Source organism: Pollicipes pollicipes, unplaced genomic scaffold (genome assembly GCF_011947565.3).
Source record: "Pollicipes pollicipes isolate AB1234 unplaced genomic scaffold, Ppol_2.1 Scaffold_3087;HRSCAF=3621_pilon_pilon_pilon, whole genome shotgun sequence".
NCBI classification, from domain to species: Eukaryota; Metazoa; Arthropoda; class Thecostraca; order Pollicipedomorpha; family Pollicipedidae; genus Pollicipes; species Pollicipes pollicipes.
This window is the reverse complement of record NW_023596225.1, coordinates 22,416,410-22,487,291: the sequence shown is the minus strand read 5'-3', so window position 1 is coordinate 22,487,291 and position 70,882 is coordinate 22,416,410. Positions and strand designations below refer to the sequence as shown.

Sequence of the window (70,882 nt, the reverse complement as noted above, 5' to 3'; positions counted from 1 at the left end):
ATTGGTACGCTTTTAAGCGAAAAAGCCCGCTCGAGACAACACCATTTCTCTGTTTAGTAAAAATGTTTTTCAATACCTCAAAGTTTAATTAATTCATCGTACCTTGCACAACATTGACTTCAAGCCAATTGATGGCCGCTGTGTATGGAAATCGTGCTTACAAATGCCAAATATGAACGACTTGGCATTCTATCTTGTTGCGGCCTTGACCGCCGCATGCCTATTGAAATGACAGGATGTTTATGACGTTATTATGGCGTCACGGATGTTTGGGTGGCCTTGAAATGATCTCCGAAAAGTATGCACATCGTCGCGGGCGTGTAGCTCAGAAACTAGGGGGTTTGGGTCTTATGAAGGAAGGGTTGTGAACCGTGCCGAATGATCTTCATGATCGCCCTTTCAGTTCAAAACCCCATGCAAATGTGGGACACTTCCTTTAATGAGGGCAGGGCTGTGAACTGCACCGAAAGATATTGAAGATGATATTTCAGCTCAGCACTCCATACCAATGTGAAACACTTCCATGACACGCTCTTAGCTGAATAAGCAAACCAGTCATTGCCAAACTTTACCTCCACTTCGGTAATAATTGCAAATCAAAATATGACATCTGTGTAACATCTGTGCTTGAGGCACCTGTTGTTTATCATTCGCAATGATCCGTGCGTGGAGAGAATGCGGAGGCCTGTGAATGGCCTGCTACCATCCAAATCTATATGTGTATTAGTAGCTCAGACCTCAGTTGTTGGTTGTTAGGGTGCAAAACACATTTATCTGCCTCACGCAAAAGCAGATCGTGTACCGTAGTGCCTCAGCGAATTTACGTATTCACGTGCCAGTCATAAAAATGGTTACATGGAACGCATCAGCGATAAAGTTGCCTGCCGCACACTTACCCGTATTTATGCTTCTTTTATTGTTTCAGTTACTTACACATTCACCCGTAACTATTTTGAAAGAAATGGAGTAAACAGGGAGGTTTTAGGAGGCCTTCGTTTTCAATTTTTTTCTAGAATGGTCAAAGGTGGGAAACAGTACCATGATATCCCCTCCGCCCTGGATCCAAACCTGAAACCAAGTTGTCATAATTTTACTGTCAAGCGATCACCTCATCTTTGGATTCGATGCCATGACAGCGCAAGACCATACAGCGGCTCAATGAGTGGCGATGTAGATAATGCACCTGCATATTTACGTGACGTTGCTCCTAATGTGCTGAACATTCCTGGGCAGTCAGTGAGTGGACCCGTGGTCCGAGCTGGCTGGACCTCACGACTGAAAGCTCTGGCTGGACACAGCGTGGTGATGTCATCACATGCCAATCCTCTCGCGATAGTTCAATGGCCATTGTCATTTAGACCAAAACAACGATTGCAACGGTCAACAGTGCGCTGGTGATGAACCCTGGCGTCAAAAGCGAGAACGGGGTGGTGTTACCGCAGTAATAACGTTCGAGGTGCGGCAGCTCATGGGCCAAGCATTGCGTCACACTCAGCTCTTGAACAGCTTCAGTATGAAGTAAATGAACATACTTCCCATATTTACGTAATCATTATTTCTTTGTCAAGCATCGGGATCATGAAGGAGGACGACATGGGCCCGGGGACATGCATGTTATGGTAGGCAGTTTTTTGCTTGTTCCCCCATCTTTGAAATAGTTCTCGCGCCAACTGACTTCCAGAGGCAGACTTGTGTTTAATTCACCTTCGTGTAAGTTGAAATGATTCTGTCGAAACTTTCGAAAGCTGAATCATAAGCCAAATTAGCGATTTCCCAGGAAGCGGTTAGAATAAATGTTTGATTCAGGCAGTTCTGCTTTCGTTCATTCTGATTCTGCCCATTATCCACAGACGAAGGGACTGAAGCACGCGTGAAATTGGCTTGAGTCGAATCAAAAAAGCAAAGTTTGAAAACAAGTATCGTTGCAATTCTTTCAAACAAGATATGGTTGTCTACAAGGACCTTTACTAGTTACTAGAGCCAGTTACAACCTGTGCTCAGAAGTCTATAATCCACTATTTAATGCAATGTAGACAAATATAAGTGGAAACCTTCACCACCTTGTAATTGGCCAAAGACTAGGCCAGTTTCAGGCACAGGGACAACAAAAATGATGCGTGTATTGTTTCTGTGCGAAACTTTAACCTGACCACGGCTCACATTCACGGGTTTTGGGTTAAGGGGCAGGATGGACCTCCTAACCCAGATGGACCTAAGATGGACCTTCTAATCCAGGACAGGATGTTAACGATTCACGAAGGGGACCCCCAAATCTATCCAAAGGGTTTCGCTGCCCCAAAACAGGGCGTCCTAGTCTGGAACTGCGGCCATCTGATGCATGAAAGGGACCTCTTGTTCCCGAAATGGGTCTCCTCAATATAGAAGGTGCCTCCCAACCCAGAACAGGGGAACTCCTAGGTTGTAGTAGGGGCCTCCCGAACCAGCAAAGAAATCTCTTTTACGCAACATTGGGCCTCCTGATCTAGAACATTGCTTGCCTTATTCGTAAAAGTGACGTTGCTACATCTAATGGTGCAGCAAAGTGCCTTCTGAGCCCGATTGATTACGCTCCAGCTCAGTTATGGGGCTTCCTTAGTCTCAACTTTGGCGATCTACGGGTACCTACAATGCGTCTAGTTCGGAAAAGGGTCTCCCACGAATCTTAAGATGCAAAACGTGCTATTGCTCCCTCTGCCCATCTGCCGCACCGGCCCCGTATGTGGTATGTACCTGCCTTAGTAATGTGCATGATACCCGTGTTGGAGGTCCGTGTGGAAATGATTTGGCGGACAGTGTGTTCTGTCAAGCCCAAGACAGCGCCTGCGAGTATAGCCTGGACTTTGCTGTCAGTGGCTTGCATTTACTTGGCTGCTTCCCTTTTGATACGTGTTTTTGCACTTCGACCAAAGTATTTTGTTACTTGACAATCGCTGGAGCTTCCTAGTATGGGAAATTATTAACTTAGAAGCATTTCTGTTCTCACTTGGTTCAGCCCTAGGTCGAATTAAATAAAAAGAATTGATCAACTCTTGCTTTTGAACCAAACGTTTCTAAGGTAATGCGAATCACGGGCTGAATCACCTAAATCTAGCATGCATCGCGAGTCAATTCTGAATACGAATCGAGTTGAGCAGAAGATTGCCCAGCGACTCGTGACGTCACCAGTCACGTGACGTCTGAATGGTTGCTGGGTGAGAATGGCCGAGGCTTTCGATTACCGCTTACATTTGTTCGACCTGACGACTAGATCCAAAGATTGCACGGGGGGAGGGCCGGCAATTTGGCGTACACGGAACTCGCCAGTCGGTTGCGGTGGGCGACATGTCCTCGTTTGAGCGGTTTCATGTGCGGATCAAAGCACAGCATGTTCTAAATATAGATTATGCTTATGAATGTATGGTTGCAAGACCACCTGTCAGTTGGGATTAGGCCCGCGAGTGATCACGTTGTCTGACATTCTCTCGACGGAACCCACTTCAAGTGTGACTGACACGAACACCATGAGTGCATCGGAAGCGGCCTGTCTCGGAGCTCGAGCGCGTGACACGCCATATCACGGCGGTGCTGCGCCGCCGCGGCTCGCTCCGTGGTGGGCGTCTCCGGCGGCCCGGGGTGCCTGCACCGCACGCCCCCGGTCCAAACAGCGCCTGGGACCTTGAGAGAGGCAGCACAATCAGCAGTGAAAGAGTTCGATCAGGATTTGAGGGCGAGTCGTGGCCTCAGAAGCACTTAACGTTGTTTTTTCCATGTGCCGCCGTAGGCCTAGCGCCAAATTTTCCTTAACATTGGAAACAATTACTGACTCGCTCGAGCCCCTCCTCCCCCCCCCCCCCCCCATAACGCAACAGCTTTGACGACTGTGGCACGAGCGGTCATCGGAGGGGATGGAGATACCGTGAAAAGACACCTGGCCTGTGCTCCTCAGGCCCTCGCGCTGCGCCGGACCCCGCTCTGGCGGACGGGGTCCCAGAGCGAGCGCGGAGCGGGGAGAGGAGAGGAGGGTCGGGCCCGGCCCACCCTCCCTCCCCCCGCGCGGCGTACAGTCTCGCGCTGCCTGGCCTTGGCGGCGGGCGGCGCCGAGACTGTCCGGGTGGGCCGTGAAACAGGCCGCGCCAGGGGGAGGGGAGGCCGGGAGGGGAGGTGAGGTGAGGAGGGGGCCGCGCCGGGGGTGCCTGGCCGCTAGATCGATCGCCAGTGCAGGCGCGGCGGGCCCGGCGGCACGCGGCAGACACTCAGCGGGCGTTGACGGTGACGCCGGCCTATCACGACGCTGGCGGGCGGCGCGATCCTCACCGCGCCACCGCCGCCGGCTATCAGAGGTCAGTCACCCGCTGGTTCAGACCCCGCCCCGCCCCACCCGGCTCCAGCCTCGCTGGGTGAGGCGGCGCGTGGTTCTGGGGATGTCTGGACGTCCGCACTGTCGGCGCGTTGTGGAGTCGGTGCTCCGATCCGATGTAAACAAGCGCCGAGTCGGGCGAGCAGCTGACCTGCGGACCGGTCGCGCCGTCCTGAACCCGATCACCTTGCGTGCCCGACGAGCGGCGACGGCTGTTTGCTGGGCTGGAGCCGGTCTGGAGCAACGGTCCACTCCCATCCGCAGATTGCTGGTGGTTCGCCCCGGCCAAGTGGTCCGGCCTCGGCCCGGACCCGCTCACGGTCCACGCGCGGGTCCAGGACCTCCCGCCCCCTCCTGCCGTCTCCTATCCCAGCGTCTCCCTCGCTCGTGACGTCACTTCCGGCCGCTGGCTCGGTTCAGCGGCGCCGGGAGATTGTGTCGCGATTGTTCGCCTTTCACCGTCCTGTAGCACTTCGAGGGGAGAAGCCCCTCCGGCGGATATGACGCCTGCCCTCGCTGCTGTCATGGACCGTTTGGGAACGGGGCGGCTGGGACCAGCAGCGCGCGCGCGTTGCTCAGAGGGGCGTCAGCGCTCGCATTTCCGGCCTGGTGCACCGCCGTCGTTTTGTGATCCTCGGTCAAACCTCTCACGTTGTGAACGTCCAGTAGGTAGACATCGCAAACGTCAATCATGCGTCCGTTTCATAACCGGCGATAGGTGGCGTGCCGTGAGCGGCGGCCAAAACTGTCGGTGTTGTGATTGGCGGTCCGTGACGCATGGTGAACGTCTGACAGGCCGCGCTGTGGTGCCGATCACGCACGCGTCGTGACCGTCAGTCTGGGAGGTGTAGTGAGCTGTCTAGTGGACAGCCGTGTCATTGCGGCAGTCTCAGTCTCTGTCTCAGACAGTCTCGACCGTTGTGGACGGCTTCTTGACCCTAAGGGTGTCACTTTATACACTTGCTGTACGCATTGCTCAACACATGTTTCGCAATTCTTGGCCCTAAGAGCATGACGATGTTTGCAAAGAATCACGGTGAGGACTAAAACCTCTAGCGAAGAGTCCCAACCATTTTTCGAAGTGTCGTCCCAGGTCTGCACTGCCGTGAAGTACGACCAGAGCGGTTCTGAACTGTTCGCCATGTGAACATGTGTGAGGGCGGCACCGGGATAACTCGAAGGCTGGCCATCTCACTATGTCACTCTTATGCACATGACACGAACTTGTACGGCGTAAATACCCAAGGGGGAGAAAAGCATCGTTATCCCGATGTGACGTCATGTGCGACGGACGAGGTCCGGTTGTTAAATGAGGCAATTCTTCAAATGCCTTAGGTGGATGTAGAAAGGATGTGGCGGCGCTAGTGAATATCTCAGATGCCTGAAAGACGTCAAGTCGTTTAACTAGCGGAGTCCTCTTATCGCACTCAACGCTTGGCCAATGTACGATGTGTTGAGGAAATTAGCCTGTCAGAAAGCTTTGTCATTTTTCACGATTTCAGTGAGTAGGAAACTGATTCCGAACAGCTGTTTTGCAACACTAACAAACACCAACCAACTGACTGCCACCCCCGCGCCTTGTCTTGAGTCGGGACGCGCTCGATCAGAACACGGGTGCAGTTACGAAAGGTGTCACTTGCCCGTGATTGCTTTCATTGGCCTCGTGCTAAGCCAAGCCATGTCGACTGATTACAGCGTAAGGAGTGAACTCCTGTCAGAAAGAACTGGCACCGATTGAACTTACGAGCGTGACGCGGCTGTCGACTTATCCAACACAAACAATTCGGCGGTTGGTCCGGTCTCAGGGGCTGACCTCGGCGCCATAGCTGTTGCGAAGATTAGGGGGCAGTTTAGTAACGGCCCCATGCCCGGCCGCGAAGCAGAAAACGATCTTGCTGTCGTGTCTTCGATCCAATTTATTTTCATGCTTTCCTGTGCCGTCGGCTTCTTTCGTAAAAGCGCAACAATCTGTGGGCTTTACAATTCTCCAAACACCCTCGCTTCTGCCATCCGGCTACGTTAGAGTGGATATTTGTTGGTGACATTCGGTGCGCGATGACATTTTTGGCGCGCGATGCCTCCCGCCAGCGCGACAAATGGCCTTGAGCTCCACTGTGACTGTTTCGAAGGAAGCCCGTGCCTCTGATGCTGCGGAGCAGTGCCCGACAGAGGGCGAGTCGCTGGTGTGACGTTCTGACCCTTCGTGGGACCGATATGATCTTTAACACATTGGTCTCTCACAAAAGTCGGAACTCTGCCGTCAGTGAGCCTCGAATCCACCATTCGACGGGTGGATGACGAGCGTTCCTGGGTGTGGTGCGGTATCCTGTGCACTGTGCCTGTATTTATCTTCGGCATAAAGAACGGTACTGCAACAGTGTCTGTTGTTGTGCTAGTCGCGACTTACGAGCTCCTGATCGAAGTGGGAACACTCAGATTGTGATTCTTCTTACGACAGACTGTGATGAGATTTATCACAGGGTACACGCGCCCATCGATCTGCATGGTCAGGAGCATAGTAGATCGGGCAGTCCGGTGTTACTGTTACGGGTTCGTCATGACGCGTGCGATTCACTCGATCGGCGTGCACGCAAAACACAATCGGATCAAATGGATCCGTTGAAACGCTTGGATCGTGGCAGAATACAGCGAACCAATGCGAGGATATGAAAGCACCCAACATTCTGCCAGGCGTCTCCGCGTCAAGAGTTTCCACTTCCGCGTCCGCAAACCTTTCATAGGAGTTTCCGCGGTGGTTGAGCACGGCGCTCCACAATACCGTGTTCGTCGAGAGCATTTGCGGGGCACTCGGGCTAAATACTGCGCCGTTTGTTGGCTTAAGTAGGTGGAAGTGTGTCGGGACATGCTACATCCAGGCGTGTCCCACTGAAATCTGGCTTTGCAGCCGCGTATCGTTCGTGTGCACCCGTGCACCGCTGAATTGGGGTTTGTGAGACTTTTGCAAGGAATATCTTATCTGCAATAGGCATATTAGAGGTGAAAGGCTGCAAGTATGGTCCTGCACCAATGCAATAAGTTCTCTCCGGAATGAGTTCCGTCTTCTGATGCATAAATTCTGGGATGCCTGCTGCACACCCATCGGAAGCGAGCAGCGGCATTCGCCGATTAGTGGGCATGGACGCGCGTGGTGAGGTGTCTCTTGTGAAGCGCACTGATTTGCTGCCACAATATCAATATCATTTTTCGCTGAAGCTATTTTACGGTATGAAACGCGTTGAGAGAGTTAACAGTAACGCCAATGTCATGATGGTGCATGTGGAAACTGCCTGCAGAAAAGGCTTGGCACGCTCTTGGGGTGTTCCTATGCGCGCGCGCTTCTTTGCACCGGCGCATCCGGGAGCAGTGGGTGTCAGCGGGAGCACTGAGCACGGAAAAAGGAACGCGTGATGATGCTCTCAAATTGGATAGCTAATAAGAAACAAAGTGTGTCGACGGACAGGGAAGGAGAAAGCGATCAAAAAGTTCCGCATTCTGCCACAATGGCGAAAGGTCATTTTTGGTAGTTGTCACTGGCGTGTGGGATGTTCTGTGAATCCGAGTTTTCGGACTCGTGCAGTGTCGCCAGGGAGCTGGAAATCCCTGGTCGTTGGGCCACCGTAGCGACTGAGACGTCTTCTGCCGGCAATAGGATGTCTTGGAGCTCCGGCTGTCCACGAGCGTCATTCATAGGGTTACCCCTTACAACGCCACGAGAAGCGTCCACCCCTACCACCCGGTGAGCTGGGGCCACCCCTGCCATCGGTGAGCCTGGGCCACCCCTGCCTCCCACCCGGTGGGCTGGGTCCGCCCCTGCCGCCCAGTGAGCCGGAGCCACCCCTGTCACCAGATGTGCCGGGTCCGCCCTTGCCACCCGGCTGCCGCCCGGTGAGCTGGGGCCACCCCTGCCACCCGGTGGGCTTTGGCCACCCCTGCCACCCGGTGGGCTTTGGCCACCCCTGCCACCCGGTGTGCTGGGTCCACCCCTGCCACCCTGTGAGCTGGGTCCGCCCCTGCCGCCCTGTGAGCTGGGTCCGCCCCTGCCGCCCTGTGAGCTGGGTCCGCCCCTGCCGCCCTGTGAGCTGGATCCGCCCCTGCCGCCCTGTGAGCTGGGTCCGCCCCTGCCGCGCTCCGCCGGCCGAGCTGGCCGTGGGCGGCGGCGGCGGCGCGCCGGCCGCGTGGGCGGCCGGTGGGTGGTGGGAACGGTCGGCGGGCGGACGGTGCACCGATTCCGCGGCGTCGGCCGCCACCCGGCCGCAGTGGTGGCGAGCACCTCGCCCGCACGTGTGGCCAACGTTGGCGTCTGAGAAGGAGCTCCTGATCAGGTGAGTCTGCGCTGAGTTGCTCCTGCACACCGCGCTTGCCCTGCAGCGGCGCGGAGCCTGTCGTCCGAGCTCCCCTCACCCTCCCCGGCCCAGCCAGCCCAGCCAGCCCGGCCAGCCCAGGATCTCATCGGGCCGTGTGGATCCGCTCCTTTTGGACTGTGTTGTATCCCTGGCCGGCGGCGGAGGTAAGGGGGGGGGGGGGAGGGGCAGTAGTCACAGGGTGAGTGGAGTCTATTGGTGGTCTGGTGATATGCCTGCATGCTGCCGGCCCTAGCTACCAGGGGGCTGACGCGGAGAGGGCGATCTCCCGCTTTCCACGTACCCTGCATGCGTCCGACAAGCGGGTCCTAGTCCCATTCGAGCCTAGCTCGCTGTCTTTCAACTTCCCCTGCCCATTCGTTCCACCCCGCGGCCCGGCAGACGACGCCGAGCGTGGCTGTGGTGAAGAATGCCGGCGGACTGCCGGCGTCGGGCGGCGGGAGGGAGGGAAGCGGGAGGGGTGCTCATTGCGAGGCGGACAGAGAACGAGCCGAGAGCGAACTTTGAAGGCCACCTGGCGACGGCCTTCCCATCGTCTCTACGGAATCCAAACCGCAAGCTTGGTTTCTTGCCGACACTTTTGTGTTGACGCGCCCAGGCATCTGTGCTAATTACGGCGCGTCTACAATCGTGGGAGTCTGGTTTGCGTTGAAATGCGCGGCCTACTGGAGCCGTTGCGCTCCCGGATTCAAACGATCTCACTGCGATCGGGCAAGTTGTTGTTTTTGCGTTGATTCGGGACGATGTGGACACTACCAGAGGCAGCGTCGGGCTGACAGGCCCTGCACCGAGAAAATGACCCACGCTACTGGGAGAAGGCGGGGTTCAGTTGGTCCTCTGAGTGGGGGCCGATCGGAATGGCCTTCCGGGACTGGGCACGGTGTAGGTACACATTGGTACCTAACGTTAGAAAAAATAATTGTGCACCATTCGTCGTGTTTAAGGCGGAACATGTCGTAAATAATCTTAAAACAGGTAGATTCATGCTCCTACCATCGAATTTCAATAACTACGATAGCGAGCTCCCTACCACCGCACGCGCCCCACCGCCTCGACTCCCTAGCGCCGTTTCTGCGTTGTCGGTGCGTAATTACAAGATTTCTGCTTATCAAAAACCATAAAAATGTACGGGACCAAGGTAGCAATAATAATGCAATGAAAAAACATTTCTTATCGCGTCTAGGTATGTTTGTGAAACGGACAGGCCAGAATAGTCCAGAGCATAGCCTAAACTACCCTACCCTAACCTAACCTAACCTAACCTAACCAAACCTAACCTAACCTAACCTAACCTAACCTAACCTAACCTAACCTAACCTAGCCTAGCCTAGCCTAGCCTAGCCTAGCCTAACAACCTAACCTAACCTAACCTAACTTGATCTAACCTAACCTAACCTAACCTAACCTAACCTAACCCCCCATTCTATCCCATTCAACCCAGTGTCCCATTGGCATCCATGTTCCATGCCACATATATGCACCATATTAAGAAGTTTTGTTTAGCCGCCTTATTCTCATTTTGGCTTTCATTCCCTCCCAAAAACGTTATATTTCCCCACCATGTTGACCAACCTACAAGCAATACGGAAGACTGCTTGGATACACAACAAACACATTTTATTGGATTCTTGTTACCTTGGCCTCGTTCATTTTTATGATTCTTGATGCGCAGTAATGTTGTGATCACGCAGTAATGTGATTACGCGTAGAAATGGCGCCGGGGTCGTGGTTGCTGCGTGTTTGCGCTCGGATGTTCGCTATCGTAGTTATTTAAGTTCCAAGGTATGAGCTTAGATGACCTGTTTTACGATTAATTACGATATGTTCTGCCTTAGAAACGACGATTGATGTGCAATGCTCTTTCCCAACATGAGGTAGCAATGTATACCCTGACCTTGGGCATAGTTGGCTCTCGGGAAGGAGACGGCAGGCCAAACAGCTCTCGGGTGGGCAGTGTTCGGGGTGCTCCCTGTGCCCCGCCTCAGGAACACGCCGGACTGGCACGTTGTGTTGGCTGTGCTCCGGTCAAATGTCCGTAGCGGAAGCATTTATTTATATATATATATATATATATATATATATATATATTCCGATGGGGACGTAGTAGTGACAACAAAATCTCTGCGGGGGCGGTGCAAAAATGATTTTTACCTCGTGTCCTTTTACTCGCCTCCATAGGATCAATGTAAAATGTTGCTCGGTGCTGGGAGTAGCTCCCCTACCCTCCGCCTCTTATCAGCCGGCGCTGGTACACAGTCCGGCTTGAGCCACGGCTGACGGGGAAGGAGCGGAGCTCGCGCTTATGAGCGCTCCGCTGCAGTAGGCCGCCGCCGTTCACGCCAGAGCGTGGAGGCGGCCGCAGCCCGGCGCGGCGGCGGAGACTGCTGAGGCGGCGCGAGCGGCGGCCGAGGCTGCCGTCAGACCAGCGCGTGTCGACGGGGCAGGTGGGGTGGCGGGGTCGCGAGTTCCGGGTCGATCACTGACGGCGCACGCCCACCCACAGCTCCCGTTACCAGGCTGGTTTGCCGCTGACGGGAACGCAACGCCCACTGCGGTCTGCACAGTCCCAGCTCAGGCGGGGACCTTCAGTGTGCGGAGGCGTGTAGGACAGGGTCATCGGCACTATTTTTAGCGGCCCGACGACGCGTTGAACTTCGGAATGTGGGGAGCGTGACAGCACTACACATGTGGAATAAGCGCCGCCACTGAATGGACGCCAGGAGCACCTAATGGGCGCATCGGACGTCAAGGGCAAATCGTGCAGACCTGGAAGTGTGCATGAATTACGTCACGTGGACTGTTCGCGCCTTAAAATCGTGAGAGAGGAAAATGACCGGTCATATACAGGAAATGGGCGAACCATGTTAGCAAGCCCCCGAGGAGCTGTACAGTCCCTTCGGGCCAACAGTCGTGAAGCGGCAACCGGTCGCCTGTATATCGTCAGTGCGCCATGGGCGTGTTGATAGTGAGAGCTTGTTACCGCCTGTCGGCTTATTGGGTCGCACTCCGCTGGTTCGTGGCCAGTCTGAGGGTGGTGGGATGTCTGGTGTCAGTCTGAAGGCAGTCTCTATGGTCTGCTATCGATGTAACCCGATACGGTCGCACCGCTGGTTCGTGACCGGTCTGAGGGTGGTGGGATGCCTGGTGTCAGTCTGAAGGCAGTCTCTTTAGTCTGTTGTCGATGTAGCCCGGTGCAGTCGCACCGCTGGTTCGTGGCCAGTCTGGGGTGGTGGGATGTCTGGTGTCAGTCTGAAGGCAGTCTCTATGGTCTGCTGTCGATGTGGCCCGGTGCAGGGCCGACCGGCTGGCGGTGGGCCGGACAGCCCCGCGCCGACTGCGCAGCAGGTTCGGAGCTCCGCCCGGTGACCAGTCCGCCCCCGCGCCGCGTCCCGCCCGTGGGTGGTGAGCCCGGGCTGGGCGTCGGCCGCCGGAGCCTCTCCCGCCCCTGCACTAGGCGGGTCAGCTGTACCTGTCCCTCCACCCCAGCACCACACGGGTCAGCTGTGCCTGTCCCCTCCACCCCAGTACCACACGGGTCAGCTGTGCTTGCCCCTCCACCCCTGCACCACACGGGTCAGCTGTGCCTATCCCTCCATCCCAGCACCACACGTGTCAGCTGGACCTGTCCCCTCCACCCCTGCACCATACAGGTCAGCTGTGCCTATCCCCTCCACCCCAGCACCACACGGGTCAGCTGGACCTGTCCCCTCCACCCCTGCACCATACGGGTCACCTGTACCTGCCCCTCCAACCCAGTACCACACGGGTCACGTGTACCTGTCCCTCCATCTGTTTGGATAGTGGGCATTAAGGGGCGATGAGTTCGGATAGTGGAATTAACGAGGAAACTGTTGAAAATATCATTAAGAAAACGATGAGGCACTGGTGTTTATCACTTACGATTATTTTCGTTTCCTTTTTCTTTATGATTTGGTGCGGCTTCCTTGCAGGAGATTCAGCCTTTCTGTTTTAAGGGATGGAAAAGAATAAGCTGACTCCTAGGCATTGATACCATAGCAACGGAAAACAAGCATGTGCAATGCGATAGAAGTGCAGTTTGGCCGAAAACTGCAACAACAGTCAAATGACGTGGGAATAGGTCACTTAAAGCTGCAGTTAGTAGATCTAAGCTAATGATTCTAAACAGAAGTTTCTTCTTTGTACACCATCCAACGACCTGTGAGCACCATTAATGGCTAAAACGCCACGCACGTATTTTGGAGGAAATGAATATGATAATTAACGTAAAATTTGGGAGCGTAATTTCCACACACTTTTTCTTAGCGAAATCCTTAATCGCTTTAAATCCGACCCCTTAATCCAGCTGTCGCCTTGAACATAAGTGCAGGAACGTCCCAGAGATTAGATCGGCCAACCAATTTTGAAGTAGATTCTTTCGATTCGTCGCCGCACGGCTAATGTACGGTACTCGTGAAAATGCGTGGCCATAACACCCATGAATCTCACTGCTTCCGATAGCCAGTGTTCTTGAATATCTAAATTGATGTGGACTCTAAACGTCTGTGCTGGGGATGGGTGATTGATATTGCACCAGCGTGATTCGGGCATCGTCGATGTCTTCGATATGCGCGCCCGACAACCGTGTCACACAGCAAGTTCGCGGGGCATCCCTGTGTCTCCGCTTGAGGGCCTATCGTTCGCTACAATTACCCTGTTTACATGGGCAGCTGTGATTCGAATTAAGCCGGGACCCGTCCTCGATCCGAACTATCTGGCCCATGTATACACTCCGCGCCGTTCCGCTGATCGAATCGTGCGCCGGAGGAAATCCCTTCCCGTGAGAGGATCATCCGTTCAGGAAGGGATTTCGTCCGAATTATCGGCCGTCAGCTGTCTAAACAAAAAAAAAGAAAAATGCCTGGCGCACGCAGTTCTGTTCATAGCCATTTCAGCTTTGTGCGGTGTTACGCTTTTCCACGGGTTTTTAGCTATTGCTCGAGACGGTTCAAGTCCAGGATGGTAAGGGAAAAGAGAAGGAAGGTGAAGTTGACATCATGCTGCTAAAACTACTCTTATTATTGAGGGCCTTGAGTGGCTAGCAGCACAGAAATGCTCACGTAATTTGGCCTTGCTAGGCGCTTGATCTATGCAGACAGCAGGCGTCGACGGTGTTTGGTGCTATCTTTCCGCCTAAAGGTTAGATTAATTTACATCTGGGGCAGGCTCCATGCTTCCAAAAGCCAGATGGAGGTAATATGGTTATTTTATATAGCTTTGACTTGTTCTCATTTTAATTTTTGGATTGCTCAAAATTCTTGCAGAGAATGCCTCCAAGTTTCATTCATTAAGTAAATACCTTAAGTCCCCAGGAGTGTTTTTGCAGATGTTCCTTAAATTAGGATGCTGGTTGCTTGTCAGTTAAATTTGTGTGAGAAAGGTAGCTTAAAAATTGCTGCACGATATGACGGATGAACAAATATAGATCATTGCAGTCAGCTCGGAATGTGAACTTTTTTAATGGTAGGACCGAAATTGCCCAATGATGGGGTCAAAACAGCAAGAAAGCAAATGTGAACACTGGATGAAAATAGTTGTCATCATTACTCTGCTAAATCCAAGTTTGTGTGTTCCATGTGCAGGAAAACAGTGCATAAACTAACACCTAACACGATGGCTCATGCTGCATGGAGAACATGTCTGTGTTGCATATCATCACCTGTTTTTGTGCTGGTGATTAAATATGTCACCTTGGTGCTTTTTTGTGATGGGTGTCTTTGCAGGCCACGAGGTAGGTAATTCAACTGTTCAACAATTCTTGCAGGGAGTACCAATAGTTTCTTTCATTAGGTGAATACATAAATGCCCCAGGATTGATTTTGCAGACATTCCTCCTGTGACTTGAACACTTGGTTGACCACCTATTGGCAGGAGGGATGTGCTGGATATTGGTGACTGGCTTGTCAAGGAAATATGAAGTTACGTCACACTGGTAGACCAACTGGCAAGGAAGCGGGGCCTGGAATATTTGTTTTTGATGCAGTTAGGCTGTTTGTTTGTGTCAGTTTAATGTGTGTGAGATAGGTAACTCAATAATTCCTGCATGATGCAAAGGATCAACAAATATAGGCAATAGATCATTGCAGTCAGTGCAGAATGTGAACTATTTTTAATGATGGGACAAAAATTGCCCAGTGATGGTTCCAAAATGTCAAGAAAGCAAATGTGAGCACTGGATGAAATTAGCTGTCATCAGGACTCCGTCGAATCCAGGTTTGTGCATTTCATGTGGAAGAAAAACAGTGCATAAACTAAGTAAACCTAACCTAATGCCACATGATGTGCAGAGAACATCTGCAGTGCACATCATTACCTGTTTTTGTACTGGTGAGTAAATATGTTGCCTTGGTGCTTTTTTTGTGACATGTATCCTTGCAAACCATGAGGTGGATAATTGAGCTGTTGCTATAATTAATCATTTGTTATGAATTTTGAGCCCAGATTGCTTTTGTCATGACAGCTCTGGGGCTGGTTCACGTTATGATCTTTGGACTGTGCGAACACGGCTGTTTGTGCCACCTAGCCATCAGTCCATATCAGCCAATGCTGTTGACTGCAAGGATATCAAAGCAGTATTTCAACCCTAGTATGTCAAGAAAGCAAATAGCTGCATTCTGACTTGCCAGTCCATGCCAAGTCTAAATGGCAATGCTGCCCTCAGGTACTAATTGCATTGGATGGGGAAAGACAACATAGTTACACAATTTTTGCCACTAACTGTGTAGCATTCATGAGTCATTTCTGTAGCTTAGCTCACTGTTGCAGGCTGCTCATAAATGCATTGGTGCGGGATTAGGTAATGTGTTTCTTGGGCTGCGCAAAGTAGATGACATGATGCTGGGTGGCATACTGATGAGTGTGGTAAGTTTGTGAGTGTCATTGGCCAATACAAGAAAATACTGATTTCGTGCTAGCCAGTTTCCTGCTAGTAAAAAATTGCATATAACACTGCTTATGTGACAGATTTGGCAGTGCTGACTGCGCAACTCCTGTGTTTCAAGTGCTATGGCTTGTGCTGTAGCTTCAAAGCCTGAGTCCCGCACAGATCATTTTTCCAACGGAGTCCATTTCCTCCTCGCCCTCAAAGCTGTCTCGCGCCCACCATGGCTCGTGACATTCGCCATCCATACGCAGAGTACCGGCTTTTTTTCTTCTTGTTTTGTTCAGTTCGCCTCAAAAGCGCAGTTTTCGCCCATAACCCGTTCCTTGGTTCGAACTAAGCGGGATCGAACTATCGACCGTTAATCCGACGTAAAGCCGGTTTCCCATGTAAACGCCCCTCGCCGAGAGGGTTAACGTCGCATGATCCGTTCCGATCTTAATTCGAATTATCCTCGGCTGCCCATGAAACCGGGTAAATGCCACCGTATACGGGACTTTCGAAAGATCATTTGGGGCAAACTCGTACCTCGGGCAAACTCGTCTGTGCCCGTACCTGAAACATTGGCGAAAGTGTAGCCCGTGTATTGGGGAGGGGGAGAGGAGGGGGGAGGTGGGGGGGGGGGGGGGGGGGGGTATGACTGGTGGTGTGATTTCTCATCGTGTTGTGTTAAGGATGTGTCACTACTTCTCAATCGCATTGCTTCTGAGCTGATCATGTTTCAGTGCGTGATGTGGCATCTGTTAATGAAGAATTTTGATGCGATGCATGCGCTAGATGTGTCTGTTCCAGTATTTTTCGACCGCAGTGTTTCCTTGCAAATGCCCTTGCAGTGCCCGATGCGCACTGTATCAAATAATAGTGGACCACAAACATTTTGCGACTTTGCAGTGCTTAGACTATGTGAGCATTCACGGACTAATTTACATGTGTCGACCGTCCTGTGAAAATATTATTTCAACATTCACCCCTCGAGTGTTCCGTCGGAAATTCACCCGCCATTTCTTTTTTATCTCAGACTTTCACGCTAGGTAATCCCTTCACTAAATGGCACGTGCGTTTTCTAGTTGAATTGTATCCTTAACGTTGAATGCATTCTTGTAGACATGTGCACTTCAAAGTGGTAAATATAACTGAAACATTATTTAAAGTTCAAGCAAAGCCTTACCACTGCATAGCTTCCCAAGGATTCTGTTCAGCTCGATTGCTCGCTTGAATACGTTTTCGCGATCGTGAAAAACTCCGAAGTCTGTGCATACCAGCGAACAAGACATACTCTGGTTCGTTTTTGCCTGTGTGGCTGCGTTCGCTTGCTCTCTTCGCACTCTCGCTGCATCTGAATGCTGTGCCATTTTAAACATATGCCCGTCTTTGTCTTTCCCCTTCGTTTCAGATGTGCCAGATATGTCCACTTGGGCCGTACTGTCTGCTCCCCCCCCCCCCCCCCCTTTCATATGCGCAAGATGGGTTCACCTGGGCTTTACTCACCACGATTGATAATGCCATCTCGATTTTAGAATTAAAAGCATTCATATTCTCTTTAACCTTCATTGCACGTGGTGTGTGTGAACGAACAGTCGAGGCGCCCTGATGCTTCGCATTGTACATGGTGGCCGAGCGATTCGAGCATACTCAGTCCTCGTTAGCCGACAGAGCCAGGGAAGCCTGAAAGCCTCGCTCCCCACTCACATCCCGCCTCGACACTGGTTCCACCACTGACTTGGCCCTGGTCGTTTCGTGTGCGGCAGGTCGCGATGGCGGCGATGAATGGCGCGGCCGGCCTCATGGAGGCGATCTCGGCGCGCCTACGCCGCGGTGACGTCACGTTGGAGCGGGCCGACAGCAGCGGCGACCTGTCGGCCGGGCCGGCAGAGCTGCGCTGGCACGACGCGCCCATCGCCACGTACAGCGGCGAGCAGCGCCTCTTCCGCTGCGGTCAATGTCCGGTCACGGCCTTCGTGGCCCGCCCCATGGCAGAACACTGGCTGGGCACGCACGCCGACTTCAAGGCGTTCCAGTGCCCGCACTGTCCGTACATGAGCTCGTGGCAGCGCTGCGTGCGCATGCACCTGGTGCGCCACCACGGCGACCGCGTCTCGGAAGTGTCCGAGTTCAACAACAGCAACGTCATGACTGAGATCCTGGACCGGCTGGCGGTGCTGAAGCGGCAGGGCGAGCAGCAGGCGCCGACCTCGCCTCCCGAGGAGGAGGCGGCCGACGGCGCCGAGGAGGCGTCCGGCAAGCGGCACCATTGTCCTTACTGTCCGTACTCGACACACCGGCGCGACCTCTACAACCGGCACGAAAACATTCACAAGTCGGACAAGCCGTTCCAGTGCTACATCTGTCAGCGCATGTTCAACCGTGCCGACCACGTGAAGAAACACTTTCTGCGCATCCACCGCGACGACCCGTACGACGTGACTCGCATTCGGCGCATCCCGCCCAAGACGCTGACGGCGCAGGTGTACTACACTCGCGCGCCGGCCATCGCCGCCGAGCGGCACATCAAGCCACGCGCCAAGGCGACGCCGCCGCCGCCCTCACCGCCGCTGGCCCGCGAGGAGACCAAGCCGCTCGTGCTCAGCCCGAACGCGAGGGTGGTGTCGCGGCGCGGCAGCGGCGGCGGTGGGGGCGGCGGCGGCCGGAAAGGGGCGCCGCAGGCAGCCGCCTCGCCAACCGGCACCGCCGACCAGAAGGAGAACCGCCAGCAGCCGCTGGGCGGCTCAGTGCCGGTGTCGGACGCGGCAGACGATGGGGCCGGCGGTGACGCGGCCGAGCCTGCCGAGCGGGCCGGCCGCCAGGGCTCTTTCGCCTGCGCCGAGTGTCCCTGGCGCGGCTTCGACTCGTGGTGCCTGAAGCGGCACATGAACACGCACACAAAGCCCTACACGTGCCCGCTGTGTCCGTACAAGGCGGCGCGCTCGGAGCGACTCACCTGGCACGCCTCCAAGGTACACGCCAAGAAGATCTGCATCAAGTGTTTCTTCGTCTGCGACGACCCGGTGGCGCTCAGCATGCACCAGCTCAACACCCAGTGAGTGACGCCACACGCTGGCCGGCCCGCCGTCGGTGGGATGAATGTGATCGGAGGGCTTTGAGAAATATTTGGAGTTTTAGTCGATAACCGATGTGATAAACGACATTATGATTTCCCGTCTAGTGTGCATCAAAGAGAATCCACGACAGAACGTTAATTTGCGCATTCGGACCAACGCTGCGGCTTCTGCAATAGTGTCGGGGTGTGTTTATTTGCTACCACTGCCTCTAATGATCTGTACTTCCGAAGGTAAACAACTTGCATCTTGCATCACTGGTGGTAAACTGGCATTGCGGTAATGACCATACATTTCACGCAGATGTTTGGCATTGTAGGAAAGAAGACTGTCAATGATGATATTTTCTACGATAACTCCGAGATGGGACTGACGAATGGTTGGACGGATAGACTGATGATGCTGGCAGATGATGGGAACACTGTCCACTGTCATCTGACCGGCGTGCCGTGCCTGCTGTTCCAGTCAGAACGGTCAGAGCCGGCAGGGCTTCACGTGCGTCATGTGCGCCAGCAGCTTCCAGCTGCACGCCGAGCTGGAGGCGCACATGGTGACCGACCACGGCCGTCAGATGCTCGACTGCGCCGTCTGCCTGTTCCGCACCACGGACCCGGCCGTGCTGACCGACCACGTCCGGTACAGCCACCAGCGCGGCAGGGGCAGCCCGCCGCCGCCGGCACCGGCGCCGGCCGCGCCCGTCATCCTCAACGTGCCGTCCGTGCGCAGCGAGCCGACGCCGTCGCCGCCGCCGGCCGAGCCGGAGCCGCCGACGCCGGCGCCGGCGCCGATGCCGGCGCTGCCGCTGCCGCTGCCGCCGGGGCCGGCGCCGGACTGCGAGCTGTGCCGGCTGGTGCGGCCGCCGCTGGTCTGCGTGCACGGCGGCCGCCGGCTGCGCTGCCAGGCGGCGCGCTGCCGGTTCGAGACGGTCGGCGACGGCCCGCTGGAGGCGCACGTGGCCGAGCGGCACGCGGACGGCGCGCTGCGCTGCCCGCACTGCGCGGCGCCGCTCGGCTCGGTGCTGGAGTTCTGCCTGCACTGGCCGCTGCACCACGTGTCGCTGTGCTGGAGCTGCGCCGAGCTGACCGAGCAGCACTTCGGCGTGCTACCGCCGCCGCCGCCGCCGCCGGCCGCCGAGCCACCGGCCGCCATCGACTGCGCCTCCTTCCTCCGCCTGGAGATGACCGAGCAGGAGGAGGACGATGACGAGGAGGCACTCTTCACAGGTGAGGAGGACGAGGAACCGGCCGCCAAGAGGAGCCGCAAGCAGCCGCGGCCGCAGCGCCGGGCGGCCTCGCCGTGCGGCGCCGCCTCCGAGGCCGGCGCCAGGCAGCGCCGGCCCTGACCAAGTCCGGCGGCACGGTGGCGGCACCGGCACGCCCCAGCGCTAGCCGAGGCACACGGAGGATAGAGAAGGCAGGTCTGCAAATATCTCTGGGGTGGGTGAGATGAACACCCGGAACGGTCCGAGGGAGAAGAGCGAGTCGGAGAGCGAGGACAATGGTCACAAAATAACATGATGGACGCTGATGCCCGTCGTGTTGGGCTTACGTATTGCTCAAAATGGTGTGGTTGAATTCATGGTGTATATGGAAAGGTGGAATCTCTCGTGGCCAATCACTTCCGTATGAGCCGTGTTCTTCAGGGAAAATAACTTGCTATAGTGCGATGCATTGCCTCTAGTCATGTGTGTCATGTACAACGTAGAGTCCAAGAGTGTGCAGTAGCGGTAGGTAGTTAGGTAGGTTAATGTTTCGTTTCCATCCTTCAATGAGTGTGAAAATATCAATGCTACTTTCTGTTGTATTCAATTGAGAAAGCGTGATGGATGTACGTATCGTGTGAGCAAGACGTTTTCTCAACGAAGGAGGCCTAACAGCATGCATGAGGTTATTTTCATACTTCATTACATCGAGCCATATCTAAATGAAACGAGCACTTTCCTCAATCCATGTGCCTAATATTGATCTTCAGAAAAGCATATATACCCGATGGAGAGACAAATATTTTTGTACTTCTAAAGCATAAGAAACAGCCTATCCATGAGGAGGAGGCAAAATAAATGAAGCAGTTTCTGAAGCTGATCACGAATGAAAACATGCATTCTGGGAACATTAGACAACGGGTGCCCGGTGGATTGTGGTTCCGATGTGCCATAAGCGCCCGGTCTGTGCAGTTTCAATGGAAACTGCACCGCTGGGAACAGCGAGTGAGGAGGTTAGAGTGTGGACGCATTGCATGTGCTCACCCTTTTGACATCTGGAGCGTCATGCGCATGGCTGACACATCTTTGCACATTCTGTCACACTTCAGTATGTGCATGGATCAGGCATTTCCAGCAGGAGTGGACTTCAGCATGGAATCAAAATGTACAAATGTAGTTGCACCAATGCAAACGACTGAATGTTTTGTGTGACTTTTTGTATTGGAGGCGTTTGTTAAATAAATGAAACAGCTGACAGTGCTTGTGCTGTGTGGGTGCAACGTGACATCCGCAGTAAACGCGCACTAAAGCCCTAATTAACAACAACAAAAGCGAGCAACTACGTCTTCAGGGCACCGGGTGACTACGACAAAACAGGATCGAGTAAAAACAGGTCGGAGTAACCCCCCCCCCCCCCTTCACTCTGTTATTCAGTGTCGCGTCGATAGCTCGGTCAGCGTCACACAACGGGCTTTGATGCGTCCACTGTTCCAGGAAAGGGACAGGGGGCCAGGGGAACCAGATGGGAAAGGAGGGAGGGGGGGGGGGGGGTATGGCGGCGTCCACCGGCTTCCGTCAGGGCTGGTGTCCCAATCCGGGATGAAATGCTTTGGAACCCCGTAACGGTGGTACCGTGGAGCTGTACTTCGACTTGCAATGCCTGACTGTTGCTGGTACCCGACATACCGTCCTACACTGAAAACGCCAACAGCTGATACTTCGGCACCGGGACCAGCTGAGCATAGCCGGCGCTAGCTGGGCGCCCCTGCGTCTGCGGTCCGGGCCAGTGGCGGTACCAGGATTCGTAGGACTCGGGATCAGCGGGCCTTGCCCGGCGGAGAGCGGTCGGGCCTGAGGTGCCGCAATCCGCTGTACTCGAGCAGACCAGCCTCGTTGGGCTCAGGACGACTCAGAGCAGGGCTGATGTCAAGCTCAGGACGGCTCAGAGCAGACCAGCCTCGTTGGGCTCAGGACGGCGCAGAGCAGGGCTGCTCTTCTATCTCCCCGTCGTTTACCTCTAACCTTCACTTAGCTCGGTGCGTTCCCATACTGCAAGGATGAAATGCTCAACGTGTAAAATGGGTGTCTTAACACACGGCCCAGGGGTGCTATATTGCTCAGTTTTAGCCTCAATCGATGCTGCGAGAATGCAGACACGGCTCTTACTTCGGTTAAAACGGCCTGGCCGCCTATCGATCTGGTTTGCTTTGCGTAAGTTGCCAAGTGCGTGTCAATGTTCAAGCCACACGCAGCGGTAGGTGGATACAGAGAAACGTCCGCTTCCGGTCGTGTTCGTAAAGCCCCACTCGAGTAGGTGTTACTATCCTAATCGTTAAATCTGAAGGGGGCCGTTGAATGACAGCATGCAGGTAATGAACCGAGCAATTGACCTTGTACGTGTTGGGGTTAACGACTCGGAAGTCCTCCACCGAGGACATTCACGACATTTTAGAACAGTTTAAGGGCCCGATGCAACGCTCAGGGGTCCCGTGCGGCGGTCTGGTACTGCCAATGAGGTCATGGATCGACTCCCAAAAGTGACCTGAAGGCGCTAGGCCGCCAGCAGGCTCTGGGACGATCCCAGAGGCTCGACACATTTCCGGCGGAAACTTGAAACGTGCCATGCTGCTGGACAGTCTGTCGTGTTGGCGATGGTAGAAGGGCTTGTAAAAATCACTGTGCATCAGACACAGTTGCACACTCCCAGCAGGGTACTCAATGGGCATGTTGGCACCGGGGCACATACTCCCGTATAATTTTTTTACATAAGTTAATGCGACTAAACGTCGAATAAACGTCGAAGGTCATCGGATTTGGTCTATAGAAAGTAGTAGAAATGATCAGTGCCCTGTGGTCAGATGGCTCCAATGAAGCCAAACCACTGATGTTTAGTTGTAGTTCTACACATGATTTTAGAAATATTGCCCTCGTTTGTCGTATCATGTTATGTTTCGGCTCGTTCGTTCTGAAGTTAGTTTATCATCTCAATTGTAATCAACGTCTATCCCTTGACCCTCATTGCATATTAAAATATACTTTATGATCGTCATGAATTTGGATTTCGGGAACTCGTCACGGAACTCGTTCGTGCTCATGCTGTGCAACAGATAGCAGCAGTTCAACAACAGAGAGCAACAGAGAACACAGCAGTTCACCGTCGGAGTCCGCGAGACGGCGCGGGAACCGTTCCGGGCAGGGGCCGGGGAGGGAGAGGGGGAGGGGAGGGGCGGTCCAGCCCTGACTCAGCTCAGAGGCGGGCCGTTGCAGATGTGGTCCTCTGGAGACAGAGGGGTGCACCCCAGCCTCCGGCTAGACCGGGGGAGGGGGGGCCGCCGTCCCCCTTGGCGAGCCGCCGAATCAATACCAGACGGCGGCAGGGGGAGGCAGGCGAGGGGAGGGGAGGGGACACGTCACCCCCGCGCTCCAGACCCCGACCGAAACGCGATCAATACCGGCGGCGGGAGGTGGGGTGGCGGGAGGAGCGACCACAGCTGAGGCTGGGGCCGGGCCGGCCGCCGCCACCGCACCCGGCCAAGGTCCGCCGCTGCTGGGCTGGGCTTGAAGGCATGGCGCCTGTCGGGGGCAGCCCAGCCCGACCAGCCGACGTCCCCCTGTGCATGGCGGTTGGTTGGCCACGGGACCACAATGGTCCGTGATGGGACGTGTAAGATGCAAGACGTAGGGAGTAACTCCGGAGTGGCGTGAGAGTAGGTGTATGGCGGAACTCGGGAGTGGCGTGAGAGTGGATGTATGGGATAACTCCGGAGTGGTGTGAAGGTGGATGTATGGGCGAACTCCGGACTGGCGTGAGAGTGGATACACGGGGGAACTCCGAAGAGCCGTGGGGGTGGATACATGGCGTGCATCGTCATTTCGCCTTTGTCGTGTCGTCCTGGTGAGGGCAGACGGTGCCTGAGAGCTGCTCAATAACCATTGGTTGTGCCGATTAATCGACAGTACACCATCACATACTGCCTATTATTACGAACATCTGCTCCGTCTGGTATGCGACTAGCCTTACCTGACGGCCAATCTAGTACGGCTCTCTGCAGCCGTAGTAGTTTAGCTGGCTCGACTCGTCGCTCGGGTTGCATCACTTGCTTCACTTGGTGATGCAGGTGCATATCACCACAGTCAATCAGGAGATGTGATACCGCCGTAGTCTCAGGCTCGCCGGAACCTCATTTGACGGACAGATCGCTCGTGAGCATCGCAATAGTAGTCAACTGTCTGATTGCGGTTCGAACGGCCGCAGTCGACGACGAGAACCAGGGTAGTTCAAGAGCCGGAAACAAGCTGGCCGAGCCACCACGGTCCCTTTTCCAACAGCAGCTGCGTGCTGTGTAACCTTCATCCACGATACGTGATCAAAGCATACCCTTGACATGCAGTCCTTGACTCGACAACTGGCGCACAAATGTGCTACAAAAAGGCTGCGATCCCCATAGTTGCTGGCGCCTCGCCCCTCTCCCAGAACGCCAGTTTCTCCCAGAGCGCCAGTTTGGACCTCTGATCATCAACAAAGCCTCTCTGGCCGCCAATCCCAACGACGCCCCTGTTTGGGCACGCCATCCTCAAGCATGCCCTGCTGTCCTACTGTGACCCGCGTTACAGCCCGATACATGCTGCAAAGCGGCAAACCATGCTTGCAGCTGGCCTCGGATTTAGCAGCGCCACACGCCACCACCGCTCAGGCCCGCAACGGCGGGCCACTACAAGCTCTTGATCCGCTAAACGATAGCTCACCGCGTCGTGGCACTGGTGTACTCTGGGTCGCCACGGTGACGGTACAATCAATCTCGGGCGGCCGGGCTCTGAGGATTCTGAGGAGCCGGTCACGTGTTCTGCTCAACAGGGCTGGTCCGGCGGGGAGGCACTGGCTGCCGACTTCGGACTCGGGTCACGGGCGGGTCACGGCATACGCCGTCAGCCAGAGCCTCCGTCACTGCATTACCGACCGCGGGCGACAAACGTGACGGCGCAGGACACTGCGCGGTAACGTTGACTTCTATCCGACAGGCGCGTAGCGAGGACGTTCCAAACTCAGAGCGCGGAGATCAGAGAGCTGTGCTCAGAGCCTGCTGTGCTCTTGCCGTGCTCCTCCAGGTCGATCTTGTTCGACCGGGCTAGGTCTGGTCAGAGTGGCGACGGCTACACCTTTTAGGCGAGTGCTGACGGCCAAGACCACCTGCCAGGGGGGGGGGGGGGGGGGCGGGTGCGTGACACGTGATATACTTCGGCGAAAGTTCCTGGTGAACTGGCACTGCTCTCCTGAAGAGTTCATGGTCTTCGTCACGAACTGCGTTCAAAAAAGTTCTGATTGTAATTTTCTCGAAGACGTCAGGAAAATTAAGCAAAGGAGATCCTCAACCCGGCTCAACTTCATGCTTGTGTCAACAGATCGACACGCATGCAAGACGGAATAGTGGCTTGATGGTCCCATTCCCTAAAACGTGTTCGGGCTGGAGGTCAATTAAGCCCCCGAAGGTCCTTCCGAAATGACTTCCAAATGGTTTCCAAACGATTTCCAAACGATCTCCAAACGATTCCCAAACGATTTCCAAAATTTTGCCGAGCTGTAGAGAATTGAATAACCGATCGCTAAGTATACAAATATATGTAACTTGCAAGGTTACACCTTACAAGTGTAACCTTGCAAGGTCAAGCCCACAGCAGGTCAAAGTCAGGCCATGTATCCAGGGAATCATTCAATCTGATGCAGCAATGAACGGTTAGACGAAGCCATGCATTTCTGTGATAGCCTCCTAAGTAACGCAGCGATTGAATTAACAAATTCCATTGACCTAAGGTCAGGTATGAAGGCCAGACCAAGGTCAAATCCAACAGTTTTCTTACTCTAGGGCGCGCTCTTTCGGGGTAGTTTCTGGTGTTCATTTTGAATTTATTAAGAGCAGGAACCACATTACATATCCTCCATTGACTTTTTAAAGCTTAGAATAGGTCGTTGACCTATTATGACCCCCGGTAATCATTTTGTCTTTAGGAACATGTTGCCTGGCGTAATACTTGACGCTCATTTAAGTGCAAAAATCAAAATACTGGCATTGTTTTGGTCATCATTGCCTTCGAACGATCACACGATGTCACTGACTTGGAGTGAACACAAATCACTTTCTGCTTAGAATAGGTATCTAGGTCTGCAGCGGTTGCATGACAAGGTATGGGAACACTTTGGACACCAATGTGGAGTTTGGCACTGTTTTATCTTAATTGCCTCGAAGATCATAGCCTAGCAAGTACAATGTTGACACAAATGAGTTCACGCACACGTCAACACACCCTGTAAATTCGATGTTTCTAGCTTCCTTACTTTCTGAGATCTCAGCGAGGGATCAAATTAAGCCCCTACTCGAGCGAAGGGTGTACAACCGGCCACCTGGGTGCGCGTTAATTAGCCTTGCCGTGCGGTGTGACAAAGCCATGTCCGGGCAGATAGGCAGGGGCAAAGTAGCATTGGCCATTTCACCAGTCTTATGGCCGAAGACTTATCTGTTATGGCACGTTGTGGAGGGGAGCATCTCCCTTCCCACTCAACGATATGAAGCTATATCCCAGACGACGAAGGGCGACCCTAGCCCGTGTCACGTGACCAACCACCGCCCGAAACCGCCCAGGATGGGACCAAACCGCTCTCATATATATGTCGATGGTTTTAGAGAGTGAAACGTGGACGTGATCGAACTTAGTTTGTCTGTCACGTGATCAATGTCACACATCTTAGGGACAGAAAGGAACATGGTTGGCCGGGTGACGAGGTACGATTGCCCGCCAGGTCAAAAAGTCTGCACGATTGCCTGCATGTTTCTAACCACAGCCAAAGCCTCATTCCGCTGTTGTGAACATGAACAGCACCCATTCGGACTCCATTTCCCGTATAATGAACCAACTGAACCAGCGCGGTGAACAGGCTGTCAGCCAAGTCGTAGAAACAGGTCAAATCATGCCCCGCTTTAGACGATGCTGCATGTGTTGGTACGTTGCTGTCGGTTGTTAGCACATCAGGCAACACAATTCGGCAACAAGTTCACCGTAACAGGTATCCTAGAATTTTATCATCATGCTCATAATTTGACACGATCTCGCCTGACCTAATCTTAAAGAGCTTTCAAAGGGCAGGGAGGGGAGGGATTACCGAAGGCATAGGCCTTGCAAATCGAATTTCGGCATGCATTGACATGCATGTGAATAAATGTTGACTGAAAAAATAGAGTTAAGCTCGCACAAATAAGTAAACTGAAAAAATGCGATGTTCATATATGCCACTCAAGAACTTTTGTACGCCGACGGCACGCTAAAGTAGGGTTTTCACTGATAAACTTCTGGATACATCCTTTTTTCTGCGAAATCCCATACAAACCCCGGTAATCTAACGCAACTTCAATTCAACAGCACCCAATAGCGACTTGTGACCATCTTTCTGATTCGGCGACAGGAGCCGCCGCCTTTGGTTGTTGGTACAAGCATGAAAGATGGAAGTCTATCCTACAGGATGCACCCACACCCGCTGACGCACACCCCTTTTACGGTGTCTCACCCATAGAAGTCATAGGTCACACATACGGGACAAGCGGGCCCGTCTCTGAAAGAAAAACATTAGCCCCAGTCGATTGAAGCCGTATTCACATTTTGACGACTTTTGACCTACATACGATGGTGGGGCGGAATGTCCCCAGTTTAAGCGATCGCGTGTGAAGTACCCTACACACAGTCTGTTCTCAAATGCGGCACACCGCAAAATGTCAAAGTTTCCAGCAGAAATGCCGCGCCTCTTAACATTTTTTAAGGATTACAATCCACTTTTACTCACAGGCGGGTCCAGTGGATAGGCCAACAGCCCCTTCCCAGAACTGATAACAGCTCAGCCTGTCCCTCTCGCTGCGCTTGTATGTCGTGTCGCGGGCGCGGGATTTAAAACCCAGCTCCTCTTCAAATGTCATGTCGGATCGGCCACTGCTTGATTGCATTCTACACAGAACGCGACGAACGTGAAAGGAAATGAGAAATACTAAAATATATTTCCAAGAAAGACCCAGTACATCTTGACACACCAAACGAAAGCCGAAAAAATCGACGAACAACATATGAACCACAGTTCAGTTATACAATTAAACACTACCCACCATTGCAGTTTTATATCTCTAACCACTCTCTGCAACTCACGAACATAAATGTAGAAGACACTTCGATACAGCACACATGTCTAGCAATGTAGCCCCACCCCTGTCGTCGCCTCACAGACGTACGCCGTTGGTTGGCCTCACCGACGCCCGCCGCCACGCTACCGGGGTCATCAGGACCCGGTCCCCGGCAGAGCACCAGCCGCCGCTCCGCAGACGGACACTCGTATGGAGTCGGGAGGCGCACCACCTCCCGGACCGAGAACTGGGCCCAGTCAGCTGTCCACACCGACCGCACTGGCCGTCCGTCTGTCGCACGGGCAGCCGAGGTGAGCCGGGGTGAGCCGGGCCGCCGACCGCTGACCGCACAGGTCAGGCGGGCCGTAACAGCAGGCTGAGACTGACAGAGCGCCGCCGCACAGCCCCAGCCACACGTCCGGTGTCGTCCACGCAGCTCCGGCCACACAGCCCGTCCGGCCCGCGGGCTCTCCCGTCGCTCGCACCGCCGGCACATCGCAAAGAACAGAGGCGCTAGCCGCCGGCGACGACGTGTGACAGCGCGGCCCGGCCCCAGCCGGTCGCGGCCCCGGCTGAGTCCCGCGGGGGACGGCGTCCTGCTGACCGGGCCGGCCGGCTGCGGCGCCGCCTCCGGCTAGCTGAACATGGTGTCCTGGCTGAGCGAGGCCGTCACGCGGAAGAGCTGGTCGGAGATGAGGCAGCGCAGCCGCTGCGCCAGCGGACGCGAGCCGGGCCCTGGACGGGCGCACGTCACGCGCAGGATGTACTCCTTGGTGACGGGCGGCGGCAGGCCCTGGTCCGGCTGCGGGTCAGGGGAGGCGGTCAGTGCGCGGCCTGGGGCGTCAGCAGCGCGGCGGCGGCCGTCCTAGTGTGGCCGACGCCCGCCCCGGTCGGTCGAACCGGAAGAGCCCGCTCATACACGTCACGCTCCACTGACAAAACTGTGACGGAGAGATCTGGAATGGTCAAACTCTGTGCAACGGCGACACAAACGGGGTTGTACCCTCGCAACATGAGTTGGTGGGGCTGAGCAGTAAAACATGACGAAACTGACCCCCAAAATGCGCAATGAAACGCCTTTCTCCACGGATTTGGTCCACTTTCTTCTTGAAGAAAATAATTTCACTCCTGGTCAACGCCAATAAGCCAAAAAGGTCACAATATCACATATGTACAGAAACTGAACAAGAAAGGGTTCACAGCACATGACAGCAGCTAGTTCTGCCGTGCAAAGGTAAAATCCCATGTGTCGATTTTTGGCCATTTTGCGTGTTTTACATTATCTGATTCGTCTACTCACGCTGAATTCAGTTATTTAGACCATCAGTTGAAATTTTCACAAACTTTTGGCCCTTTCTTTGAGCTAAAAGTTTCCGAAAATTTCGAATATTGGTTTAAACATTCGAATTCAGCAGGAGCAGACGAGTCAGATGACATAAAAACGCAAAATGGCCAGCCATAAACATATGGGGACAGACATAAACATAAACCTTTGGCGGCAGAAGTACCACAAACATATCTTTTTGGGCCGCGATTTAATTTAAATACGGTGTGCACACACCATTCCAGAATTTGATTACTGGTATGCACGACCCAACATCATGCCATGCCACTGACAATTTGGCCTGGACATATCACGTACCACATGGTCATGCACCGAGGGGGTAAAATGCTGTTTTCTTTCAACGTTGGTTATAAGCGACGTTGCAGGCCGGGCGTGTCCTAAATTAACTATGCGAGACTATTCCACTGTGCGGCCGGGTCCGGTCCGACCATCACACTCTCTGGAAGCCAACAGTCTTACAACCGCCGATCAGTCTCGTGTAGCTTTTAAGCAACAAGAAAGCGATTAACCAAAGCTGTGCTGTGCAAATGCCTAGACAACGGCATGGAAGCTGTTTGTTTGGCCACGCAGGACTTCCTGCAATATTGTGATATATAAGATTTTACCTCCCCCATTCAATAAGCAGGAAAGCATGCCGTTTTCAAACAGCCAAAAGATAAAGGACGCGAGCGAAAACAGGGTGTCTGTTCTGACGAGCTGGGATTGCAACGACACGAGACTAGCATGATTATGACGGGGAGGGGGGGGGGGGGAATACAAATGTATGCTCGGTAGCGTGGATCAGTGTCAGAAGACGGCTCCGTGCCCTCGTGCATCAGCCCTACCGCCGCTTGCATTCAGCATGCTTTTAGAAAAGGCGTCCGTTCCCACTAATCAGAGCAGTTGAAGACGCAATATCGTTTGAATAGGCCAATGCACCGCTTAAAGCTCGCTAACGGATCTCAAACTGTTCGACGCCGAAGGTAGTTGCTAACGGATCTCAAACTATTCGACGCCCAAGGTTAACGCCGTAAGCCGCAACTGAGATGACAGCGGTCAATTACTCTTCTCGAGCAGATGCTGCATCGGTGGACCTCGGCCGTGAAATCATGATGGCAAAAGACGTTTCAGCGCCGCAACCAAAGCTTCTGATATCCCTCGCCGCAAGAATTGTGGTTTCATACGCTTAGTTTTGAAGCATCGTCCACACAACACCGCCTAGCAACTCTGCCGTCCGCCGTCGCCTCACGCTCACACGCCACACGGGACGTCTTACTGCTAAAATATGAACCAAGAGTGATATGCTATGGGGTCATAAGGCCGCAAATCGGCAAACAGCACATTCTCATGGACAGCTGACAGGGAATGGATGCTCACTTTGTAATGCAAGCAATCTCCTGGAAACATTTGAAAGCACGGGGACAAGACAGTCACAGTATGGAAATCCGTCGAATGATCGAGCTGAAAAATGGCGTGACTGGCATGTCAAAAGCTGAACTACGTTAGGTGAGTCGAGACCAATTATATTATCTTATATTTATTTATCATAGATCTTAAATAAATATTATAAAGATTAAATCTTAAAGACTTAAAGACTATATATTAAAAAATTACGCCACGGCTTGGTTGCTCAGCTGCACGCAGGCCCTGGCTGAACGTGCACCACTCGGCACACACCGACCTGTCTGGCAGTCAGCATCTTCTCGAGATGGCGGGCAGCACCTCCGTTGGCACCGCCCGGCACCGCCACCTCAGCGCCACCTATCAGCTGCTGCACAAACTTGTCCTTGTCCTGGACGCCCTCCAGCTTCAGCACCAGCGAGCGGCGCCTCAGCACGTGATGCTCACACCGGGCCAGCAGCTCACCCACCGCCTGTGAGAACCACCCACCACACGGCGCTCTCACCACGTCAAGGCGTTACCTCAAGGGAGCACAGCAGCGCCACAATCCCTCCGGATGGCGACAGCGTGCGAAACGGACCCAATGACAACGCCGCTGGCAGGTGGTCGTTTGGGTGCAGGCACTTCACATGCAACTCACTTCCAAGAACTACACTAAGCATTATCATAGAGCTACGAGTGTTCAATATAATACAAAGTGCAGCGAGCCTATTCTGCATTGGTTGTCTCCGCTAGGATATCACGGTTCTGGCCAGATCACTCCATAACTCCCAAAAACTTGGCTCCAAATGGCCCAGTTCGTCCTCCCATCTTTCCCAACTCATCCACACTCAGTCATGGCCTTAAGAGTTATGAGACGTCAATGTCATATACCGAACGTTTAATGACGAGGGATCCTCGGCGCAACGTCTGGACGGAGTGCACATAGTGGTAAAATGAATTGGCGCCTGTAAATACAACAAAACACCCCCCCCCCAAAAAAAAGGAAGAGATATAAGCAGGTTTCACCCCAGATTCTGCTCACTCTTTTCTCCGAGTAGTGGAGAGGGAAAAGTTGGAGACCACACCCCAACAGAACAATAGACCCCTGAGTTCACCCTAGCCCGCCGGGACAGGTCGGATCCCGGGCGAGCCCCAGGTGCAGTGCAGGTCACGCACGCTATAGGCGCTGGCCTCCCAGTCAGCCTTGGCGGCCGACTGCAGACGGCGGGCCGCCTCTCCCAGCTGCTGCCCCACCGCGGCAAGGTCATCAGGCTCCAATTCTTCCACCAACCTATAGATGGCAGCGTGGTAGATGACAGGCGCCAGCTGTGAAGCAGAGCATATTACCAACTACGGAGGGTCGTAAGCAGGCACACGGAGCAAGATATACCCGATCATCGAGCAAACGTCCCAGTCAATTCGAGCCCAGCATTGAGGACTGCCTACATCAGTTTCACGGAGTGAACGTTAGAACAGAACACTGTAAGGGAACGCTAGAAGGAATGGCAACCTTTGCACTGGTTCGTGAAATATAAATATTTATAGCACCAAGCATCTGAATATCGTGTCGTCGTATGACTGCCTTGACACCAAGTGAAAGCAGTGGATGACCTCCAAACGGCGGGGCCAGCCCGTACACAGGTGTCCGGATGGCCCCTGCCTGGTGCGGTGACTGACGTGACTTCCACACCTTCTGCGGCGCGGCGCCGCGGACGGGGTGGAGGTCACGTGTCCCGTCTCTGTTACAGCTCCGCTCTGACCCGGCCCACGGGCGTGTCACACACAGCGTCACGGCCGTCTGCCAGGCTGGGGCGCGTCACAACAGCGCGTGACAGCCCCGGCAGGCTGGCCCGCGTCGGCCCCGCCGCCGGCGCCAACTGACCAGCTGCAGCAGGCGGCCGGGCGCCGGCTCCGACAGCTGGTGCAGCAGCCGCTCAGCCTCGCGCGTCTCGTCGAACAGCCGCCGCTGGCGCCGCGCCGGCACCGGCTTGCAGGTGGCCCACGCCTCCTGCCACAGGTTGTCCTTGATGCGCATGCGCGCGCTCAGCTCGCCTGGCCGCGGAGAGGGCGGGCGCTCAGCGACGGCGGCCCGGCGGACACGCACGAGGCGTGCACGCGGCCAGCACACGCAACGCCGGCGGAAGGCGCACTGGAGCTGACGGCCCTGTACGGACTGATACAACACAACGCCAACGGGGACGTACACCTAGGAGCTACGCCGGATGAACATCTGGCACAGGGTGATGGGATATATCTCCAATGGAGGCGTACACCAGGGCCCAGTTCCTTATTGACTTTCGGCCCGAGCTCCGGCCACTGAGGTGGTGTCATAGATACACGCCAATGGGGAGCGCCTTAAACACGCGTCTGGGTGACCCGCTGACTACCGTTCGCTCGGGTGGGGGTCAATTTGAGCTCTGAGGTTTTAGAACACAACAAATCTCAAGGGTGGCTGGCCTGTATGTGTATCCACTTATGCCAAAATTTGACGTTCCTATGCCGTGACCCTCGGGTTAAATAAGGTCAAACAAGAGAAAACTCCAGAAGGTATCCAAAGTGCCTCCATACTTCCCCACGCAACCGCCTTGAGCCTGCATACCTGTTCTAAGCAAAGACTGCTTTGATTTTGGAACTTCGTGGAGCGTCAAGGATTACGCCAGGCGACACGTTCTTAAAACTACACATTGATCTGGTCAGTGAAATTCTCTGACCTTTAAAGTCCATGGACGACATCAAATACAGCCTCTGTCACCAAACAACTCCAAATGAACATCAGCAACATGAGCACAACAGCGCCTTTTTCTGGAGAGCCCACCAAAGCATGCTCTCCAGAAAAAGGCGGTTAATTTTGACCTCGGTCTGACCTTTACACCTGAACCCAAGATCAATAGAATTCTCGTAACCATACATCAAATTGTCTGATTGTCCAAGAAGCTTTTTCAAAGATGTATGGCCTCGTTTGACACGGTTGTCGCATTTGATTCCCTAGAAATTGTCTTTGCTGACAGCTACGGCCTGAGTTAGACCTGCCATAGGTCAGCGACCTTCGAAAGTATACCTATCTTTCATACCAAAGGATCCGCTACTGAAATGGCTACAGCTATGCAACATTTAGCGCGGCTTCACCGCGCCTTTTGAAAATGATTGTAGAAAAACCACCTTTGGAGGGTCAACTTGACCGCTCACACACGAGCGCCTAGTAACTACAAATATGGGCGCAGGTAAAATCAGCTGATCCAACGCCCTGTAGACATATAGTGTGCAGGAATGACGCACCTGAGTGCTATTCGACTAACATTTATTGGCAAGCAATCTGTAGCTAGGTACATCATTACCGCTCACACTTTCCACATGAGATCGTAGCCTGCCTGCATTTACTTTGCCTTTCGGTCGAGTAGGGAATGGGCTTGCATCATGACGTCATCGATAAGAATGGGGCTTACCCCAAAGTAAGGAATGTGTTTCCAGTGGGTTATGAAGCACGGGGCTCTGCAGACGTCAGCTGATGGCTCGGTGACGGCTGACTGGGTACGTCACCAACGGGGACATGCACCTGGCACTTGTGTAAGGTGGCCAATGCCAAATAGAAATGCCGCATTTAGGGCAAGCTGGATAATGCTGGGAAAATATATACTCCTTTACAAACATGAGTGACAGGCTGCAAAAAGTGAAAGTGGAGTCGACCCAGTGCAAAGCGCTAAGATCCAACTTGATTGCCACCCGGGTTTCAGTGGGTGATGGTGATCATGACGATCCAAGCTCTCGGAAATGTCAATCATTCGTTTTTCCAGGAATCAAGCTTGTTACGTGGGCAAGGCAAGCCACCCGTGCCAACCTTTCCATGCAAGCGATGCGAGCTACCCCACGAAAGCCGTTGTGCAGCGATCGGGGCGGTGCAGCGGTCTGAGCTGCCTGCGCCGTACCTGTCTGGCCCGACGGGTCCGTCTCATCCTGCACCCAGTCGCTGGGCGAGTACCAGCGCACGAAGTCGGCCAGCGTGCTGCCCGGGTTGGCGGCCTGCGGACGGCGGGTGGGGTCTCAGCCACCGGCGCTCACGGCGCTCAGGACCGGGGCCGTCACGCGCCAGCCCACCGGCGGACGACAGACCACGGACGCGCCAGCAGCGGGAGGCAGACCCGTGGGTCGAGCTCAGCCGACGAAACGTCTCGGCACCGCACGACACCGTACATGCTCCTCAGCTTCGTCTAGCTGGCAGGCCGAGAACACTAGCCTACAGACTACATCGCACCACCTTACCGGAGCGGCCAGCCTCCTCACGGCAGGCTACACTGACCACGGACTCTGACGACACCGCGCTCGCTGCCCACCGAACCGGAACATCACCCAGTGCGGCGGTGCTCGCCGGCCCGCTGTGATAACAGAGGTGATACGCGGCCAGGCCCGTCACTGATGGGGTGATTACCAGCACAGGCTTTCGATGGGCGCCACGATGATAACAGGCGGGGATCAGGCCATCATGTACATCGTTAGTCAGCGTACCGTCCTGAAGGCTTAACGAAGGTGTGATGTTGAGGCACTGGACGAGCCACAGAGGCGTGCAATCCTAATAGACCTTGATACACCATCACATTCGGTAGCAGGAAACGCAAACACGTAGACTATTCTGTATTCTATTTACAGCATGCTTCTGGCTGTTCGTTTGCCCGTCAAGAGAGCCGGTCCCTTACTGAACACATACTGCTGTGGAGGATGTGATGGCGTACAAGTAATGCAACACTGCCGGCAGATCTGCGAGTGCTCAGCAGTGACCCGTCGCGTCAGAGGTCGGTCAGAGGTCGGCGCCGGTGGCTCACCTTGAAAGACTCCATGTCGGAGGTGAGCGACGCGCCCATCATGCGCGCCCGCAGCTGCGCACCCTCGGCGTCGGTGCCCAGGCTGACCAGCACCTCCGACTGCTCCTGCTGCCGGTCCTCCGTCACCGGCGCCACGTCCTGCCGCGGGAGCACACCGCACGCGTGACGTCACAGCCAGCTCGAGGGGGGGGGGGGCTCTGACGTACCCATCCAACCGCGACGCGGTGGCCGGCCAACAGGTGACTGGTCGTCTTCAACAGTCCAGCCTGCTGCCGCGCTCTGCGCGCGGCCCAGCCATCGACCGGCCAGCTCCCTGGCGCCACCTACACACAGAATCTCGCACTGCGGTGTGCCGCAGGTGGCGCTATGGGGCTCACCTGCGTCACCGGGATGTACATGCGCTCGCCGGTCTCGAGCAGGCGGAGCGCGCCGCACGGTTTCAAACGGCCCTCGGGCTGGTTCCAGGGCGCCCGCCGCTGTCGACTCGAGTCCGGCTCACTGGCGCTATCCTCCGCCGCGTCGAAGAACTCCTCCTCCTCCTCGTCGGCCTCCGCTGGCGGAGAGGCGAGGGACGGTCGGCGGACGCGGCTCGTCTGACCACAGCAGTGACCGCTGCCGGGCTGCCGGCGGTCAGCCTGCTGGCTCGGGGTCCCAGTCCGATGACGGTCCGCTCACTAGTGCGGGCGTCAGATCAGACGGCTTGTGACTCAAGTATGTTGCTAGTGAAACACACCTCATATCGACAATGGATCAGTCCTATGGCCTGGGACAAGGCAACTAGGGATCGGGCTAAGTGAATACATCAAAGCAGACGGAAGTAACAATTGCTAATGAACTGAAATGGAGCACGAACTTCCTCGCCGATCGAAAGCACAGACAGAATGCGCATGGCATGGCACGGAGCGACCAGCACGCCAAATCTCAGCAAGGCGCTTGCACTGGTCCAAACCACGAGCCAACTACGAAGGACAGCGCGTGCCGGGATCCGCGGGCGTGCCCCGGTAAAGTACCTCTGGCGTCGCCGCTGTCCAGAGCATCCTGGGCGGTCTTCATGCCCTGCGCCCGCTTCTGAATGCAGCAGTTCAGCATCTGCGAGGGGACAGGGCCCGCATCAAGCGCCAGGCGCAGCGTGGCGTCCTGTTTCCGACGCACAGACATCGGTGCGGCACTGCAGGAACGAGCCCAGTCCACTTGGAGAAGACGACGGCTCAATTAGAGCTCCGATACGAGGAGCGATCGAGCACGCGACGCCCCATTCCTACGCTAATTCGAGATTGTGAGCATCCATAACGGCCAAATAGCGGTTAGTCGACCGATCCCTTGTCGACGCGCTCATTTGGAATGTCTGGCACGCCATAACGAGCCCCGGCCGATATTTATGGGAAATGACGTCCCGGACGGCCCGGCATATGTCGACAATAGATCGCAACGGGATAGACCCGACAGCTTCCGGGGTGATGGGCGTGTTCCGACATCCAAAACACCCGCAATCAATATACACTTCACTGACACACGCACCATGAGAGCTGTTGAATTTCCCAGCATTACATGTCCGTGAAATTGAGATGGCTGCAATCTGAATGAATGGTTACAGACAGCATCACTTTACTTTGCATCGCTGTTGAGTGAGCGGAAGGTCACGCGGCACCCACCGCTTCAAAGGCGGCTATTCTTGCCGAAGAATGCCTTATGGAATACCTTCATGGCTCGCACGTAAGCACGCACAGGCACCTGACATAGCCCACACGAATGTTTGCACGCGACCAAGCCACGCCAGTCCCACGAATCCGGGAACAGTGAGTCACGCATCCCGTGGACGTCCACAAAGCGGCGATCCTTTAGCTTGCGCTATTGCGGCGCGGCAGGTGTCCACCGGTCGTGAATGGCGGACGCGTGTGAGTCAGCGGGGCGGGATGAGTCAGTGGCTTCCCCTGAGCGGCTCCGGAGACGAGGGCAGACAGCCAGCCGGCGCCAGAGAGACGCGGGGACGCGGCAGCAGCCTGGCGCAGACCGGCGCCGTCTGAGGCGGCGGCGCAGGCCGGCGCCGTCTGAGGCGGCGGCGCAGACCGGCGCTGTCTGAGGCAGCGGCGCAGGCCGGCGCCGTCTGAGGCGACGGCGCAGGCCGGTGCCGTCTGAGGCGGCGGCGCAGGCCGGTGCCGTCTGAGGCGGCGGCGCAGGCCGGTGCCGTCTGAGGCGGCGGCGCAGGCCGTGTGCCGTCTGAGGCGACGGCGCACGCCGGTGCCGTCTGAGGGGCGCACGGGGGCACGGACGCCGGTGCCGTCTGAGGCGAGACGGCGCACGCCGGTGCCGTCTGAGGCGGCGGCGCAGGCCGGTTGCCGTCTGAGGGCGACGGCGCACGCCGGTGCCGTCTGAGGCGGCGGCGAGCACTGATACGGGACCGCTGGCCGCCAGCTACGGCCCGCTCGCTAAGACGGGACGCGAGGTGTAGTAGGGACTGTTCATCGGGGTGACGAGCTGACAGACAGGAAGCGTCTGTCGTGTGCTATTGTACTGTTCCATGCCGATGCGATCGAAAATCCCCAAATCAATAGATCAAAGGCAGGCAGGGTGGCTTCAGCCCTTCTACCATGGGCTCCAGCCCGTTTCCCATTTTTGAGAAAGCAGTCGGCAAATCCGGAAAGAAACCCGTTTGCTGGCGTATCCTGTTTGTAAGCCCGTCATTATCCACCACTTACCCCCACCCCCCAACCAACTTATTTGAAAAAACTACGCACCTGCAGGCAATCAAGAGACGACAATCGTTACAGGGAGCAGCGCTGATCGAATACTGAGTTCACATCTGTAAAACAGGAGCGAGAATAGCACAGTGCTCTCTGAGGATAGCAATGAATTAGCCCAATGAACTTTTTCCCGCAACTCTAATTTGTTGCGGGCAGCGCATAGCTTAGCAAGGTGTTCGCAGAATGTATGCCGAAAGAATGTCGACCTGGACAGAAAGAAAACACGGCAAAAAAGGCTAAAGAGATCAAGGTTGGACTCCTGGCAAACAGGAAAGAGGGATTTGATTATACGAAGCAGAAACTAAGGGACTATCTTTATTCATGCAACCAACGCCCAACCGTTTCACTGCTTCGAGCATTTCTGCCTTACTGTGTCACCAGCTTAGTCGCGCGGCTAGCCAACTTGGAAACGTGATTTTTACTATAACACTTCGGCGTCTGGATGAAAATCTCTGCAGAAAACAGCGGTGTCTCCAGTTCCATGAACTGACTTTCGGGTTGACTACACCAAACGTCCGCTTGAAATTACATAAATTTTAACTTACAATGGAAAATAATCCATTCAAGGAACACGAAAAGCATAGGTTTCCTTCGCTAAAAGGTGCAGGAAAGAATTCTGCCAGACCATACGAACGTGCACCGAGTTCTGCTCCAATAACCACGCAGCTAAACGCGGTTAACATTCGAAACATATGCATTAAGTGACCGGGACCTGCACTTAAAAGCCGGAACTGCTTGCAGATAACATCACCCTACCACCAGACTCACAATAAATTTCACAGCTAGCTGTTGCGTTGCTGGTAAGTGCAGTTATACTGGCATATTTGTTCAAGCAATACTTTATCACACGATATATTTCACCGGCATACGCGGGACACCATGCCGTACCAGTGAAGCATAACTGAAGCCGTGCCAATCTGTTAAGAGCAGACCGAGGGAGCTCTGTTTCAGCCATAATACAATTTTCCGGTTCAGTGGCCCGGTCCAGTCTCACCGCACTGCCTCACAATGCAGACCGAGGAACATTGGGTGTTGCGGGGATGGGGGAGGGGGCAAGGCCATGTCCCACTTTCCATGAAGGCTTAGCACTAGCCCCACGGTGATACATGAAGACAATTAACTTCAACAGTGCTTCCCTCCTCTTGCCGAGGCCGACTGATTTTTCCGAAATTTCCACGCACGTACTTTACATGTTCATCACCAAGCCCAAATATCATACATGCCTACGGGACGCGTCGCCATTGGGGCTTCGCAAACCACACAGCTGCTGAGGCTATATGGCGTCACCTGCGTCTCACCCTGCCAGGAAGGGTGGGCACCGCGGGGGATCAGGCCCCGTACTGCTTTTGCGCACTGGTTTTCTTGGCTTTCCAAACGCGTGGCTTATCCACAACACTGCTGGTAAGCCCACGACTACAATATTTAATTCATTCTGCGGCGATGCAGCATCAAATAAAAACAACTTTTAACGAACGTTACGAAAATGCATTGAGGAAGACGCATGCAAATAAGAAGAGACCATTCACCTACACGTGCCCGGGTGGCCGGCTTGATACCCTTCGCTCGGGTAGGGGGTTAATTTGACCCCCTGAGATCTCGAGAACTAAGACAGCTAGAGACACCAGGTTTACAGAGTGTATTAACCTGTACGTGAACTCATTAAGGTCAAAGTTTCAGATTCCTAGATCGTGACCTTCGGATCAAACAAGGTAAAAAAGGTCGGATCAAACAAGGTAAAAAAGGTCAAGTTCCAGGTTGGTCTCCAAAATGCCCCAGAACCTAGATAACCGCTTCTATGCAAAAGGTCGCATACTCATTTAAAGTCAGTGACCTTGTTTGACCTTTTGAAGGCCAAGGTGACCAAAATCATACAAAATTGCTTTGAATTCTGCATCTGACTAAGCGAAAAAGATTACGCTAAGCAGTATGTTCCCAAAACAAAATGTTGACCTGGGTCATTTTAGGTCAATGATCTATTCTGACCTTTAAAACGCCCATGGAAGATGTATAATGCGCCTCCTGCTACCAATAAATTCGAAATGGGCACCAGAAAATATCCCATACAGCAGGCCCTACAGGAGCAAAACAGGTCGGTTTTGACCTTGGTGTGACCTTCATACCTGACCTCAGGTCGATTCAGTTTGCTCATTCAACTGTTGTGTTGCCTAAGAAAGCATCTCAGAGATGTGTGGCTTCGTCTAACACTCCGCTGTTGGATCAGATTAAAGGATTCCCTTGAAATTGCCTTCGCTGGAACCATTTCCCGAATTTGACCTGTCATAAGGTCCGCGACATTACGAGGTACATATAAATGTTTGATGTCAAACGATCCGCTATTCAATGGTCTACAGCTATGCAAAATTTGACTCGGCTGCGCCACGCCGTTCGGAAATCATTCAGGAAAAATCTTCGGAGGGGATCAATTTGACCCCACCCGAGCGCGTGGTAAAAACGTCACCATCTATAATGAAGTTAAATCATGAGAGCATCAGTAAAGCCTGTCTCGTTAATTGTTCAAAGAGGAAACAAGCATGCACCTGATTAAGCGAACATAAACGTAGTTCATGACATTCAGCCACATTACCCGCGAGACACCCCAAAGCCGCAAGCCTGTTTACATTCATTTATGACACAATGGGCCGCGTGCGTTCACAAGTCTGACGAACTGAATGCAGCAAGGTGATAACAACTTTGAAGACGGACGAGAATAATGCCATACCATAACCTAAACGCGCACGATGAAAGGAAACGCAAACATAACAGCTCAACAGCTTTTAAGAAATATTGCCCTCGCAAAACATTACTATTGCGCTGACATAATCATCCCAATATGTTGACAAACTACATAGGTAATACGGGAATATCATAAAATTTACATTCGCAAGTGTAGTTGATGTTGTACGGAACTATTCAAAATTGCTATGGCCGAGAAGAGGTGACCGCTGTTGATTGTAAATACCGCAGGTGTTTACTGACCGAGTCAAAGTAGACACCAAAGACGAGAGGCCAATACGGTCGCATGTCAAAACGTTTTCATTAAGAAGAAATTTGAGTTGCGATAACAGCGTGAGCTGCACCCCTATTTCAAGAACGCAAATTCAATTTAAATTTTTCATAACTCTGGGGTGGTACAGCACTTGTGAAACGCAAGGCACGCTAAGTATTCAATTGAATTAAAATGACTTTACAATACCTATACACGTGTTAGTCGTTAAGCAAGATGTTTTTGGAAGAACTTTCAATAGGGGACATTGTTAGCATTTTTGAAAAGCACAAAAGGCATTTCTAAGTACAAAATTACATTTGAAATAGAAAGACCCGGCTTGTAGCTCAACCCTGCCAAACTGTACAGCAGAGGCGAAGAACAACAAAAATGCAACCGCGGAGGATCTGATAACAGAATGCAGGTGCAGCAGATGGGTACAGGTGACATAGATACCTCCACACAGCATGCTAGAAGGCAAGTGGAGGGGTTAAACCAAGCCACGGGTCTCCTCGTGGCAGCCAAAAACACCTACATTCGCGCTATTCATGTTTGATTTAAATGCCATGACACCAAATTTGGCAACTGACCGCACACGAACCGCGTCCCCTGGCCCGAGATTCGACGAAGGGCCTGGCGCTACGCTACAGGTCGGACGGGTCCTCCCTGACTGTGATCCCGAGGAGAGCGGCAGGACAAAAAAAAAACCGGGAGCGGTGAACTCAAACCAACACATGTGTGGGGAGGGGCATCGAAAGACTTAATTAAAATAAAGGGCAAGGCATGAATTAAAAGTGAGCCTACAAGCGTGACGCAATTAAGTCTGTGTTTAGATTGCGAGACGTTCTTTGTCTAACAATCATGCCCATACGATCGAAGTTTAAAGCCGCTCAAGACAGTCGGTTCCGTTACGAAGTGGCGACACAGAGGCTGCCAATTAACGGCCCAGACGCGAACAGCACGCGAACAATACAACTGCCGGGGAGAACTTTCTGTAGTTCGCCATACACCCTGCAGCGACTTCAAACATGTAACATCTGCGCACCGCAGCTATGATGCACATTGAACTCATGCAAGCACGGATATATATTTGAGACGGTTAATGCAGATAGGTACGTGTAAGTGCACGTGCGTTCGTGTATAAGCTGGTGGTGTAGCAGAGGGAGCGTCCGTCTCCACATGGGATGATGAAATTGCATGGGCGGGCCTCGGAATTGAACCGAGTTCCACCCGCGGTCGCTTCATACCTTCCGTGCCACAAGCGACAACTGTGGGCGGCCCAAACACAAAGACCCCAGCACTCAGCGGCCCCGTACGCGGAAGAGTCGGCTCGCCGTCCCACACGTCCGCTGCTCGGGTCCCACCGCGTGAGCGGGGCTGTGCGCCGAGTGTCAGTGGCCGGGACCGCGGCCTGGCGCCCTCCCAAGTGGGGCGGCGGCACGGACACCCACCTGCAGCTTCTGATGGAGCAGCGACGTGTTGTGACTCGGGCTGCCGCCTTCCACTCTGAAACATCAGCACGGCTCGCGTCACGACCACTGACCCATGCGTCTTCAGTGATGCGCTCGTAACGCAAGAAAAGCATCACGCATTCAGGAACGCCCTGTGGCTTCACTCCCATCTGTTTTCAATTCATGCACGCGCGACGTCAAAACAACTTTGACTCCAGCTTTTATCTGCTACGCATTCGGAGGCACCTGAGTTTTAGTGAACCCTCTTTTTGTCCTCATTTTCAGTCCTCTTCTCACACCTATTTAAAGGCAACAGCCCGCCAACTAAGTGGCCTTTCAGTGCTGAGGCGGTCACCGCAGTCGGGGCTGGCCGGCCACGTGAGAGCGCCGCTAACCAGCACCTCACCGAGGCACCGTCAGAGCCGCCACGCGGAAAATCACCGCTAGAGCCGTGAGAACGGCCGCCGCCCGGCCCGGCGACGCTCCACGGCCGGCACCGGCCGGCCGGCGGGCAGACCGGTGTGCCCCCTCAAACACGCCCGCCCCACCCCGGACGGGTCACTCTCCACAATGGTCGCCCCACCCCCGGGTGGGATCTCTCTCCACACGGCCGCCCACCCCGGGTGGGATCTCTCTCCACACGGCTGCCCACCCCGGACGAGGTCCCCCTCCACACGGCCGCCCACCCCGGACGGGGTCCCCCTCCACACGGCCGCCCACCCCGGACAGGGTCCCCCTCCACACGGCCGCCCACCCCGGACAGGGTCCCTCTCCACACGGTTGTCCACCCCGGACGGGAGTCATCTCCACACGGCCGCCCACCCCGGACAGGAGTCTCTCTCCACACGGCTGCCCACCCCGGACGGGGTCCCCTCTCCACACGGCCGCCCACCCCGGGCGGGGTCCCTCTCCACACGGCCGCCCACCCCGGGCGGGGGTCCCTCTCCACACGGCCGCCCACCCTGGACGGGAGTCCTCTCCACACGACCGCCCACCCCGGGCGGGGTCCCTCTCCACACGGCCCGGCTGCGCGGCCACAAGGTTGGCTTCTGAGACCGAGCCGGCCGGCTGGTCGGGGGGCGGTCGTCATTCGCCCCGGGTCGGCTGATTCCGGGAGCCACAGTACGCGCGAACGCGCGGCCCTGACTTTGGCGGAGACTGTGATGGAAGACGACCGGTGCTCTCCGCATCACTGTCTTTGTAAAAACAAACACTTCATCCGGACACAGCTACGAGAACATGCTTGCGTGGAAGAAACCCGTCCGCAGCATTCTCCGACTAACTTACAGAGATCGAGAGCAAGGTGTTGTGCCAACGTATACCGGCCTTATTTCCTTCATGCTCAGGCCGCATGAGTTCAAGCCAGAGCACATCATGCTGCGAGTCCATTAGGTTATGGATGAGGCGATTAGCTTAATGAGCAATGAAGAAGCGTGACTGTCGATAAGGCGTCAAAGATGGCGCAAGCCCATTTTGTGGCGACTTTTGACACAGCAAGTCCTTACGCAATCCGCCACATTTAGTTGGCGGGTGGCAGACTACACGATCCAGCGACTGAATTGCGGAGAAGTGGAGCTGGCAAATCCAGCTGCCAAAGCGGCCACTGGATCCCCAGCAATCCAGCTGCAAACACTGCAGCTGGATACGATCAAATCGCTGCACGCAAACGCCACGTCCATACGGGCGACCTCAACGCCGTGCCGTCTGGTGCTAGCCACCACCTGCGCCGCTCGGGTCTCGGCTCGGCGCGGGCGGCGTCGCAGTCGCCGCCGGCGTGCTCCCAGCTATCTGAGGGCGACCCCCGACCGGACGGCACCGGACGGCACCGGACGGCTCGGCCGGCGCCCGCTCCGGCCCGCCACAGCCGCGGCGCATTCCGAGCCAGTCGAGCGTGTCGGCGGCGCTGGAGCCGACCGCCCAACGGATCTGACGGACGTGCTCCGCCCGTCCGATCCTCCCCCTTCTGCCTCGACAGCTCGGCTTGCCCAAACAGTCAGCGTGGCATACTCGGCGCCGTTCGGTCTCGCCGCGGGCGGTGTTCTCCGATCGCTCCGGCAGCAGTCCACTCCGGTCGTCCGTCCGTTCGTCCGCCCTGTTCGTCCTGCCCGCCCCGCCCGACCCGGCGTTGCTCATCCGCGTCTGTCCCTGATCCAAGCCGCCGAGTCAGGCCTGGTTGGGATGGGTGGCAGGGCCCATGCCAGCCGCCGAGTCAGACCTGGTTTGGATGAGTGGCTGAGTCGAGACCGGCCTGGATGGGTGGCAGAGCCAGTGCCAGCCGCCGAGTCAGGCTGGGTCTGGGTGGGTGGCCAGGCCCGTGCCGGCCGCCGAGTCAGGCCGGGTTTGGATGGGTGGCCGGACACGGCATGCCTTGTCACAAAAGCCCCGCAGACTGCCACGCGCTCGGCTCACCGTCGGGGCAGCGGCCAGTTGGCGCAAGCTCCACCAGCGCGCCGGCCTGGGACGGCCAGCGGTCCCCACAGGCAGCACCGAGCCGCGGCGCGCCAGCCGTGGCCAGTCGGTGCGAGCTCCACCAGCGCGCCGGCCTGGGACGGCCAGCGGTCCCCACAGGCTGCATCGAGCCGCGTCACACCAACCGTGGCCAGTCGGTGCGAGCTCCACCAGCGCGCCGAGCTGGGACGGCCAGCGGTCCCCACAGGCAGCACCGAGCCACGGCGCACCAACCGTGGCCAGTGCGGTGCGGCGGTGTATATAAAATCCGCTAAACCGCCCACCGATATAAACCCGCACGCACCGAGAAATCCGCGGCGGTGAAAACCCAGCACCGAGCAGGGCAGTCCCTGCTGTTCCGGGCGCTGCCCATTTCACCGGACTCCATGAGATAAAGGTGGGACTTGCCAAATAGTTAATGTATGTGGTGATGGCGCTGGGCGATACACATTCTTTTCTTAAAGTTTAATGGAATGGCCTGTTGATAGAGTGGGGCCAGGATCAGCGTCCTCGAAAAGCAAGGTCTGATGCCTCGCATGGACACTGAGCCCGCCACCCAACCAAATGGTCGCGTGGTTGATGATCCCACCAGCCAAGTGATCCGCATAATGAGATAATTCTGCCCAAGTCTGACACCAAACGGTGCAAGGACGCTGAAGTTGTCCGCTCTTGCCAAGACCATACGAAATCCTGCCTGGGAAACGAGCTCTCGCTGTACACTACGTCCGGCGTTCTCAACAAGTCACTGGAACGGCCGTGCAGTAATGGGTGTGCGTGAGCTGTCCCTGGAGACTCAGCTATTCTGTGCACACTGAATGTTCAACAAGCATCAGCAAAAAAACAAAACAAAAAAACAAAAAACGCAGCGGCGAGGTTAGGAGAGCTGAGCTTCACAATCATGGCTACCTGGGGTACAGAACGAATCTTTCTAACGACCTCAGCCGGCCCTACACGTGACGAGAGCCGACATCTCGCGGCGCGCACGAGGTGCGCCTACCTCCCACCGGGGGCGACCCGGGGCGGGCACGTCCGGGCTCCGGCACCGCGGCCGGTGGCGTCACAGGTGACGTCACCGGGTGACGTCAGGCGGCGGCGGCGGTGGCGGGCCGGCGGCGGCGGCGACGGCAGTCTGCGTGAGCCGCGTCAACGCGGCGGACACCGGAGCGAACCGTGACCCCGGCGACGGCGCAGGTCATGAGCCATACGTGACTCGGCCTTTGACCCCGCGCACATCGATACCGAGACGATCTGTACGGCAAGACTGCTGAACAACCCGTGCGTACCGTATACAGGTACGTCACATATGCCTATAATTGTGCATATACACATTGTCATGCATTTAAATTGTGTGTTACGTCATAGCCTGGGTACGATGTGCGAGCGTGCATGGTCCATAATGCCATTCTGGGAGCGTAATGGTCAAGCGGCTCGGATTTCGGATCTCACGCGGGGACCCGGGTTCGAATCCCGGTCCTGCCGTGGCGCCTGGGCACATGTGCCGCTGCATTCGCTGGCGCCCTCCGAAGGGATCCGACGACACGTGTCAAGTTCCCATAAAGCGTCTTAAGTGTGCAGGCAACCAGGTGCAGCCTGTCGACTCCGTTCCGTCTGTCAGACCCGCCTCCTGTAGCTCTGAATATTGCACCTACAGCCAAATATTTTGACAGTCATTGCAGCATGCTAGCAGTAACTTAAATACTCGAGCACTAGCCAATCAATAGTGGGCGCAATGGATGGAGCGAGGGAGAGGGAGAGGGGGAGAGGGAGAGAGGGAAACAGTAAGAGAGAGGAAGGGTGGGGCAGGGGGAAACAGAGAGGAGGGAAAGAGAGGGAGAGGGAAAGAAGCAGAGAGAGAATGAGGAAGAGAGGGGAGGGGAGGGGGAGGGGAGGGAAGGAAAGAGAGAGCGTAGCATACATGAGACGAGTGAGAGAGACATGAGATGTGAAGGCCTAGACAGCCTACATGCAGTGGCGCGATCCCACACCACCCCCGGGCCAGCTCCGCCAGCCTCCCAGTTTGGCAACGGACAGCCTGAGCGTGCCGCATAGATACATTATTCGTGGCCGCCCTTCTGTTTCGAGGCGACACCGAGCAGTTTGGCTGGGACGGTAGGTCCGTTTGTCTCTGGTCACGCTCCTGACCGAACGACAGCGCCGCGCGACTGGTGTTCGGCGCTGGATCCGCCCCGCTCCCTTTACCACGCCCAGCGCACCAGGACTACCTGACACCTCCAGTTCGCTTCATACAAACCCCCAGTGCTTCCGCAGTCACGGCATTTCGAGGAAATGCCAATCAGTATCGTGCTCCATGCTACTTTTGTCGGAGTGGAAAACTTTCTGCAAGTTGCTCCCACCCGATAATTCAGTAGCCACCGTGTAATTATCCCAAGTGGGAAACACTGCTCTGCGGTGTTGGGGTTGAGCGCTCTGACTCAGCGGGCCTGTCCTGTCAGATCGCCCGTCACACAAAAAGCACGGAACTTGAGAGGGTGGCAATATTTGTGACAGTCCGGGGTGGTTTGCTGGACGACCCTCCGCCACCTTTGTTCCACTCCCTTGCCACCGTAACGCACGAAGTCGAGCGGGGTGTTCTCTGTCCCGCCTGGCGTCCGGCTGAGGCGTGGATGCCTCAGCGCCGCCGGTCCTGCGCGGTGCCGCTGCTGGCTGACTGACGCCGCTGAGAGTCGGCTACAAGGCGCGGCACACACCCGTCGCCAACCCCGCTCCCGTGCCCAGTCCGGCCAGGAGCGGGGCTACAGACCGCAGGCAGACATGAGGATAGCGTCCCGTCCTTTCCCTGAGACGGCGGCGAGGCGAGAGCTCGAGAGACGGCGGCGACGGGGCCGCGCTTGGTTCTCGGAGAGCACGCGGCGCCCCAGCTCAGCCCTATCGCGCGGATAGTCGTGGTCTCCACTGGTCAAGAACACGACCGGGGCTCGGGGGTCTGACCAGTGCCTCCATTAGTCCCCTAAATTTCTCCCAGCGGTGACGTCACCACTGAGAAATCATGGAAAGCGGCGTATATCTGCCGCCCTCCGGCAGACACACACAGGACTCGACCGAACCGGTCATCCCGCCGCGCCGGTGTTTCAACACACCCTGCGTCGCCCACCGGGCCGGGCTGGTCCGGCCCGGGCGCCGGCCGGCGCGCGTGATGGAAACACAATGGGCGCAGTCGAGCCGATCGACGCACAGGCACGTCACATCGGCTCAGAACTTCGGACGGCAAACGGAACGGGACGTGTCTCTGCCGGCCAGCGCGCGCCGCCCGCGTCGACATTGCATAAGAATCGCACGCTTTCCCGACGTGGTCAAGCACGCAGCCTGTCAACCGCGAGAAAACGGGACATCGCCACTCGGTGCTGCCTCAAACTGGCGATACCCACGTGACGTGCAGCGGCGGCGCCAGCCACGTTGCAGCATCATTACGGCACATCTCGGTCTCACACTGCTCACGACTCCCACACGTCAAACCCGGAGTGATTTGACGGGGCGGGACTGCTCCACAAGGGCAGCAGCCACGGCCGTCTTCACCAGGCAGCGCATGCCAATCCGCCCGCTACCACGTGAGCTGAACTTCATGGACAAGGAACAGCGCATGTCTGTGCGCTTTTCACACGAATGTGCGCTCACCCTGAAAGACTAGCGGCGCTTACCGCCGGCGGCCAAACAGCAGCAGGGTCGACGAGTCCCGCCTCCACAGCCGGGCGCAAAAACCGCCGCCGCCGCCGCACCCGGAGACGGCCCAAAAACCTGAGCGGCGCCGTGCCGGCGGCGGCGGCGGCGGCGGCGGTAGCCGGTCTCGCCGCCGCCGCCGGGACGCCCCGGTCAGGGTGGCGCCGGTGACGTGCTGCAGTCCCGCTTCCGGCCGACCGACGCGTGATTCAGCCCCCTCCTCGAGGAGCAGCCGGCCAGCGGCACGGACCGCTCGCGTGCCTCGGAGGGACCGGGTGGGGGCGGGGATCGGCGACCGCCGGCGCAAGGTCGTCAGGGAGCGACGACCTGCAGCGAGGGCCCTCTCGCGAGCCGCCGACGAGGGCTGATACCGAGCAGTGCTGAATGCAAACATCGCCCTCAGAAATCGATCTACGGCTAAGCAGGTTACTGAACCTTAAACACTCGGAATTACAACCGTCTCCGAGCAATATATTTCGCACTATCCGACACGTTTACCTTGACCCCAAATTGAGTTGCCCCGTGACCTTCCGTTAATGGTTATCTGTGTCACGAAGGCATGCGTCAACGCCATGCAATCGACCTTGCCTGGCCTGCCGGGTCGGTCGGTAAGTCCCAGCGCCGTTCCCGGGAGGCGAGGCCGCACGACTGAAGCGGGCGCGTACCACCGCCGGCACGGTCAGCAGGCAGGTGGGACAAATACGGATCGGACTCCCGGCCTGGACTCCCGACATGGCTCGGACTCGCGGTCGGGCTCGGACTCACGACTCGGCCCGGACTCCCGGCTCAGCTTGGACTTCCGGCTCAGCTTGGACTCCCGACCTGACACGGACTCCCGGCCGGCTCGGACCGATTCGCGGCCCTGCCGAGACGGAGGTCTGTCTGCGGGCCTCGGGTCCCCCCTCCCCCGCCCGGTGGTCCGCAGCGGCGGCCGTCACCGCCTTGACCGGCCGCCCAGCCGCGGTCGCCGCCTTGACCGGCCGTTCAGCTGCGGTCACCGTGGCGTGAGAGTGACCCTGGCGCCAGAACGCCAGTGCAGCGGTCTGTCCGTTCGTCGGAGGGCGTCACTGAGTCACGTCGGTTTGTTGGGCACCGATGGCGGTCACTGCCAGCTCTCAGCAGAGACGTGTGACGAGATTGTGACACCCGGCCCTCCGCGGGGGGGGGGCGTCACTCGCGGCCGCCGCCACAGGACGCTCCAGTCTGCGGGGTGCGGGCCGCCCCCCGACGGCCTCTCGCGGCCCGCCGCCGCTCGGTGCCGAGCCGGCGGCGTTCGGAGCCGGCAGCGAGCCCGACTGTGGCGTGTGAGGAAAACAGCGCCGTTTCGACACCCATTTCAGCCAAACTGGGTTAGACGCGGCCTGTTCGCGAGCCGCGGCCTATGTTTCGCCACGAGGAGCCCGTCCATGCACCTCATGCATACTCATGGCAGCGCCAGCGGGCGGGCGGCGGCGGCGGCACTTCGTCTCCATTCCACGCCCAAAGACGCGGCACGTATCAATCGCGTGTGGACTCTTCCAGAAAACAGGAATTCGCTGCTGGGTCGCAGGGCGCGTGACGCAACATTGCGTATCTGGAGCAGGACGATGGTGGCGCGTCACGCCCAGACGCCGCTGGCGCCATTCTCGGTGCAGCCGGTATCAATGCCATTCTCGTCTCCGCCGACGCGCACCGCTGCCGACGCGGACACGCACGATTCCAGCAACCTGGACATGTACCATCCTCACTAGTCCGTATGTACACGGACTATCCTCATTAGCCCGTATGGTAGGTGCTTCCACCATCCTCACCGATCCGCACATACGGGCAGGATCGCCACCAGCCGGCACACACGCCGACAGCGGCCGTGCTGCGGCGTCGGGCGGGAGCAGCCGCCGGCCTCAGAGGCGGAAGGCCTCGGACGCGGCGGCGCCGAAACCGAGAGTCGCCGGCGCCAGGTGGCTGCCAGCTGGCGTCGGCGCTGGTCGTTCACACCGCCGGAGCCGGCGCGTCCTCCAGCACCGGCCAGACTGCTGGAGGACGCCTGCTCCGGACTGCCTCGCCCCGCTGTCACGGCCGGGGCGAAGCGCAGCCCCGTCTCTGGTCGTGCCAGGTCAGGGCAGGTCATCGGTACCTGGGAGCTCCTGTAGAGGGGACTGGTATCGGGGACAGGCGCTACCCAGCGCCGGCGGTCGGCGAGTCGTCGCCAGATCCTTGCCAGTGGACCGTCTCCGACCTCGTCAGCCGTCTCCGACTCCTCTCCCACCGGACCGTCGGTTCCGCGGTCTCTGGGTCCTCCCCAACGGACCGTTCGACCAGCCCTCCTGGGTGCCGGACCATCACCACCCGACCGGTCGGCCCGCTCCTGCGGCGTCACAAACACGCCCGTCAGTCGGCGTCGTTTGCGGTCGCGCCGGATGTAATAATCAAATGCGCGCGCGCGATTCCGGGCGAGGCGCGCCTCCCCGCCGGTGGCGCCGTTACTGCGCGTCCGAGGAGCGCGTCACGGCCGGATGGGCGGCCAGCTAATGTATGCGCCGGGAGGGGGCCGGCGCCGGCGCACTTCGCCACGCGGCGGCGACTGGCCGAGCAGGACCGACGCCAGCCATCGGACGGTACCACTTCCCAGCGCGGCGGCGCCTGAGCGCGCAGAGCTAGCGGTGGCCCGTCACGGGCCTGCTCCGCTGACTGACCGGGAGGTGGCTGCGACCGGGCGCGGGGGATGACGCGGATCGCAGGACCGCAGGTGGCCGGCGGATGCCGCGCCGGCGACCAGGCGAGATCCCCAGCTGCAGGGGTCCGTCAGGCTGACCGGGGCCATGACCGGGACCCGCACGCGGCCGGCGGACGCCGCGCCGGCGACCAGGCGAGATCCCCAGCTGCAGCGGTCTGTCAGGCTGACCGGGGCCAGCTCCGAGGACCGGGCGGGGGACCGGCGCCGCTCGGCTCCGTCGCTCCCGACACAGGTGTGGCGACACTGGTGCGCAGACCGGTCAGCCCACGCGCGACGCGCTCACCTTCCGCCCCATTCCGGTCCACCGGACGAGCCCGCTTGCCGTCTCGATTCTCGGACCCAGAGCCGAGTGAGACATCTAGAGCCTGCTAATCGGCAGCGTTGTGTCGAAAGCACTTTCTACTCCCGTCCTTGTGTCTGCGCTGCTTAGCCCGACAGACCGGTGCACGTGTCAGATGCCAGATGCTGACTGGCAGGGGGTGGGACTCGATGCTCCGACCCGGACCCTCCGCAGATAATCAACCGCCAGCCACACTGTGCAGTTCCAACGGGGCACACCACACCACGCGACATTTGATTTCGACCTTGTCCGCTCGACTAAAACACAAAGAGTGGCGATGTTCGGAGCGCCGTGATGCGTGCTGCGATTGGAGTGATGCGTGGTGACCTCTGGCTGCCGTTGGCCCGGAGCTGGCTCACACGACGCGTCTGTAGTACCTTCGGAGATCAGACACACGCGAGCACTGGCAAGGGACGTGGACTCGCTAGTCACCAATGATCGCTCAAGCTGTTCACCCTTGCCTGTCTTACGCAGCCCCACAGCGGTGCGCAATCGTGAGACAGTTCGTCTCAGGCCAGGACACGCATGCTGATGGAGCGGGTAAAACACGCGGAGAACAGACAGAGACGGACACACCGGCAGACGGCGGCAGAGGCCGGCGCAGACAGCAACGGTGTGTCTGTTAGTGAGAGGTGGGTGAGAGAAGGAACATAACGGCCGCACATTACAGACCGTCGCCAGGACCCCCGTGGCGGCTGCGTGCGACGGGTCAGCGGTCAGGCCGACGGCGAGCCGCCAGTTACCACGCCAGTCCCGCCGCACGCCGTGTGACGTCACGCACGCCGTGTGACGTCACGGGTGACTAAACGGCGGCCGGGAGCCGGCCGGGATGGGGCCGGCGTCGTCCCGTGCCGTGCCGGCGCCGGCGGTCAATGACCAGCCGCGGCGTCCCGGGCGCCGGCCGGCCGGAACGGTCCTCCCAGCAGCGGCGCCGACCGCAGCTGACGGCCGGCCGGCGCCGGCGGATGGTGCCGGCGCAGCAGCCGGCGCTGGTAGCCGCCAGCATCCCACCGCCTCTACCACTGACAGCGGGGCTGGAGCCGGGAGCAGGACTGGGACGGAGAACGGAGGCCGGGGCCGGGACCGGCAGGGATCCTGACCGCCAAACGCTGGGGACCAGTGGGGCGGGGCCGGTGGGGGCCAGTGGGACGGGGCCGATGGGGAGCAGTGGGACGCTCAGAGGAGGGCCGCGTGGGGACAACCGGCACCCGCGGCCCAGCCGGCCCGGCGAGCACGCGCGGCCGGCAAGGGAGGCCGGCACAGACCGACAAAAACGGCCAGCCAGCACAGACCCATGAACCGTGGAGCATCACAGCTAGGGCAGACAGGCGCACAGACGAGGTGCCGGGGTCACATACCGGGCATGTGCTACAAGCGGCCCCTGGTGCGGCAAACGACCGCGGCGGGGAATAGACAGACAGGCGTGAACCAACACAACGGTGGCGAACGGACAGCCCACGAACTGTATGGAGCCACTGTTTGGCTGACAGGATGAATAGGCATATGGGATTGCGTACGGGCCGAGCTAAAAGTACACAAAGCCTCACGGGGCATGTGGGCTGACATCTGCAAACAGACCGCGACTGCATTACGCAAGGCAAGGTCTGGGTCTGGGTGGGTCAGTCAGCGTTTGGGCGGGCGCTCACCTCGGCATGGGCCGACTGCTACACGAATGGCCGTGGGGCCCCCGACAGGCGCTCATTAGCGCGGCCCACGGGACTGGCCGGCCGGCCGCGTGTCCGCTCACAAACGCGGACAGTTGGGGTCAGGCAGACTGGGCAGCGTCCAGGCAGCGCCACGGGACGCTGCCCTCACCCAGAGCCGGCGGTGGTCGGGGTGAAGACGGGTCGCAGCCGGCGCCTCGGCGGAGGCGGCCGCTCGCCCAGCGGCGCCCCGGCACGGTCGGCGTCTCGCCACAGCCGTGTGTGTGAGTCGGCGGCGGCGGACGACCCTCTGCGGCGGCTGCAGTCGCCGGTGCTAGTCTGACCGCGGGCTCTGTTGCAGAGGCGGCGGCGGCGCCATGCTGTGGCGACGCGCGGCGCTGCTGACGGCCGCCTGGGCGGTGGCCGCGCGCGCCGAGTGCCCCTGGCCGCGAGACATGGCAGACCTGCACGGCTCGTGCGTCTGCGCTTACAACGCCGCCACCCAGCTCTCCGTGCAGTGCCAGTTCGTCGACTTCAGCCGGCTGCTGGGCGCGCTGCGGGCGGCCATCCCCAACCAGGAGCTGGACCTGCTGTACGTGACCAATAGCACCATCGCCAGTTTGCCCAACAACGTGTTCGCCAACATCCCCGTGCAGAACATCCAGTTCTCCGACTGCGACCTGGAGGCGATCGCCGACGGCGCGTTCTCGGGGCTCGAGTCGCGGCTGCGCAACATCAACCTGGCCGGCAACAGCCTGACGGAGGTGCCGACCGGCGCGCTGCAGAAGCTGAAGCGACTGCAGTTGGTCGACCTCTCCAAGAACCGCATCACGCTGGTGCCCGACGACGCGTTCAAGACGCTGTCGCTGCAGACGCTCAAGCTGGCCGACAACAACCTGACGGTGAGCGCCGACGCCTTCAGCGGCCTCGAGAAGACGCTCAAAAACCTCAATCTGAAGGGCACGGGCCTGCGGACGCTGCCGGACGGCATCGAGCGCCTCTCCAGCCTGGCCTTCCTCGACCTGGCACAGAACAGCATCACGCAGCTGCCGCCGCGCGCCTTCGCCGGCCTCGAGTCGCTGACGGCGCTCAACCTGGAGCGCAACCTCATCCAGGTGCTGGACGGCACCGTGTTCGAGGGCGTCAACAACACGCTCAGCTCTCTCAGTTTGCTCAACAACCTGATCGCCGACTTCCCGACCGAGGCCATGGCCATCATGGGCCGGCTGCGGGTGAGTGGCCACCGGCCGCCGCGCCGCTCTTCGCCCGCTTTTCCGCCAGTCGCACGCACGCGCGCACTCACGCAAGTACGCACGCACGCACGCACGCACGCACGCAAGCAAGCAAGCAAGCAAACAAACACACACACACACACTTTGCTGCACTTTGTCAACTCCTGTATTTCATAACTTTTGTTCCACCCTTTGACGACCTTCATCGCGCGCTGTGCGTCGTGATGCGATGCGGTGACGTAGGACTGGCGTCGGTCTGTTGTGGACATGCGCTCGCCAGTCTGTGGCTTGTGTATGCACAGCATGGACCATCTCCCGCAGCGCCGCACCGCCAGCCTCTGACCGCCATCTGCCGCCATCGCAGGTGCTCGACATCGGCTTCAACCTGCTGACGCAGCTGCCCGAAAAGACTGCCTGCTGGCGATGCGGTCGCTGACGCTGCTGGCACTGGACGGCAACCCGCTGTCGGACGCTGCCCGAGGCGGCGTTCGATCACCTACGCGCCACACTGCGCGGGCCTCAGCCTGGGCGGCCGCTTCCTGACCTGCGACTGTCGCATCCGCTGGATCGCCCGCTGGATCCGCGACACCGACCCTGCAGGTCACCAGCAGGGAGCGCAACCCGCAGTTCTGCGGCAGTCCGCCCGAGTTCCGCGACCGCACCTTCTACCAGCTGAACGCCGAGGGTGAGCAGCGGCCGTCAGCGCGCGCCGCCCGCTCCGGCCGGCTCCTCCGCCGGCGGCGGCAGCGCGCCGGTGCGTCGGCCGGTACACAGCGCTGGGCCCTAAACGACGAATGTGCGCGTGGTGGGTTTGGAACTGCGGCGTATGTTTTATGTACTGAGACCAAGGCGTGTTTTGTGGGTCGTTGGTGGTTGCACGTCGCCCGCAACAAACATGCGTTTAGGACTCTTCACATCAACGTAACCGAACCGAACAAAATAGGCCGCGTGCCACATCGCTGACAGTGCTCCGCTATTGCAGAGTTCGTGTGCGCCGACGCGACTACCCAGGGTCGGCCGCCGTCCTCGTCTGTAGAGACGACAACGGAGCGTCGGCGGACGACGGAGCGTCGACGAACGACGGCGCGTCGGCGGACGACGACGCGGCCGCCGCCGCCGACGACGACGACGGCGGCGACGACGCGTCGGCCGACGGCCGAGGTGCAGATCACGCGCCGGCCGGCGGCCACCACCTTCCGGCCCGTGTACACGCAGCCGCCGTACCGGCGCGCACCGCCCGCCTCTGAGCCGCCGGCGCCGGCCGCCCGCCGACCCCTCGGCCCGACCCAGCCTCATCTTCAAACCAGAGACGTTCGCCGGCGCCGGCGGCGCCGCGTCGCGCAGCAGCCCGTTCGGCGAGGAGGTGCGCGTGCAGGACGCGTACCGTCGCGGCAGCGCCGTCGTCATCCAGTGGGAGTCGGACGTGCCCAACATCCTCGGCTTCCGCGTGGTGTACCGCCTGTTCGGCGACGACATGTTCAAGCAGGGTCCGCCGCTGGCGCCCTCCGAGAAGGAGTTCAAAATCAAGAACGTGCCCAGCCAGGAGTGCATCGTGGTGTGCGTGGTGTCGCTGGAGGACATCGACATCTCGCCGGAGACGGTGCCGCCGCGCCAGTGCGCGAGATCCGCACCGACGCCGCCGCGCCCACGCACATGGACACATTCGTGATCGCGGCCAGCGCCGCCATCTGCGGCACCATCATCATAGCCGTGGTCGTGTTCGTCTGCTGCAACCGACGGCGCGCCGCCGACCGCAAGCAGCCGCTGCCGAGCGTGCCTGCCGGCCACGCCGGCGCCGCCGCTGGCCAGCATGGGCACGCTGCGCGGAGCCAAGGACTGGGACCAGCTCTCCATGTACAGCCACCGCAGCATCCCACGCGCCCGCATGTACCACATGGACAGCAAGGGTGAGTTGGCGGGTGTGTGGCACGCGCACAGCGGCAGCGAGCCCGCCGACGACACCGTACTGCATGACTTGCCGTCGCAACCCATTCGCGGATCGGAATGAATGCCTCATGGAATGCGATGCAATCAGTCGATCACGCAACGTAAGAACGGAACGCACTGTCAATGCCTGAGCTGGCCTGTGTACCGGACCGTGGCATGGGTGGCACGTGGCATGTCGCCCGCTGGCCGTGCTGAGCGGCCTCGCGCCCCGTGTCGGCAGGCGGCGGCCGGCAGGGACGCCTTCTTGGCCGACGAGGTGCGCTCGCAGGCGTCGCGCGCCTCCTGGCGACGCCGCAGTCTGGCCGACGGCCAATCGCTGCGCAGCTACTCGGCCATGTCGGGTCACTTCCCGGCGCACAGCGGCGGCGGCGCCGGCGGCCCGGGCCTGGCGCTGCCCCGACCAGGTCAGTGGCGCGTGCACCGGCCCACCGACCGGCCTCATGCGCGCCGGCCGTGGCACAGACATCACAGGCCCGCTAACATCGACCCCCGGAGCGTCCGACGGCCATGATGAAGAGTGCCCTGGGACGCTAGGATTCTTGGGATATTCTAGGGTCATCAAAGAAACCCTACCAAAAACCTGATTAGAGAAATTGTCATCTAAGAAAATGAGCCATCTATGCTGGGCCAATGAAACTGATCAAATGTGGAAATATTACTATTTTCATAATGTTAAGTAGTTTTCTCATTTTCTCAACTTCTCATGTATTTCATTCCTATGCTTTCGAGGACATGAGCAGAGTTGGCATTGGAGCGTTCCGGCAGGTGAATACAATGTCACCAACAGTGCGCTACAATTTCACCGGTAGCCGTGTTTACCTCCGCCGAGTCGTGCATGAAATTCGTTCAGTCAACTCCTCTGGTAATGGTTAGCCCGTAGTCCCGTATGTCCCGGCTCTGCCGTACCCCGCCGCGCCCCCTGCCGGCCGGCCGGCGCGCCAGCTGACACTGACCACTCGCGTGTCTCTGTCACTCTGGTAGGTTCGGCCAGCTCGTCGCGGAGTTTGTGGCAGGATGCCTTACTTAGTGACCTGTGCGGGCCGCAGCATGACATACCCCTGTAGAGCGCGCGCGCCGCTCTCGCCCCCTGGTGGTAGGTATGCCTCGTCGCGTTCTCCGCGTGTCGCCCGCCCTGTCCCGCATGCCGACTCCTCTTGGTGCGTCCGCCGTCACTGCTGGGCAGAGCGGGGTGTTTACGCTGGTCGCTGCTGACGGACGCCTCGCCCACTGTCGTGAGGCACCCCCCGCCTCGCTCGTCTTATTTCGCCTCTCGTCTCCTCGTCTGGTGCTGTACTGGCTTGTCTGGCCTGGCCGCCGGCGGGTGTTCCTGCCCTAACCCTGCCGCGCCGTCCGCAGAGCTGCGCACCTCCCGCACCTCGCTGGCCTCCGGCTTCGGCGGCGAGCGGCGCCGCAGTCGGCGGCCGTCGGCGTCGCGCGACCGCTCCGCCTCGCGGCTCTCCAGCCACTTCACCGACGACACGGACGGCTGGACCGACCACGACATGGACATCTACATGGCTGCCAACGCGACGGCCGCGCGGCAGGCAGCCTGGTGCAGCTGTGAACGGCGTCGGCCGCGGGGCGCCGGTTTCGGCCCCAGCACTAGTCGCCGGTGACATCAGCGGATGACGTCATCCACTGACGGTCAGCAGCCGCCGGCGCCGACCGGTGGGGCGCTCGGAAGCTCATGACACGGCGGGGTCGCGAGCGCACCGTCGCCCGGCCCCGAGCCAATAGATGACGGCCGGCGCGCCCGACGTGACGTCACGGGACTCACCCCTAACTCACCAATATGCATCTCGCCCCGGTGATCCACAAACGGAGGGCAGCGAGCCCCGCGATTCATCAGTATACAACGAGCAGCCATACCTGCACCAGGACAGTAGCTACGCAGAGGCGGGCCGGGCGGGAAGAGCCCGCACCGCGTCAGGCGTCAGTAAACGGCGCCGCGAGCGGCGTACTTCGCTCGGTGGGTGGACGGTTGTTGATAGCGCGCGTACAATGAGTGCTGCTGCTGAGCGTGTGACAGGGCGTCTGTCGCAAGTGAAACTGCCGCCGCGAACTGAGCGCCCGCGGAGGGCGGGGTCCGCCACCTCCAGGTGCGCGCGCCAGGGGCACTGGGCACGTGCTGCCGCCCACCCCTGTGATGTGATCCGTGTGTGTTGCGTGTGTGTGTGCGTGTCTGTACTGCTGTCGGCGGGGAGCCGTCCGGCTCACACCGCCGGCCCTCCTCACGGACCGTCCCGCCCAGCTCGTCAACGGACGACCCCAGCGCTCATACCATGTCTCAATATATGCTCGAGAATGTGTCGTTCGTATTTGGCTGGAAATCTGGCAAGCCGTCGGGCGGCGAACAGAGCCGGGCACACGGCGGTGGAGCGGCGCGACCGCGCGAAATGAGCGATGCGAGGCGGCGATATGACACACGGTCATACATGTCCGAGGTGTCAACAACGGTAGGCGACTGCTGCTTAGAAACGGAAGGGAGCCGTGCGCCGACCGCAATGCCCGACCCCAGACACCGATAAGCCGCGGTAACCAAACACGAATGGATACAACGGTACGCGGTGCCACTATTTGTAAAGCATCCCATAGTTCACTTAATGGATGCTACCAAGAGGCGCCTATCAAGTTCCGTTGTGACATCAGGCTGAAAATAGTCAATCTTTGAAACGAAAGAAGCCTGAAATTTTGTATTTGCAAGGCATTCCAATCAACACGTTGGCCCTCACCCTCAATCAACACCCCACCGCCCCCCCCCCCCCTCCCCCCGGGGACGGACAAGGTCAGTGAGGGTCCAGGAAGCCCCGGCGCCGGATGCGTGGCCGGAATGGCCGCCGGTCCGGTCCGGTCTGGTCGGCTCGCACCTGGCCCGTGTCGCCTGTCTGCAGAGCCAGACAGACGGCCGTGCGGTGTGGTGACCGGCCGCTGCGGGGGCGGCGCACCGCTGCGGCCAGCCGCCCGGTTATGGACAGCTACTGAGAGGCGGCGGCTAGCGCTGACCACTGGGCCGGAAGGGGCCGCCGGCCGGCACCGGACCGCGGCGCGCGCGCCGTTTTTGTGGCCACCGGACGGCGCAGGTGGGACCCGACTGGCGCCGCCGCCAGACGTTCCCGGCAGGCCGGCGCGCCGCTCCGGCCACTGCCGGACGGCGATTCACCGCGGCGCCGACACAGCCGGCTCAGCACACGCTGCACAATGCACAAGGCCGTGACACAGCGCATGCATGCATCGTGGAGTCAATGGTCAGCTGAAATCCCGTAACGGCAGCAGAACGACATAAAGCTCTTGTGACTAAGTGTAGCGAACCAGGAAGGAGCTGAAGCTCTCCACCATATTGGAACCACCATTTTATAACACGCCTACCATATGCGCACAACGTTTGGTTTGGCTGGTCACACGTGGCTTGACCAGAGCGGTCGTGTTAACTAATGCTCGCTGCCGGCCAGGGGAGATGGAGAGGCCCGGGCTGACGGCGCGCTGTGGGACGGTGAGAGCGTGCCGACGGGGCGTCACACGGGCCCGGACCGCCCCGGTACACGGCGCGACCCCTGCGCGACTGGGCCACCCCGCCGCCCACCGCCCGCCGCTTCGCCGTCCGCCCGCCCGGCCCCACCGCCCCGCCGTCCTGTCCGCCCGGCCCCGCCGCCCCGCCGCCCGCCCGGCTCCACCGTCCCGCCGTCTGTCCCCCGGGCCCCGCCGCCCCGCCGCCCGCCCGGCCTCCGGGACAGGCCGCCGGGCCCGCTCCGGGGGACGGCGCTCGCCGACCTGCCACGCCCCGCTGCCCTTCAGTGACGGAGTTCACGATGTGCGTGTCTAATAGCCCCTCATTGGCATGGCACGGCTGTGACACCACGGGGCATCACTTCTCACAATCGTTTAACGGGATCGACCTGCTCCGAGACGGACATTGAAATGACAAAAACGGGCTACAGCAGCGCGCCCCCAAGCGTCGTACGTCCAGCCTGAGTGGACACGAGCTCTCTCCGGGGCGGAGGTCCTCGGCGAGTCACACCGCATGGACGACCCCACTGAGCTCGCGTCGCGCACGTCTTCCGACAGGCACCACGACCGCTAAACAACTCTAGCGTTTCGCGCCGGATCGCCCTGCGCGCCGCATCGACAGAGACACCAGCACCTGAAGCTCAGCAGCGAGCCGGCAAATCGGAGGTCCAGTCCAGTCACCGCTGTCGCCTCGAGAGGACCGTCCTCCCGCCTGACCTGGGCACTGAGCGTCGGACAACAGCAGGCGACTGTGACCACAGAGCGGTACCGGCCGCCTCTGCCCGCCGGACAAACACAGCTGCATCTAACCGCAGGGGGAAGCATACAGACAACTACAGCGGCTACTCTGAAATGGAGTACAGCACCCACGACAGGCAAGACATCTGTTCGAAATTCAACGGATGCTCTCAATACTCTCCATTGTACGAGCTCGCCTGGGTTCTACCCAGTTCGGCTCCAGACATCTCCTTAGCGTAGGAGGCGGGCGTGAAATGCTAGCGCATTCTCTGCTTGTGAAGCAGGCAATGCGAGTCTCACCGCCAATGACACACTGTTGGCGCGCGCCATCAACCTTTCGAGACTTCTGAATTGCAGTATGATGTTGACAAATGCGCGTAAACCACACCCAGCAAGTGTTCCAAAAGGTCAAGATCCTGCCGGCGCCGGCCGGCCGCGCGCCGTGACCGCCGGGCCGCCTGCCGGTCGCTTGGTCGGCCCAGGTCACCGCACCGGCCGGCCCCCGGCTCGTGACCGCGCGTGGCCGCCGGGCCGGCCGGTCGCTCGGTCGGCCCAGGTCACCGCACCGGCCGGCTCCCGGCTCGTGACCGCGCGTGGCCGCCGGGCCGGCCGGTCGCTCGGTCGGCCCAGGTCACCGCACCGGCCGGCTCCCGGCTCGTGACCGCGCGTGGCCGCCGGGCCGGCCGGTCGCTCGGTCGGCCCAGGTCACAGCAATGGCCGGCTCTCGTCTCGTGACCCAGCTCGGCTCGTGGTCGCCACCGCTCTGCTGCCGCTGTGTGTTATGTGAACTGTGCGTGACGGTCGCATGGCAAGTGACTTTTATAGAACGTGTGAAACGGAACTGGACTGCTTACGCACTAGCTTTCCGAGTGAGAGGACACAAAAAAAAACAGAGCACGTTCGACCACCCGAACCGAAACGAACTGCCGACAGATAAAATACTGAGAGCGTTTCGCTCACACTTGGATGCCGCGTGACACATGCCTTTTCTACTCTATTAGTGTTAAAAAACGGTAGGGCCGTTAGTGTGAAAGATCGCAGTAAACGTTGACCTATCTAACGGCAAAAAGTTACCGGAAACGACGGCGAATGATTCACACGGTCATCGTTATCATCACACATTGCTATCGGAAGCGATTTTCCGTCCTGTGGGACCCAGTCAGGCACCTGCTCAGCGCCCATCAGTGGGCCACACGACTAAATGCACTTCCAGCCGGCCGGTCTCCGGCGCGTAGGCAGCCAGGCCATCCGACTATACGGGCCGAATACCTGGCGCCATGCGGGCCAGAGCCGGCGCGCCAGGCCGTTCGTGAGCACGAGCCAGACACCAGGGCGTCGCCGACATCGCTCGGTCACCCACGTGCTCGCATCTGTCCCTGCAGGACTCGTGTCGTGGACAGCCACAGCGGGAAATAACTTTTAGCACGGCTCAGCGGGCGGGCGGCCCAGCTTAGCGTACACGACAGTCAATGACAAACGTCCCTGCGTCACTGTTGGTGGCACGTGCCGGCCCGTTACGGCGCGCGGACCACGTGACGGTCCCGTACGCCGCACGTAGAGCGGCCCGCAACCCGTCTGTTTCTGACGCACGGAGCATCGCTTAAGCGGAGGATCTCGGCCAGCAGCGAGCCACGTCCTGCCATTCACAATAAACCACTCAGTTGGAAAGAATGCGTGCGACGAGTGGGTACTCTGATGCAGGATCCATCTTCCTGCCACCCGCCTGCACCATGTCGTTTAAATACTGGCACTCAAGTTTGGGTTCTAACAGAACTTCGGAGGGAAAGCAAGTACTGTCGCAATGATACGGATGCATTGCAACACATATCCCTAATTTCGTGCTTTTTAGTCGCCGTGAAGGCTTCACGAGCAAACCCTGAGCCGGTTCAGAAACAACACTGAACTTGTATCTGCCCATTGGTAAAATAATCGCTTGGTCGATGCTGTCATTTATATCACTTTCAACGAAGCTATAGGGCACACAGTAGTACGCCTTAGGTTGTCATGAGTCGTTTATGTGATGTTATATATATGAAGTGTACTGAACTGTACTGTACGAACTTAACTGTATGAACTGAACTGAACTGAACTGATGTTATTTATATGTTATAAGAACTCAGTGCGATCTCAGAACGTCATGAGTAAACCTCTGGAATATAAACTTCCAGTTTAAAACGCATTTGTCGCATTGATACATACCCGCAGAAACGCGCCTTGCTTTGCATCTCTGTTAAGAAAGTCACCTAATTTGTATTAAAACAAGACGTATCTTTGGTGACGCAGCATCACACTGCCTGCTACAAAGGAGATGCGCATAATCGTACCTTTCTTGTCTGCTCGCGAATTTTCATTCATATCAGATCATCCTGCAGCGTCTGAATTACAGCAAGACACCCGTCTACGTGGAATATTCAGCTACCTGAGGCCGCCTCTGGGAGTTTGGCGGACGAACAGTACGTCAGCCCGATGTCAGCCAGCGCTGAGTCAGCCCACACAGCGTCGAACAGTGGCTGCTGAGCCTGCTGCATAGATGCGGGCAGCGGGCGCGGCGCCTGCTCCTGCGCCTTCCAAACCAGACGTACGGTGGCGGCCTGTGCCTCCCGACGCGGGTATACGGTGGCGGTGGCCTGTGCCTCCCGACTCTGGTATACGGTGGCGATCTGCACCTCCCGACTCGGGTATACGGTGGCGGTGGCCTGTGCCTTCCGAATCGAGTATACGGTGGCGATCTGATCTGCACCTCCCAACTAGGGCATACGGTGGCGATCTACACCTCCCGACTCGGGCATACGGTGGCGGTGGCCTGTGCTTCCCGACTGAGGTATACGGTGACGGCCTGTACCTCTCGACTCGGGCATGTGGTGGCGGTCTGTACCCTCCCGACTCGGGTGTATGGTGGCGGTGGCCTGTGCCTTCCGACCCGGGCGTACGGTGGCGGTAGCCCGTGCCTCCCGGCTCGGGCGTGCGGTGGCGGCCTGTACCTCCCGACTCGGGTGCACGGTGGCGGCCGGAGCATCGCCAGCCGCACGTGATCGGCGGTCGTTTCAACGACCCCAGCTGCGGGCGGTGCCCAGCCATCTGGAACGGGCCGCGGCCCGCCGCTGGGAGAGGAGACCACCGACCGGCCGCCAGACCCAGCCGGCGCCGCAGCGCACCGCCGGCTGGCGAACACGCCGGTCTAGCACAGGAGGCACGGGAAAATATGCCGGTAACCCGCATAACTCGGCTTTAAGGCGGATAACGCCCCCGGCGTAATGATTCATCCAAGTCATCGATGACATCGAATGGCCAGTGATTACAGTTTTCTGACAAAACCAATCACATCACTGATGCTTTCGGTGACTGACTCGAAAAGGGACGTTGCCCATGCTCTATTGTCCCATGCTTTAACATCTCATTTCCTTTAATTTGAGCACAGACTTCTGATATTCAAAACCATTCATATATCCTCCCTCCTCCCCCGTCTTAATTCATGTGACGCTCACGCCAAAGCTGGCTAAACGCCAACTCCGTACCATGACTGCTACAGCGGCGCACCTCCACGAGGCATAGCTATTAGGAGCTGAATCGTGTCGTTCCGGCGGTTTGCACCTCGTGTGTGTCCAAGTGAGGACGTGTTTACGCTCAAGCGAGCAAAAACGCCGCGCCATCAAGCGCCATTACCATAGGCGACGTCGTGGGGCGGCGTCCTTCAACGGTATCTGCATTTACCCACAGTTAACGACGGACATCGCCTGAAAACGACTGAAAACCGTCACGGGAGCGAGCTGGTCACTTCCGCGTTCCGTCAGAGCGGACGGCGACGCTCCGATGCGGCACCAAGCGGCGCGTCCTCCCCAGGACAACGATGGCTGTTAAGTGCCGACAAGACGACTACTAAGTGCTGGCAGGCGCGTCCAATCATCAGAGGCGGTTCGGTGTCAAATGATCCTTCCTCGGCAATCAGAAACGGTTCGATTGATCGGCGCGTCCTACTCAGATCAGTCAGATCCGCGCCGATCTCCCAGAGAGGGTCAGAGGTGGCTCAGCACTAACAAGTACATCATGCCCAGGGCGGATGAGGGGGGTCAGTACTGCAACTCTTCCTTGGATGATCAGAGACAGATTAGTACTGGCTGATACCTCCTCCGGCTGACAATCTGTCAAGCATTTCATGACTGCCAGCTCACGATAAACTTTGATATGAGCTTAATGTAGACGCCCGCCTTTCGACATTTCGGCACGAAATTTTTGTTGTCAGGTCTCGTGCTTGTGGAATGGCAGGGCACGGGTCTGTGGGCAAGGATGATACAGTACGTTCATGCGTGATTTCCTTCTTAATGTAAAACAAGCGGCCAAAATGTGATCATGGTATTCATGTAAAGACATCACACAATTTACGCGAAGGTGTTACATCTAAGCAGCAATACTTCCGGTTGTATTGTTCACACTTGGCACCACACCGGGCACGCGTTGACGTGGATAATATCTATTTCCACAACATTAAACACCTTGTTCACAAAATTCGCAAATAGGGCGGGCCGAAATCAGGGGATAGAAAATGGGTGGATGACGGGGCAGCGATGACAAGTCGTATTTGTTTGCCCTTCCCCTAAACACCCTTTGGAATCGTTTCCGCGGGCCTGGTGAGGACTTCGACGACTGCACCGACGATAACATACTTAGTCATTCTAACTCACAACGTTACAGCTCATCACCATGACTCATTCTTCGGGAGTCACAACCTGATCTCGGGAGTCACCGCTAAAAGTTATGGAACAGGCAGCGAGCCCACGCCCGCATTCCGAACATGATCACCCACAACCTGCCTCAAACTGGCTGCACGACACAGTCAGCGCCGAGCTTCCACGAATGTCCCGGAAAGTTCGCCGATTGATTACGGCATGGGGATGATAAACCCCATATCAGCTTCACCAATCGCTTCGCAAGTACACGAGCACGACTTCCCGCAGTGGGCGGCCAAGACGGTTCTTCCGAAATACATCGAAGCTCGTGGTGCAATGGTCTCTGCATCATATCTGCAGCACACGGGCGGCGACCACCGTCTCGTAAGCGCTACCCAGGCCCAAGCCAATGGCATGTCATGCCAATGCCATAGAATCCTCACAAAGACTTCACTCTAGCGTAGAGAATATCCGCTTCTGGGCGACACAGCCGGTAAAACCTCATCACGGTGGAGGACGAGAGAGGAACTAACGCACGTGAGCCTTGGCTTCACGCAAACAAAGCCCACGACGCTTTGGAAATCCGTAACAAAGTGGACCAATCAATGCTCTGTGATGTCCGTGCTTCATGAGAGTGTAGCGGACGGAACTGTACTGTCGCTTTCGCGACCTAATTCACCCACGGGAATGACAATGCTTGAAGGACTGGCCAGCTATGGGCATGGTAGACCAGGCCATTTCAGCCAACAACGCGGGTGGGGAGGAAATACTTCCAGTTTTCGGTGGCTGAGGCCAAAGTAAAACAGATAAAAATACGCGCATCCTTCTGGTGTGTATCGGTCAGTCAACCGGACTAAACACCAGTGTAGTTTGCGTGGCACTACTCATCTCGCTTCAGGTCACAGCGTGTTGTGTTCAATACCGGTCCCGAAAGATTGCTGACGATTTCCCACGCTATATAGCACAAAGAACGTCAAGTGACATGCAGACGGAAGTAGCCGCCGAGTGGCTGGCTTCACATCACAGTCTGCTTTGGTTGCCAGGATCGCACATCAGTCCTTCGAGGACGGCCGCGGCCGTCGGCGCGCCCTTAAACTCTAACAGCAGGACGGCCAGCTGAGAACACGTGACGACCCGCGCACATCGAGTGACGCCTGGTCAGTATGACCGCCGCTTCGCGTCTCCGTCGAATGGTGGCCGTCTCGTGCCTGCTCCCCAACTCTGGACCAGGTTTCGGTCAGTGTTGCGCAGCCCTTTCGCGATTAGCAAGTTATCTGTTTCCCAGGTTGATCGAATACGGAAGTTTACGCCGCGTTCACAGCGGAATGTTCCCGGAAAACCGCACCTGGTCAAAGCGTCTTAAAATCTATACGTCACAGCTTTAAGGAATTTCGCTTTTGGGGCAAAAATACGAAGGCTGCCTTCAGTGATGGTGAAGCTGTCCCAAGACCAGTTCTGCGGAATGTTCGGGATGAGATGTTAACACGGACGGGACATTTTGGAGCCTACTATCCTCGCTAGCAGAGCTGCTTTCACCCATTTCGCAGTGCGCGTGTGGTCGGATTGAGAACATCGGCCAGCTTGGGACGAAGCCATCCTCAGCGCCACTGTGCCGCATTGGTACGTGACGCGCTGAGTACAAGCGATGAATGGACAGCACGTATGCTACACAGCTCCATGCTGATCAGCAGGCCTGACTCGGATCTCAGGCTAGTACAGCTACTCCTAACGAATAATTACACAATTATAGAGGCAAGTAAAAGCCAGCGGCAGGCAAATAACGAGCACAAATCCACGCGGCGATAGTGTAGCGGTCAGAGTATTGGTCAATGAGTCGTAAGATCATGTGCTGTAGCCTGCAGCTGCCGGGCCCTTTTGAGGATGTGACGCATACATATCCCACACCTCCTCTGCCCCCCATCAGGACCAACTTAGCAGGGCCGAACGACGGCTGGAGGTGTAGCCGGCCCTAACGCTGTACAGACGACAACGTCACTGACCAGGACAACAGTCGAATGACTACTCCGCACGCCCGTAAGTAGCGTGGCGTCCGGACCCGACCCGGCCAATCAGATCGGCAGCTGGCGTACTTGTTGAAGTGAGACTCGCACGGCTGCGGCCCCGCACGTGGTGACCAGCAGTGAAGGGCACGACTCCGGTGACACGTTCAGCCGGTGGGACGGCTCAAAGCCAGGCCACCGAGGGTGCCGTGCACCCAAACCATCCGAGGCCCGATGACGTGATCCTGATCACGATGAAGCGGGATATTGTCGTCCCTGGCACGCCTGATTCCGCATATCTCCTTCTTCCTTGTTTCCCGCCCACCACATTTTTACTAATTAACATTTTGACCAGTTGACCGATCAGCTCTCTTCCACACGTTGTTCACCTGAGCCGCGAGCCTTAAATTCCTGAGGGCCTATAGAAATGTCGTTAAGCACGTGTATTCCCAGTAATTTTGTCCTAGAACAATAGCTTGACGGTGAGAAGTAATGATATCTGGTGTCCGCAAACTTGAGCACAATTGCTACATTGAATGTGATCGCATTGACTGCAGAGCATGCGAATGCGAAGACATCTTCGACCAGGGAAGTTGGACGAATTTCCCCGCAGTCATACATTTGTCGTCATGCTTATCTCACGTGTCGGCAGAACATTGCACACTTGCATTCCTGTGAGACCGTTAGCGAAAACGCCATCGGATGAAGATCGAAGGAAGCCATTCCCTTTCACAGCGCAGGAGCATCCACAGCTCGTCACATAGGACGTAAGATCCCGACAACCGAGTCCTGCAGACTGATCCCGACAACCGAGTCCTGCAGACTGGTCCCGACAACCGAGTCCTGCAGACTGATCCCGAAGATCGAGTCCTGCAGACTGATCCCGACGACCGAGTCCTGCAGACTGATCCCGACAACCGAGTCCTGCACACTGATCCCGACAATCGAGTCCTGCAGACTGATCCCAGAAATCGAGTCCTGCACACTGATCCCGACAACCGAGTCCTGCACACTGATCCCGACAATCGAGTCATGCAGACTGATCCCGACAATCGAGTCCTGCAGACTGATCCCGACAATCGAGTCCTGCAGACTGATCCCGACAATCGAGTCCTGCAGACTGATCCCGACGATCGAGTCCTGCAGACTGATCCTGACAATCGAGTCCTGCAGACTGACGCCTACGACCCCAGGCCGGGCGTTCACCTGGCCGCTACGTCCAGTACCGACTCTAACCCCGGACGGCGCAGCGCTGGCCTCCGCCGAGCCGATGCCAGCTATCCGCCCCCGAGCTATCGGGCGCCGGCTAGTGACCCCGGCGATCGGCAGCCGGTTAGTGACCCCTGCACGCGTGCTCCCTGTTGACATTCATGCAGGCAAAACCGGCGAGCCGTGACGGGGCCCCGGCCGCGGAGGGCCCGGGCGGCGGCCGAGCAGCCGCAGCCGCCGAGGTCAAGGACCGGCCACCGTCGCCAGATGGGCCGACTCGCCCGGTCCACCCGGTGGGCAGCCACTCCAGGTCATCTCAGGCCGGCCCGGTCACCCCGTGGGCAGCCACTCCAGGTCATCTCAGGCCGGCCCGGTCACCCGGTGGGCGGTCACTCCAGGTCACCTCAGGCTGGCCCGGTCACCAGGCGGGCAGCCACCCCAGGTCACCTCAGGCTGGTCCGGTCACCAGGTGGACAGCCGCCCCCGGTCACCTCAGGCTGGTCCGGTCACCAGGTGGACAGCCGCCCCCGGTCACCTCAGGCTGGCCCGATCACCAGGTGGGTAGCCACCCTTGGTTACCTCAGGCCGGCCCGGTCACCAGGTGGGCAGCCACCCCAGGTCATCTCAGGCTGGTCCGGTTACCAGGTGGGCAGTCACCCCCTGGTCACCTCAGGCTGGTCCGGTCACCCGGTGGGTGACCACTCCTGGTCACCTCAGGCTGGCCCGGTCACCAGGTGGGCAGCCACCCCTGGTCACCTCAGGCTGACCCGGTCACCAGGTGGGCAGCCATCCCTGGTCACCTCAGGCTGGCCCGGTCACCAGGTGGGCGGCCACCCTTGGTCACCTCAGGCCGGCCCGGTCACCAGGTGGGTAGCCATCCCAGGCCACCTCAAGCCACCCGATCTACCGGTCCGGCACCTCCGGTCCAATCAGTCAGGTGCACGCCCCTCAGACCCCTGCCAGGCTTCGGTACCTCAGACCCCCGCCCATGAGGCTCCGGTACCGGCCGAGCTGCGGCCCCTCTGGTCTCATCAGCGATGGTCGCGCACCTCAGGTCCCACCAGAACAGCTCCGGCGCATCAGATTTCACCCAGATGCTATCTACACAACCACGATCCAACTCAAGAGCCGCACGGTAAGCATGCGACTGTTACACATTCCCGTCACGAAAGCGTGTGAGTCGTAAGCAGGTCGGCTTTAATGAGCAGCGCCGCTGTAAAATTGTCATTCATTAACGACGTATTCCGCAACGAAAACGATTAAGATCCGGCAGACAAAGCTGCATACCGCTAAATGTTGTCGCTAATTAATGCCGCCCTGATGGACTTTAAAAGTATTGTAAGTAAAACATGCACAGCTCATTCACTCACTACATGGCTAAATACGATAGTGTCATGTCTGGTTTGTTCTATGGACTAATCAGAATGTCACAGAGTGCAGAGCTTGCAGCGGTCAGCAGCGAGCCAAGACAGTCCAGTGTCACACCACTCTCATCTGGCTATCGAACGCCACCTGAGGGCAGATCTCCCACCGGGACCAGGATCAGTCCGGGACACTAGAGCGGTGGGGGCCCCGGCCACCGCTCAGTTATCCGGCCCCACCTGAGCACGGATCTGCTCCCATTCGGGACAGGTCCGGGACGCTAGGGCAGTGGGGACGCTGGTTGCTGCTCAGGGCTATCGCACATCACCTGAAGACAGATCTTCTCCCATTCGGGACAGGCCGGGACGCTAGGGCGGTGAGGACGCCAACCACCGCTCAGGGTTATCGACGCCACCTGGGAACAGATCTCCCCCCATTCAGGACAGGCCAGGACGCTAGGGCGGTGAGGACGCCGACCATTGCTCATGGCTATCCGGCCCCACCTGGGGACGGATCTCCTCCCATGGGACCATTCCGGGACGTTAGGGCAGTGGAGGCGCCGACCACCGCCTAAGGCTATCGAACACCACCTGGGAACAGATCCCCTCCCATTCGGGACAGGCCCGGAATGCTCCGGCGGTGCGGACGCCAACCACCGCTGTTCAGGCCGATGCGCCACGCTCTGAGCCCTGCTGCGTCGCTG

At 57.7% G+C, this 70,882-nt stretch overlaps 2 protein-coding genes and 1 pseudogene across 2 annotated transcripts; 2 read left to right on the top strand and 1 right to left on the bottom strand.

Moving 5' to 3' along the window:
- The first annotated feature begins 17,435 nt into the window (after positions 1-17,435).
- LOC119089896 (protein charlatan) lies at positions 17,436-28,646 on the top strand. Its single transcript, XM_037212700.1, has 4 exons — positions 17,436-18,195; positions 18,259-18,632; positions 19,117-19,323; positions 28,565-28,646. The coding sequence occupies exons 1-4, from the start codon at positions 17,566-17,568 to the stop codon at positions 28,644-28,646; spliced, it is 1,293 nt and encodes a 430-aa protein (XP_037068595.1). The 5' UTR covers positions 17,436-17,565.
- Positions 28,643-51,835, bottom strand: LOC119089895 (rab3 GTPase-activating protein catalytic subunit-like). The gene is made up of 11 exons (XM_037212699.1): positions 51,824-51,835; positions 51,158-51,171; positions 42,705-42,759; positions 36,540-36,618; positions 35,907-36,082; positions 35,530-35,667; positions 34,628-34,732; positions 32,632-32,762; positions 31,892-32,006; positions 31,014-31,205; positions 28,643-28,801 (listed from the first exon to the last, which is right to left on the bottom strand). Exons 1-11 carry the CDS (start codon positions 51,833-51,835, stop codon positions 28,643-28,645), a joined length of 1,176 nt encoding a protein of 391 aa, XP_037068594.1.
- A 2,104-nt stretch (positions 51,836-53,939) lies between these two features.
- LOC119089893 (leucine-rich repeats and immunoglobulin-like domains protein 2) lies at positions 53,940-57,648 on the top strand (annotated as a pseudogene).
- The last annotated feature ends 13,234 nt before the right edge of the window (positions 57,649-70,882 follow it).

Excerpts from the sequence above, each read along its gene's own strand:
- LOC119089896 (XM_037212700.1), top strand. The coding sequence starts at position 17,566 with ATGGCAGAACACTGGCTGGGCACGCACGCCGACTTCAAGGCGTTCCAG. Across the intron at positions 18,196-18,258 it reads TGCTCAGCCCGAACGCGAGG|GCAGCCGCCTCGCCAACCGG; the intron begins GTGGTGTCGCGG and ends GGGGCGCCGCAG. Across the intron at positions 19,324-28,564 it reads GGCAGGGGCAGCCCGCCGCC|CCGGTCGCGGCCCCGGCTGA; the intron begins GCCGGCACCGGC and ends GCCCGGCCCCAG.
- LOC119089895 (XM_037212699.1), bottom strand. Across the intron at positions 36,619-42,704 it reads TGCTCCATCAGAAGCTGCAG|ATGCTGAACTGCTGCATTCA; the intron begins GTGGGTGTCCGT and ends GTCCCCTCGCAG. Across the intron at positions 31,206-31,891 it reads GGGAGGCCAGCGCCTATAGC|GCGGTGGGTGAGCTGCTGGC; the intron begins GTGCGTGACCTG and ends TGGTTCTCACAG.